Consider the following 68,208-nt stretch of genomic DNA (forward strand, 5'->3'; position numbering starts at 1 on the left):
CCATCCGTGAATCAGTACGTGAGAATATATATATATATATATATATATATATATATATATATATATATATAATGGATATGTTTTACCTATTTAAAAGTGTCTATTTTTTTTGTGCATCTTTAACCATAGAAAGCTGTGGAAATTTCTTAATTATTAATTAATTATTAAATTAATGTTTAATATTTTTTTATTTTTCAGAATGACAAACTGAAGACAGTTAATTTATAAATGTTAATACTTAAATTTAAATTTTAATACCGAATTTTCGACAATCAAACACTCTAGGAATGATTATACTGGGTGATGCATTGAAGAACGGAAATTCCATGTAAATTTTTAGGTGGCCAAATATTTGCGTATACATTTTATAGTAAAGTTGTAATATAGCTTTTTCAAGGGGTCGGTATGATTAACTCAGAAATGTTTATAGGCCAATCTTCAGTTATTGAATGAATTAAATCACCAGTAAAATACATTTTGACAATGACAACACGAAAATTCATAACAGTAACAATATTTATATTTCTAATTGTTATACTTTATTAAACGTGATTTAATTAAAGCTAATATGCGTTATTCAATTGAAGAAGAAGTAACTATAATTAAGTGGGATTATGCATGAAACAGTATTAGAGCATGGTGTGAAATGTTTTCATTTTACTTTCATGCTAAAACCATCTCTTCGATTTCAACAATTAAACGTATTATTACCCAATTCAAGTCCAAAAGCACCGTAATAAAAAACTGCAAATGCAGAAGAAACGGCCAATAGAGATTTGAGCATTTTACTGCATGTGGAGGAAAACAAAATGATTAGTACGAGGATTCTTGCACAAGTTGTAAATAAACATCAAATCACGGTGTTGCGAACATTAAAAAACCACAAAACCACCGGGAAGGCGATAAAGAAAGAAGTGCATTTTGTTTTTAAATTATGGTAAATTCAAATTCAAATATTTGTTTCATTGATGAATGTTCACACTCCACTCAACAAAATGTTCTAAACTGTCTTTACTGGAGCAAAAACTCGAACCCAATATCTTTAAAAAATAAATGTTATAGTGGGAATTTGTGGACTTCAAATTATTGGACCATTTTTTATAGACTATAACTTCACGGCAGAAACCCATTTGGAGTTATTACAAAATCAAATTGAACCCGCACTACAAGTAGTTGTTTGCGAAGATCAGGAGATCTGGTACCAGTTGGATGGTTGTCCCACCCACAATTCCTTTGTGGTTAGGGAGAATTTGGGAAATACTTTAAACGGTAATATTATTGGCCCTTTGACCATCTAGGTCACCTGACCTGGCTAGCAACTTCTTTTTGTGGGGTCACTTGAATAGTGTTATCTATAAAAATTTCAAATTTCACAATGTTAACCAGTGACAAAACGCTAACAAACGCTTAGAGTGCCACAGGATTTCACAATATCAACTAAACAATAGTAGAATTGAATTTTGTGACCGCTTAGGATATTGTTTAACTCTTAATGGAGGGTTGTTTGAACATTTACTTAAAAATAATGTTTATTTTAAATAATCTTCCTTTTAGCAATGTTTTTTTTTTAAATATTATTTTTAATAAAAGACTTGATGGTCAAATTTATAGTCGTTTCTTGAAGATTCCTTGTTGCTTAAACAGTCCTTTAAATTAAATTCATCATTTGCTGGTCATATTTAATTCAATAACTGAAAATTGACTTATTATTTCTACAAACTCGACACATGAGTTGTTAATAATATCGGCCCCTTCAGAAAGTTATATTACAATTTTGCTATAAAATATACAGGGAAGCCAATATTTGGGCACCTAAATAAAAATGTAGATGAGATTTCCTATATTCCGTTCGGCAATACATCACCCGATATATTATTCCTGGTGTCTATGAAATTACTAATCAAACGATAACTCTATTTTCACGTTTTATAAACACTTCAAACCAAAATATTTCGAACACGGAAAAAATAGGACATTTTCTACGTAAACATGAGTGAGGAATTATTTGTTTTAACAAAAATATAATACGCTGACGCAATAAAAGTTGAAATTCAGAAAAAGACAAATTTAAAAACAATCTCAAGTACCGAATTTCATTACCTACGAAATCGGAATTATTTAATAAATTATGCAGAACAACCAAAAATAAAATTTTAGACCACGTGTTTGTAACTTAAAAATCTTAAAAATGCTTAGCAAAATGACCCTGTGAAATATCAGGTTAAATCACCGCTATACTAATATTCATTTCTGTAGTCACAATATAATTGAACAACGATGCGCTTAGAGACAACTTCCAAACTTCGCAGTAGTGGGTTTTTGAATAGCAAAGAAATTTTTAAATAACTTTTTTTTTCATATTTTTCAATACAACAAAGGAGATTTAAATTTGAAGTAACAAAAAAATCTTGTTTCAATAATATATCTGTCAAATTATAACAATATAATGTGTCAATGAAATTACTAGGCAACTGTACGTAAAAAAATGAATAAATTTGAAATTTGGATATGTTCTATAAATCAGGGATGGCTAAATTTGGACATATAAAACAAATGAATAGCATTTCCGCTTTTATTGGAATTATTCTATCTGCTATCTTATTTTTTATTCTATGGATAAATAAATGTTAGAAATGTTTTTTAATTTTTGAAACGGGCCAGCATTCCTATTTTCAAAAGTTCAATTCTTTTTTTCGGATGAAGATGGCTTTACGAATTTCGCGGTAAAAGCGAAGGTTTTTCTTACATTTATCACATGGTTTTCTATAAAAAGTAGTCTATCTGCTAATTTTTTGGTTAAAATATATTTCTTGTTATATAGATTGACTGGAAAAAATGACATATTTTAATTTTTTTTACATTTACATTACATATCCATTATATATATATATATATATATATATATATATATATATATATATATATATATATATATATATATATATATATATATATATATATATATATATATATATATATATACAGGGTTTTTCACTTAAAACTCCGCACGTCAATAAGTCCAAAACGAAAAGAAATATTTAATTTATGTAAAAAGTAGTCAAAGTGTGGGGTCAAGTAGATATTTCCTAAAGTTTAAAAAATTCGACGCCTGCAAAGAGCTGGGCGTCGCGACGCGTCGAAAAATTATTCGATTGCAGAGACTTTGGAAATACGCGCATACAAAAGTACATATTATTTAAAAACTTTTTTGTTATTTACTCAAACTTATTTACTTTACCCGTTTCTAAGTTATACCGATTTAAAGTAAACATTTCTTGATTAATAAAAAATGTGATTAACGCTTATTTTTACAAGTATGCCATGAATGTTAGTTACTATGGCAACCATTGTTATCGCAGTTGTTTTAAGTGCAATTACAAACAATACATTTCAACTATTTTAGTATGATTTTATTTATTATTTTTTATCGATTTAGTTCTGATAACATGATAAATACAGTAAAATAACTACAACTTAATAACCAAAATTATTATTGCAATTAACTACATAATAAGATATTTCAAAAATTTTGTTTAAAATTGTGTCCATCTGCTCGAACACAACTATCAAAAACTTTTAACAGATGAGCTTGGGTCACTTGTAGGAGAGTCCTTCTTGTGATAGCGGCACACGCTGCACTAATTTTGTTAATGAGATCAGCCATATCTTAGATAGGTTCTTCATAGATAACGTTTTTTAGGTAGCCCCAAAGAAAATAATCTGGTGGTGTATTGTCCGGGGACCTCGCCGGCCACCTTACCGGTCCATTAGTACCAAACCATCTATTGGGATATTCTCGGTTCAAATACCTCGTTACTATTTGGGCATTATGTGCAGGCGCTCCATCCTGTTGTAGCCACATATTCATTCTAGTGTCAAGAGGCACTTCTTCTAATAGTTCCGGAAGTGTAGTTTGAAGAAATCTTAAATAGCGATCTGCATTTAAAGTTCCTTCGTAAAAGTAAGGTCCAATAAGGAATCCATTTAATATGCCGCACCAAACATTGATACTAAAAATTCGTTGGTTACCTCTTTCTGTAATCCAACGAGGATGGTTTTCGGACCAAAAACGACAGTTGTGTCTATTAACGATTCCATTATTTTGAAATCGACTTTCGTCGCTCCATAAAATTTTCGAGAGAAAATTTGCATCTTGGCTATACAAATCGGACAATGTCGCTAAGAAATATATTCTTCTAGCATAATCGCCTGGTTCTAGTTTATGAACTAGTTTACTTTTGTACGGATGAAAAGAGTTTCTATGTAGCATTCTCCACGAAGAACTTATGGTAACACCGGTATTTTCTTTTATCTCTGATAGGGATATCTTGGGGTTATTATCAATCTGCCGAATTACAGCAGCAGTATTTTCATCATTTGTAGCCGTCCTGTTCCTATTTCTTTTAGGTTTTATGATGCTGCCATATTCTCTTAAGTTTTTACATAAACTTGAAAAGGTTTTTGCATCGGGGACTCTTCTATGCGGATAACGCCGTGCGTAAACTCTTTTTGCTTCTCTACAATTGCATCTGCATTCTCCAAACACCAGTAACATGTCTACTTTTTCCTCATTGCTAAATTGCACCATTTTCACATAATAATTCTTAGTTTTTTTTAAACCGAACAAATTTGGATATTTCTTGTGACAAAATGTGACAATTTTTTGATACAGCAATAACAACTTACGTTTGTAATTGCACTTAAAACAACTGCGATAACAATGGTTGCCATAGTAACTAACATTCATGGCATACTTGTAAAAATAAGCGTTAATCACATTTTTTATTAATCAAGAAATGTTTACTTTAAATCGGTATAACTTAGAAACGGGTAAAGTAAATAAGTTTGAGTAAATAACAAAAAAGTTTTTAAATAATATGTACTTTTGTATGCGCGTATTTCCAAAGTCTCTGCAATCGAATAATTTTGGAATGTTGACCCGTTTCAAAAATTAAAAAACATTTCTAACATTTATTTATCCATAGAATAAAAAATAAGATAGCAGATAGAATAATTCCAATAAAAGCGGAAATGCTATTCAATTGTTTTATATGTCCAAATTTAGCCATCCCTGATTTATAGAACATATCCAAATTTCAAATTTATTCATTTTTTACGTACAGTTGCCTAGTAATTTCATTGACACATTATATTGTTATAATTTCACAGATATATTATTGAAACAAGATTTTTTTGTTACTTCAAATTTAAATCTCCTTTGTTGTATTGGAAAATATGAAAAAAAAAGTTATTTAAAAATTTCTTTGCTATTCAAAAACCCACTACTGCGAAGTTTGGAAGTTGTCTCTAAGCGCATCGTTGTTCAATTATATTGTGACTACAGAAATGAATATTAGTATAGCGGTGATTTAACCTGATATTTCACAGGGTCATTTTGCTAAGCATTTTTAAGATTTTTAAGTTACAAACATGTGGTCTAAAATTTTATTTTTGGTTGTTCTGCATAATTTATTAAATAATTCCGATTTCGTAGGTAATGAAATTCGGTACTTGAGATTGTTTTTAAATTTGTCTTTTTCTGAATTTCAACTTTTATTGCGTCAGCGTATTATATTTTTGTTAAAACAAATAATTCCTCACTCATGATTACGTAGAAAATGTCCTATTTTTTCCGTGTTCCAAATATTTTGGTTTGAAGTGTTTATAAAACGTGAAAATAGAGTTATCGTTTGATTAGTAATTTCATAGACACCAGGAATAATATATCGGGTGATGTATTGCCGAACGGAATATAGGAAATCTCATCTACATTTTTATTTAGGTGCCCAAATATTGGCTTCCCTGTATATTTTATAGCAAAATTGTAATATAACTTTCTGAAGGGGCCGGTATTATTAACAACTCATGTGTCGAGTTTGTAGAAATAATAAGTCAATTTCAAATATGAAAAGCAAATGATGAATTTAATTTAAAGGACTGTTTAAGCAACAAGGAATCTTCAAGAAACGACTATAAATTTGACCATCAAGTCTTTTATTAAAAATAATATTTGAAAAAAAAACATTGCTAAAAGGAAGATTATTTAAAATAAACATTATTTTTAAGTAAATGTTCAAACAACCCTCCATTAAGAGTTAAACAATATCCTAAGCGGTCACAAAATTCAATTCTACTATTGTTTAGTTGATATTGTGAAATCCTGTGGCACTCTAAGCGTTTGTTAGCGTTTTGTCACTGGTTAACATTGTGAAATTTGACATTTTTATAGATAACACTATTCAAGTGACCCCACAAAAAGAAGTTGTTAGCCAGGTCAGGTGACCTAGATGGTCAAAGGGCCAATAATATTCCCGTTTAAAGTATTTCCCAAATTCTCCCTAACCACAAGGGAATTGTGGGTGGGACAACCATCCAACTGGTACCAGATCTCCTCATTTTCGCAAACAACTACTTGTAGTGCGGGTTCAATTTGATTTTGTAATAACTCCAAATGGGTTTCTGCCGTGAAGTTATTGAAGTTATAGTCTATAAAAAATGTTCCAATAATTTGAAGTCCACAAATTCCCACTATAACATTTATTTTTTAAAGATATTGGGTTCGAGTTTTTGCTCCAGTAAAGACAGTTTAGAACATTTTGTTGAGTGGAGTGTGAACATTCATCAATGAAACAAATATTTGAATTTGAATTTTCCATAATTTAAAAACAAAATGCACTTCTTTCTTTATCGCCTTCCCGGTGGTTTTGTGGTTTTTTAATGTGCGCAACAATGTGATTTGATGTTTATTTACAGCTTGTGCAAGAATCCTCGTACTAATCATTTTGTTTTCCTCCACATGCAGTAAAATGCTCAAATCTCTATTGGCCGTTTCTTCTGCATTTGCAGTTTTTTATTACGGTGCTTTTGGACTTGAATTGGGTAATAATACGTTTAATTGTTGAAATCGAAGAGATGGTTTTAGCATGAAAGTAAAATGAAAACATTGCACACCATGCTCTAATACTGTTTCATGCATAATCCCACTTAATTATAGTTTCTTCTTCTTCAATTGAATAACGCATATTAGCTTTAATGAAATCACGTTTAATAAAGTATAACAATTAGAAATATAAATATTGTTACTGTTATGAATTTTCGTGTTGTCATTGTCAAAATGTATTTTACTGGTGATTTAATTCATTCAATAACTGAAGATTGGCCTATAAACATTTCTGAGTTAATCATACCGACCCCTTGAAAAAGCTATATTACAACTTTACTATAAAATGTATACGCAAATATTTGGCCACCTAAAAATTTACATGGAATTTCCGTTCTTCAATGCATCACCCAGTATAATAATTCCTAGAGTGTTTGATTGTCGAAAATTCGGTATTAAAATTTAAATTTAAGTATTAACATTTATAAATTAACTGTCTTCAGTTTGTCATTCTGAAAAATAAAAAAAATATTAAACATTAATTTAATAATTAATTAATAATTAAGAAATTTCCACAGCTTTCTATGGTTAAAGATGCACAAAAAAAATAGACACTTTTAAATAGGTAAAATTTAATGTACATGTATAAAAATGTATATTATGGAACGAGGGCGATAAACGGCATTTGAGTCACGAGGTTATCTGTCACGAGCGGAGCGAACGCATAATAATTAAATAATAAACAAATAAAAGTTTATCAAACATGTTGCATACTATACTTTTGCTACGACTGTTCGATTTTTGGGTACATCTTTGCAAAACAACACGAATACATTCACTGACAAACATCAAAATTCAAGCCGTTCAGTAAAATCTCCGAAAGCATCCGATTGCTCCCAAACCCGTGCGGTAAAATTCCCGAGATGTCCGAAGGGGCTCGGATCCGTGGGACAAGAAACTGACGCGGTGAGATGGTACTTTTCGAAAAGCTGGATCGCCGTATATTACATAAGGAAGTAGAGAAGTAATAATTACCATGGAAATTTTCGTTTTCTTTAATAATTTAACGTCTGTCAGAACGCGATGTGTCGCTTAATAAATAATTGAAGAAAATCAATTTTATTAAGGTGTCATTAATATGTCTATTTATTTTAAACATAAACCCTAACAACTGTTGACATAATGCAGCAGAGGGTGTTTAATTAACCAATGCAAAAAACTTGGGGGTGATTCCTTGCTTAAAATAAAGGGTAGTATGCTATATAAGGGTTGGGTCAAAAAACAATTATTAAGAATGTATCGCGCTACAAATATGGCGGAAAAAGAAATTGATAGTTGCACTTTTTGAGAGAGATTGAACTACAGTACCCCTATCAGTCTTCATAACTATATATAAAGAAAAAAATACGCAATGACACAAAAAATATATATTTTTAATATGTTATTTAGAATCTATTATCTTCGAAAATTTTAAATTTTAAATTTTAATTTACTTCCTATCATTTTGGATTTCGTTTCAAATAGAATACCCATTTTTAAATATAGACCCCCATTTTATCTTTTCGCGCCAAATGTTAATAAAAGTATGTGGCAACAGCGCCTGGTTTGGTAAAGTCGGTGCAATATGTCAATTTTTGTTAACAATGATCTGATAAAGGAGTTCAACTGTTTGATTGAATAATGTTTATCAAATACGCTAAAACTTAGTTTGTTAGTTTTATTTTCCCCTCTTGGGTTGCTCAAGAAGTTATAGTCATTTATGTATTTTTTCATTCATGTTTTCGAAAGACCTCAGACTTTTTCATCTGGCACGCCCAACTCTCATCAGTTTGTCATGTTTTATTCTGTCAAAAGCTTTCTAGTAGTCGATAAAATTTTCTGTGATCTCTGCGTTATCTGTACCAGTTCTGCTAATTCCCGCCCCTGTAGTTTTGAAGTTCGCTGCGGAAGTTGCTCTAAATTAGAAAAAAAGTATATATTAGCAATAGTTCCGTTAAGATCTGCAACTCGAGATCATATTAACACATAATAAAATTAATTTGTGGTTTAAGCTTTGCGTTAGAGTTAATCTTTGGTAATAGTAGTGTTCATTTTCCTATCTTCTTCCATGACATAACCTAAAAAATTGCTTCACTTACCTGATTGGTGCGCAAAAAAAGTTCCCCGTTTCGTCCTCAGAATCCTCTCGTTCGAGTCGACAAAATTGTTGATCTTGTCGGCGAGCTGCAACGCCAACGACTGCAGCCTCGACGGCTCGCTGCGATGCATCACCACCATTTGCGTCGGATCGTCTAGGGATGCCTTAAAACATAGGCGTATTTTTAAGTATCAGTATATAATTATTAATATGCTCTCTTTTCTCCATCAACTCAATAATAGAATAACAAAAACTAACTATATACTTGCTTATTTCTACGCAATTAAAATACAGAAAGCCGCAAGCAAAACAGCCGACAACAATTGACGAGGGTCAAATAAAAAATACCGCTTTCAGAAGGCGTTAAATATTTAATCTCGCTCCTCGCTCTATATGGTTTTTCATATTTTAATTGTGTAGGAAAAATAAGCAAGACTTTGCCTCGGAAAGCCACTGGCATAAAAAATTGTAATTTAGTAATTTAATAAGTCTGCCTTTTATCACTACATATAAAACTACCTCCATCCAGGTAATCTGTAGAATGTCATTAATAAGAAACCAACCTAGGGATATTTGAGTTAAGAGCAGGGAAACTTCTAATGAGTCTAAGGTCACTTAATGTGAGTACACAACAATGTTTATTTGGTCGATAGTACGTGGTGATTTGATTCAGAAACTTTTTTCCTAATATTTTTTGAAGGAGTCGCATTAAAAAGCGGAAAGGCGACTAAAACCATAATATCGGTTTTAGATTAATTAGGGAAATAAGTCAGAGTTTCTTATATCAGTAAGAATTTCTGAAAAAGTAACTCAGAATTTCTTATGTAAGTCTTTCGTAAGGTAAGCTGCGAATCGAAACAGTAAATAGTACGTCCAAATAAGTTTTAAAATTTTAATTGTAATGTGAAAAGAAAACTAACACTGTCAATATTTTTAAACATTGAATATCCTGGACCTCCGAAACTGACATTTGTTGAACTCAATCCAAATATTTTGGTGTCTAGTATCTCGCACGTTGTTTACGATTTACCCTGTATATCCGATGTTTCCATTCACAATGTTCCTGACGACAGAGTTGTGTCAGAAATTCCGCCTTCTATTCAAGAAATTCTGACTTACTTTGCAGAAAAACTGACTTTAGTGAGAAGTTGTTACTTGTTTTCAAGAAATTGTTTCATTTTTCGGAAATTATTACTTATTTTTTAGAAATTCTGAGATATTTCTCAGAAATCCTAACTTGAGTGAGAAATTCTTACTTGTTTTCAAGAAATTACGTTTTATTTTTCAGAAATTATTACTTATTTTTTAGAAATTCCGACATATCTTACAGAAACACTAAGTGGAGTGAGAAATTCTTACTTATTGTCAAGAAGTTATGAATGATTTTTTTAAAAATTATCATTTATTTTTTAGAAATTCTGACTTATTTTTCAGAAATATTAACTTAAATGAGAAATTCTTACTTGTCAAGAAGTTATGAATTATTTTTTAAAAATTGTTACCTATTTTTTAGAAATTCTGATTTATTTTTCAGAAATATTAACGTAAGAGAGAAATGCTTACTAGTTTTCAAGAAATTATTATTATTTTTCACAAATTATTACTTTTTTTACGAATTCTGACATATTTTTCAGAAATTTGTACTCATTTTTCGGAAAGTCTAATTTATATCAGAAATAGTAGTTGATTCCTCAAAAATAATAATTAAACTCAAAATATTTTCTCTATAAAACTAAGATTTAATTTTCTTTATTTTATTTATTCTTTATTGGCTTTGTAAGAGTTAATTTCAATTTAATAAAGTTGTTTTTATCGCCATATTGGTATAGAGTGTCCTCATTTTTGTGGAAACTAAAAAAATATTCTATATCATACCCATAAACCAAGTAAGTATCAAATCTACAGCTAAAATTTCAAATTACGTAAAAAGTGGGATGGAGCGGTCAAATAAAAAAAATAAACACACATGTAATGATGACTACTCACCATCAGTTCCTCGTTGATGATCATCTTTGAAATGATGGAATCGACGACGGGCTTCTCTAACTCGAACATGTCGGCGAGCGTCTGCATCGATATCGAATCGTACACATTGGAATAACGAAACAGGTACGTCCTCAGGGATTCTTCCTTGATCAGTTTCGTGAGCATCGCTCGCACCGCGTCTGCCTGGTAGAACAGCTCCCACACTTTCGCGTTCATTTTGTCGTTGATGATGAAGTTGTTGCACGCGAGCCAATTGCCGTTGCGCATCGCTTTCGCGGCAGCTACCACGTGCTCGTGCATGCTCTCCGGTGGCAGGACCAGACTCTGTTTCTCCGACGACCTGCGACAACGCACCTACGTGACACCACCAAATCGTGTTCGGGACGAAAATCGAAAAACTACGTAAATTCTTTCATGTTTTTTGAGCCTAGTTGATATTTTTCGTATGGTCTCTCCAATGTATTCTTTGCCGCATATACACTGAATGCTGCAAACTCCTCATATCTCAAACGGAATTCGATTTTGTCTTTGATGGATCGAAGATGTTGAGAGATTTTTGGACCAGTTGCAAGTCTGATTTGGACGTTATACTTCTTAAGAACTTTTGATATGTGGTCAGTGATGTTTCAATGTAAGGAAGGACAACAACAACAACAGTGGCTAGTGTTGGATTGCGGTCGCAATCATTTTTGTGGGAAGGTTGTGGTGAAGTGTATTTTGTGATGGAATGCTTAATATTAGAGAGAAGAGCAGATCTAAAGTGTAATTATGGGTTTAGTGACTCGGGTGTAAATCGGTGTGCATGCATAAGTTTTCTGTAAACAGATTGACCCAATGTTAGGTCTGATTTTCTATTAATAGAAATATCATTAGTTTTTAATTCATTGGTAAAACGTGAGTTAGGGTGGTTAAGATAATCTAGGAGGGATTCTTGACCATGAGGCCAACTAACAACAGCATCATCTATGTATAACTTTGGTCTTAGATGGAAGGTGTCGGAGCTTTGTAACGGGTGAATTATTTCATTTGGCTGAGTTTAGTATTTAGCTCATCCTAGGGAAATTCCATCATCGATGAATAAAGTGATAGAAGTTTCTGGCGCCCAATTTCATCCGGGTATTAATTTGAGTTCCGGACAGAGAAAACTTAAATGTGAAGGTGAAGACCTGATCTCGTCGTGTGCGAAAGAGTTAACACATGCATTTTGTCCCTCTAATTTTTTGTGTGCACCTCGTGTAAAGGATTACAGTAATTGAGTATTGTAGTGGTAAGTGATTTTGTAACTTAACTACCCTCCGTTAACACCAAGAAGCCACACATACCTGTGTGTAAGAACCCATCATTTTCACTTCCTATTGTTTAGTACACACATATAATTAGTACATAAAAATTCTATAGTTAATTTTTCAAAGAAACTTCCACAGATTACTGTAATACTCTTCACAAAACTTCTGAATTCCTCCTGCGTCGGTTTTTGGTGAGTCGAACTTGCTAACGTTTCGCCAATCATCCTGTTGGCAGTTTCAGTCAAGTTCTGAAGAAACCAACAGGATGATTGGTGAAACGTTAGCAAGTTCGACTCACCAAAAACCGACGCAAGAGGAATCCAGAAGTTTTGTAAAGAGTATTCTAGAGTTAATCTATTATTCTATAAGTACCAAAGTGCAAAGACCAAATTACGTTTGTTCATAACCTTCCTTCAATTCCTCCACCCCTCAAACAATATATAAGCAGGTATAGAGTAAATAAAATACGAGCCAGTTTCAATTAAACTCGGAAGAAGCCAATAGGATGTTGTAGTTTGTGGAATTTTCTTTGAAAAATTATTTAGTTGTGCTAAATTCCATTTTCAAAACTCTGCGGTTCTAAAACATTCAAACATTCTAAAAATTTTAAACCGTTTTTCATCTTAAAATTCAACTCTTTCCTTTTGACAGATAGATTAGAAAAATTCGTAAAAAACAATTGAAATGCTTCCGAACAAAAAAATGAAAATACCCTACGGACTCGAAAAACTCTGATCCACAATGTTATGCGGAGGGATTTTTTAACTAGAGCTCATATAAATACGTTACGAGTTCAACGTCGAGAATATCTAAAAAGTTTAGGTACTTATTGCAAGAACAAATGCGGCAATGCTGGTGACGCTTTAAAAGCGAATAAGTATATGGAAAAACGTATACATATCAATGGTATACGTTACATGTTCTTTGAGTTTCTTTGCAAAAATATTCAATTACCTTAACTGCTGATAGAACGTCTTGGAGATCATGCGCTTGCGCGCGTCGAACTCGTTCGCGGCCATGTACGGGATCTCAATCAGCATAGCGGACACCAGGTACACGCACTCCAACATTTCGAGGTTGATGTGCATGTGGAACGGAATCTTCTCCTGCTCCTTGCTGCCCTCGTGCTGGCGCTGCGGCAGCAGTGCTTGAGCGAGCAGTTCCTTCGGCTTGCCGGTCATCATCAGATCGACCAGACAGTTGTGTGCGTCCTTGATATTCGCGTGGCGGAACGCACACAGCCCGAGGTGCGCCATCGTGCGGTTGTAAAGGATTTGGGTGCTCGGATCCGAGTGCTGGATGGTCTCTTGCAGGTGGGACATTACTTCCAAGTCCCGTGCCTACGACAACTCACTCTTACCTTCCTCCTTAAAATCTTGCGCTTGGTGTTTTAAAATAAAGGAAATCGTCACAATCGGAGCAAAAACGATGGTTTTTGTACCATTCAGTTTGAAGCTTTAAATAAATACACAGCCGAAACTAAGAAACAGGCAAACTTCAAGAAACAGGTTATCCAACAAGACACCTATTGTAGTTTATATCTACTATTTCTTACAAAATATCTAAAACTAACTAAAAAAGCACGTATTTAGCAGCAAGAATTCCACTGATTTAGTAAATAAAAATTGAGAAATGTTTTTGAAAACGGCGTTTGTCACAATTGGAGCTTGAACGTGATATTCGAATGACCACTCGAACTTTTTACATCTTTTAATTTGAAGGTTTGTATAACAACTCTTTTTATATCTTTGAAGCTTTGAAGAAAAACACCTGTTATATTTTTTAATTTGAAGCTTTGAATAAAAAACTTTTTTTAAATGTGTTTTAATTTGAAGCTTTGAATAAATATTTTCAAAGAAACTTCCTTCTGCGTCGGTTGTTGATTAATCTGACTTGCTAACGTTGTGCCAATCATCTTGTTGGCTTCTTCAGAGCTTAACCGAAGCTTCAGGGGCGGAGCTCAATGAGAGGCACAAACATTGTCTCCGATGATTAATTCCCATATTGTTGAAAGGTAAAGACCTGAGTCGCTGTTAAGATTGTTTGGTTGCTTATAGATTACATGCCCCTTTCCTTTACCTCCGCCCCCCTCCTCCCAATAAATATATACAAGCAGGTACAGAGTACGCTGCAGCTGCAGTCAGTTTCACCAAGTTCGATTCATCAACAACCGACGCACGAGGAATCCACAAGTTTTGTAAATAGTATTACAGTAGCCTGTGGAAATTTGTTTGAAAAAATATTTATTAAAAGCTCATATTTGACATCACAGAATTAGTAAATAAAATTAAACATTTAAAACTACCAAATAACGGCGAACTAATTTCATCTGATCGAGTTTTTATACCTGCGTAATTATGATAGCTAATTAAAATTATGAACATGAGCAATTATGGAAATCTCGAGCACTCATGAGAAATTATGGTAATTATGGTATGGTAAATAATGGTAATCAAGCGAACGTCGGAGCATTCGGAAATCACTGATTCGCGCAATACGGTCAGAATTTTTACCAAACCCAAATCAAATCATTATACCAAGACTACTATAATAAACCGCTGATGTGTGTAACTTCTAGAATCAAGTTAATAAAAGTTTAAACACCTCAAGGAATTAACATAAATATAAGAACTTATATTCCTAATTGATTTAAGTCATGGGGACCTGGTTTTTACAAATGAGGAAAATGTTAGTCAGTTAGATTGGTTAAACGTACCTGGAACCAGTTGTCGTGCAGAGCGTGATGGTACATGTGGGATAAGATGGCCCTCGTCCTCAACCTGTTAGTGTTATCTTTCGCGTACTTGCAGCGTTTTTCCATCTCAGTGACGGAGGTGACGACCTCTTTGGAGAGCTCACCTGCCTTTGTTCCAACACCCTCGGGTCGAACTTGTAATACAAATGCTCGATTTTCCTCAAGTAAACGCGACACAGCTCCGACTGCACGTTCGTCCTCTACAAGTATGGAGAACATCACAAAGAATCGAATGTTCAAATGGGGAAAACCACATATGCTATAATGAGCATTTGTCCAAATCACCCCAGACACCGCTGACAAACACCCAGAGGCGGCCGAAACATTTATGCAAATAGAGAGGTTAAAATACCAGTGTAAACACGGCTCAGATAGCCAATTAATTTATAATATGCTGTTAAATTATTTTACTTTGGTTAATTATCTATACAGGTGGTGTTTGGTCCGCGTGGAAACGGACTTTGGCCGCAGCTGGCACAGCAAGAAGTCGCAAAAAATTACTCAGGACGGGATCAAAAGATTTTTGATTACTTAACTGACCCTACCTCGCTTTTGGTCTTCCTTTCGAAGGGGCCGACCCGTGCTGCGTCCTCTGTGTCTCGGGTGTCTGATGCGTTCAACGGCACTTTTAGAATCACACGATGAGAGCGACCGATTTAACATTTCACGGTGATTTTAAGTGGAGAATCCACATAAGGGCGCTGGCGGGTATATATGGCCAGTTAAGCTCAAGACTTTAATACCGAAAGGAAGAAGAATAACTTCTTGGTGATGTTCTCGCGGCCAATAAACAAGTTATAGGTTTATATAAATAAATTCATAAAAACCCGAAAAAATAATAAAATAAAAACTAAACATACCGCCCACCAAAATGCAGTAGGTATTTTCCCATAAAAAACAACAAACGGTTCCGAAAAAATGATACCCTTGTTTACCTACAATTTATAGGTTAAAAAATAATGAACATTCAGAATTTTGCTAACAATTATTACCAATAGAAGTGCTAACATCTTGTATGCTTTAACAGTGGTAACATTGAGACAAATTCTGCCTGATGACTCGTTTGGAAGCAATAATTCAAAAAAGGAAAGAATTTTTGTGGAAAAGTCGAGTAAACATACTTTTTAGATTCCTCTTTCTGAATATCTGGTGAGTCGAGAGTAGGAGTTGGATTGTTCGGCCATTGGTCAGACGAACGACGTAGCCACCACATAGAGTTGTTCAATAGCTTTTCCGGCAACATACCACGTGATGCAATATCACCTGTGTTGGGACAAATCTCCAAGAAGATGGAGGAAGAATATTCTGAATATGAGATATGCCATTTGCGAAATAGGTTTTCTATTGATATGGACGCGCTCTTATCAAACCAAGACCTACCTTGGAGTTAGAACATGCGAAAAGGGACTCAAAACCAAGATCAGAATAACTGGCTTTGATGAAAGAAATTAAATCAGCTACCAAAACTGAAGCTGAAGTTCGAGGCGAGGAAGGGAGATCTTTTTTAGTGGTGCAACTTTGGTCTTGGCTGTCACTAGCGTGGGAAATACACTGCCATTTGAATCGGCGACTCGAAAATACGCGCATGCGCTGAAACTAATTTCCGAAGCATCGCCGAAAACATGGAGTTGTAGAGACTGAAGATTTGGTGTCAAGATGTATCTGGGAATTTTTATCTGAGAAATCAAGGGTAATTAGCTTCGGTGTGTCAACCATCAATCGACAATATCTTGAGTTGGCGTATCATCCCAATCTACACCCTCTGTCCACATCAATTGCATTAGATGCTTTGCAAGAAATATGCAAGGTGATATCAATCTGATTGGATCAAACGTACGTGCAATGGTAAAGAGAATTGACCTTTTCGTACAAGAATCGTCGGTTTAATTGACCTAATATGAAAAGACATCATTCACTGGGTCCCATTGGAGACCAACAACTTTGGGAAAACAGTCAGTGCCAGCGTCTAGTGAAACAGAAGTTTGTCAAATATTTGATGGAATTGTATTAAGAAAGTTGAGATCATTACTTACTTGACTTCTTGCGCAGGTCAAAACCTGCGGAATTTAATAACTCAACAAGCTCTGCTTTAAGAGTCAATGCTTCCTCCAGGGTGTAAGCACCTGTGCAGATATCGTCGGCAAATATGTCGGATTGCAGAACTCTTGAAGTGTTAGGATATGCTTCTGAGCCTTCTCGTGCCAGTTGCAAAATGACTCGAAGTGCCAAAAAAGGAGATGATGCAATTCCAAATATAACACAGGTAAGACGATCTTCTTGGGTAGGCTGCTCAGGAGAAAATCTCCATTCTAGGCTCTGATAATCCCGATGCTTGGGGTCTAGTACAATCACATGATACATGGCTACATGGCTTTCACAAGAAAATGCTATTGGAAATTTTCTGAAGTTAAGGCAAATTGCCGGGATGTCTTTTTGGAGTTTAGGACCTGACAGAAGAAACTCATTGAGTGATCCTTGTAGAGTAGGTATTGGTATTAAAGGGGGGCGCCCTCGCGGGCGTCCAAGCACTTAGGCCACCAGATGGGCCCGTTATGCCCCCAAGCCACTCTAGAGGGCGTCCAGAATGCCGCCCCTCCTATAGAAGATCAGCAACTCCTTTAGCCCAATACCGTGCACTGAGTCCGGATCGATCAGGGTCATTCCAAAGACTGACATTCTTGCCCATGTCAAAACAGAGCACTCGGTGAGCAGATGATACGGGATCTCCTCCCCTTCCATGCACCACCTGCACTCCGGTTCGTCTCCAATGCCTAGCAAGCAAAGATGCCTCCTAAACCTGCAATGTCCTGTGTAGGCCCCTGTTAGTGCTCTACACTCCCTTCTGGTCAGTCTAAGCAGCTCCCTGGTCCGAGAGAGGGCGGGCCCATCCATCGCCTCCCTCGCCTGCCTCATTCCCGGAGCAACTCTCCAACCCACCGCGGCCCGGACCATGGTACGTAGATCCACTGCATGATCTTCGGCCTTAGGCCCCAAGTACCTCCTACCGCTCTCCGGCACGCCCACAGAGCTTCAAAGGCCGACCTGGTCCTTGATCTTATATGTTCCTGGAAGGTCAACTTGGAGTTCAACCATACCCCCAAGTACTTGGCACTTCCGCTTGCAGAAAGAGGCACCCCATCCATCGAAACGTTGAGGTTGCACTCCATCTTCCTTTTTCTGGTGAAGATGACCATCTCCACCTTGCCAGGATTGACAGCCAACTTGTTGTCCAGGCACCATTGTTAGAATTTTACCAATGCCCTGTTCAGGAGCCCCTGCATCGTCCTCACGTCCGTCCCCTGTGTCATTATCACAGGGTCGTCTGCATATGCCTGAGCATAGACCCCGTGTTCTTCCCTCAGAATATGCAATATCTCGTTCACCACTAGGCACCTCAGGAAAGGGTGTGGACAATCCCGTGATAACCGATGGAGACCTGCTCCTTACCCACTCTTGCCTCGACCCTCTGGTCGGTTAGCATGGAGCGGATCCACCTTACAATGGCCGTCCCCATTCCAGTACGCTCCACCGCCCTGCGTATCGAATACAGGGCCGTGTTATTGAAGGCCCCTTCGATGTCAGCGAACACGCACACCGACAGCCGTGTCGAGCCCATACCCTCCTCCAACCTGGAAGTCAGTTGGTGAAGAGCCGAGCCCATAGACCCGCCACTTCGGTACGCATGCTGAGCTGGCTCTAAAAGGGCCTCCAGCTCCACCCAGTCCCTCAGATACCGGTCCACCAGTCTCTCCAGAGTCTTCATAATGAAGCTAGTGAGGCAAACGGGCCGGTACGACTTGGGTCCGTGTAGTCACTCATCCCTACCTTAGGGATGAACACTACCCTGCTGTGTCTCCACAGCTCGGGCACGTATCCCCTCGCAATGGAGGCTCTGAACAGGTCCATCACCGAGATGGTCAGCAGACCTCCGTCCCTTTGCAGCAGAGCCGGAAATACTCCATCCCTGCCCGCTAAAGCTGTCAATAGCCCATCTCAGCCTTCTATGGGTAACCACCCTCCTTGGCGTAGCGTAGTCGCATCCAAGACGACTCCCGGCTTCAACATTCCCCCCTGTGTCCGGGTCAGCGTGGTCAGCAACTGTTGTAGTGTGTCCGCTGGACCCGCTGTGTAGCCACCGCCGGTCCTACGGACCACTCCCAGTCTTCCCGCAGGGTCACTTCTGAATACCTTAAGGAGCCTAGCCGCGTCCGGGGTATCAATTACTCCGTCGCAGTAGCCCCTCCAGGCCTTTCTATACTGTCTGCGGAGATCCCAGTCCGCACCTTGGCTGCTGCTCCTCGCTCTATTGAACAGCCTCCGCACTCTCGTCCTGAGACGCACCAAGGAGTCCTCCCCGCCCTATGCTCCTCTGTAACAGGGCAGCTCGTCTCGAAAGCCCGTATAGCGGGCCCAGTTATTTCCGGGAACAGAGCCCTGGTACAAAGTGTTAAGTCTATAATCGAACTCCGACCCGTCGTGAAAAACATGGGTTCTACCCCTCTGTTGGCTACCTGCAGCCCCGCCGAGGCCATGAACTCCACGAGCTCTCCCCCCCTTCTATTAGTCGCCGCGCTGCCCCACAAAACGTGAAACTTGAAGTAAAGAAGCTATGGCGTGGGTGTGAACGAGAGTTACCAGATGATTTGACATTTGCCATGATAATCCAGCCGTAAATGGTATTTAAGGCAATAGGGTCATGTGGAGATTGCATAATCATGCCATCCAACATGAGTAACGGAAATATGGAGGCACCTAGTAAAAGATACCACTAGAAGTCTTCAAACTTGAATCAGCTAACTTAATATGAGACAAATGATCCCAGTTATTGTGTTCTACTGAAACAATAGGCATGTTAACGCAAATGGACGGTAATGTGACTGAATAGACTGCCACAAAAGGTTGATTCAAACCAGGCACGCTTAGTTTAAAAGTAGTTTAGCCTCTCGATGTAGCAACTGACGTATTACCGATGCCTTGAATTTCAACACTTCCACCGTAGCTTTTTAAAACCAATCTTCGAAAACACTTCTCAGTGATACAGTTTACCTGACTCGCGCTATCGAGCAGCGTTCGGCAAGTGTGTAGGTTGCTGGTCTGTCAGCCACTTGTAGGAGGGCGGTAGCGAGTAAGGTTGATTCGGTTATATTCGCCGAAGAAGAGGCATATGATTTAGGTGAGTTTAGCTCTACGGATGCAGAAGATGCAACGGAGTGAGGAAGTTCGCTTGATGAGTCAGTGTGGTGTCTGTGGCGAATTGCCTTTGAAAGGAGAATCGGCTCCCCAGCGGAGCAAAGTATGGTGTGTCCGACTTTGACAAAATTGGAAAACTCTATTGCTCGAACATTTTTTAGCACTGCACCGCAAATTGAGGCATAATATTCACAAATGTTGCTTGACAATGGTGTAACGATCGCGAGGTGTTTTCGCCTTGAAAACTAAACATTTCATCAACGAATGTCTACTCTGACATCCTAATGTACATTGGGGGCTATCCTGCGTTAAGAAACTTTTAGGAATTAATTTCGATTTAAAACTGCGTTCGCTTTGATTTCTGACTGATTTTGTTCTGCCTTGCAATTTTTATCTAAAAAAGATTAAGCCAAATGCACATCAATTTTTGATAAAAACAAGTTGAGAAGAATAAAATTCCAATCCCAAAATTTTCAATGCCGCCAAGTTTTCTTGAAATGTGTCAACTAAACGTCGCAAAACTAAATAGTCGTCTGATGACATTTTAGGAGCGGTTTGTATGTTATTCCTGTTGCAGGGCGATAAGCACAAGAGGAATTCGTTACCTACTTGTATCAACGTTTGCCAATAAAATAAGTACGTACAAAATAACTGGCCGTTTATTATACAGAAGTTACAACACACATTTTTACATAACGCGCACACGACAGTCAAGTACAAAGAGCAAGTGAAACAAATACCTACGGTACTGAGAGGCAAAGATAAAGAGACGTAAACCCAATATATATTGCATATTACTTATACAAATAAATGTACCTAACACGCAAAGTATTGTATTCCAACAATTCCAAAATTCCGTGGCCATTAACCTTTTGTTCTGGTACCTATTACGCAATGCCTGATAAGCAACGGGGCTCTCAGTCATGCGCAAAGTTTTTAATAAATTGAGAGGTTCACCTTGGCAATGTTTGGCCAAAAAAACGAATTTTTGAATTGCCGGCATGTTCGCTTCATTATGAGTTAAACTATCATATAAGTAAATGAATATCGGCCAATCTCGGTAATCGCCTTTGAAAATTGCACATCAACCTCATATACCTTGGGGTTAGTGGGAGCATTAAAAACTGTTTGGTTTAATGGGACAACAGGACTTTGAGCCGCTGTAGGAAACAAATCCATATATATATATATATATATATATATATATATATATATATATATATATATATATATATATATATATATATATATATATATATATATATATATATATATATATATATATATATATATATATATATATATATATATATATATATATATATATATATATATATATATATATATATATATATATATATATATATATATATATATATATATATATATATATATATATATAGATTTTATCGCGAAATATTTGTCGTCAAATTCTCGACGAATTTCGTCTTCATCCTCCAAAGACTTGTCAGTCATCTGTTGTGACCCAATAATTGTATGATGATGAGCTTCAAAATTATTTCTAATTCCTTCGTAACGAGCTTTAAATTGATTTAATTTAGTAGAATCAGTGAGACAGGTCTGAGAACAATTATACATTTCATTCAAACGACTTATAAAAAAACCTCGAGTGGCTTTATTCTGAGATTTTGCCATTATAAAAACCTATCGAACGCTATGCAGATTCAGAGAGAAAAGCAATATTACTCAAATAATAATAAAAAAAATTGAAAACCAAACCGTTCCGAGTTTCAACTAAACCGAAAGAAATTCGGCAAAAAAGTAAATAAATACGTTGAAACTCTGGCCGTTCCGATATTGAACGTTAAAGCAAAAGAATATTTGAAACCGAGTTCCAGTCGATTTAAATCAAAAGCGAATCTGAATATATAAAAAAACAAACGTACTGATCTTTTTTTTGTTGATGCTAATGACCTTCATAAACAAAAAAGTAAACGAACAAACAGATTTTTCGCAAAGCATAGCACGTAATCGTGAATTTCAAAATGAGGATATTGATTGCACAGTAATAGTAAAAGTTAGTTCTTTTTAATCCGGCTCGAAGAACCAAAAATGTTTTGTCCGCGCGGAAACGGACTTTGGCCGCAGCTGACACAGCAAGAAGTCGCAAAAAATTACTCAAGACGGGATCAAAAGTTTTGTGATTTCTTAACTTAAATGACCCTGCCTCTCTTTTGGTCTTCCTTCCGGAGGGGCCGGCCCGTACTGCGTCTTCTGTGCCTCTGGTGGTGAGGAAATTTGTTGATCACCACGCGTATGACCTGATGCGTTCAATGGCACTTTTTGAACCACACGATGAGAACGACCGATTTAGCGCTTCACCGTGATTTTTAGTGGAGCATGCGCCTAAGGGCGCTGGCGGGTATAGGGTCAGTTAAACCAGGTAAGCTCAAGATTTTAATACCGCGAAGAAAGGAAGAAGAATAACTTCTTGGTGCTGTACTTGCGGCCAATAAATAAGTTATTGGTTTATAAAAACCCGAAAAAATAATAAAATGAAAACTAAACAGGTGGTTTACACTATACAGTGTACTTACAAACAAAATATAATTAACATTTTACAAAATAGAGGTTATTGGACGAGATATAAAGAACAACAATTTACGCTATTGTTTAAGCAAAAAAAAACTTACAACTTCTATTAAACATACTACAATGAAGGTGCAGGTAGCTATTTCATTGGAACCTTTGATTCTTGGGTATGCTAGGTAGGTGGTTAATTTTTTGCATAATCCAAAGTGTTTTAATTGACAACCATATCCTCAAAATAGTAACAGCTGAAGTATTCGACAAAAATATTGCTTTAATTTTAGCTATGAGAACAATTGGCCACACATGACGCATGATTTATTTAAAATAATTGAGAACGTTTAAACAAACACATTTATGATCGGTTTGGCTCTTTGATGAATTAAAATGCAACTGAACCTTTTAAGCTGAGTCACCGTAAATATTAAAAGATGTATTTTAAAAACATTGTAATGTAAACAGATCGTAATTATTCTCTATCGAGGAAAATTCTTTCTCCATGGAATCGGTTTGCCGACATCCCAGCCGCGCCGCGCAACTCCGAACGAGCCCTGTACGCCCCGATACGATTTGGACAAATACGGCCAATCTCACCCGCGCGGTAATGTCCGAGGGGGCTCGAATCCGTGGGACAACAAACTGACGCGGTAAGATGGCACTTTCCCAAAAGCTGGATCGCCGTATAATTAGCTATTTTACATAAGTAGATAAGTAATAATTACCATGGAAATTTTCGTTTTCTTTAATAATTTAACGTCTGTCAGAACGCGATGTGTCGCTTAAGAAATAATTGAAGAAAATCAATTTTATTAAGTTGTCATTAATATGTCTATAAACCCTAACAACTGTTGATATAATGCAGCAGAGGGTGTTTAATTAACCAATGCAAAAAACTTGGGGGTGATTCCTTGCTTAAAATAAAGGGTGTATGCTATATAAGCGTTGAGTCAAAAAACAACTATTAAGGATGTATCGCGCTACAAATAGTGCTTCCAATGGGACTTTAGTTGTTGTCTGTCCATTATTGGTTGACCTCGACTGTCAGTCATGCAGCTGGGTGTTTTAGGTTTATACATACCAGCAGACTTTTTTGTGCAGAATAAACGAGCCATACTTATTCTCTCGGACTTCAATCTCACTGCAGAGTTCCTCTAGCCATCTACTTTTAGCTTTTCTAATAGACTTTTTTATCTCTCTGTCGATTTGCTTATATTTCGTGGTATCCCTATGTTAAGCTTTCCTTCTATTTTCCATCATGTATAGGATGCTGTCGGTCATCCGTGTTTTTTTCATTACCGTTTTTGGTTGCAGAAATCCATCAACTACCTCCTGACTGATTTCTTCCAGCTTCTTGATGTTGCCTTCTATATTGGACTCCATTTCCGTATAAGTAATTCTACTCTTAATGTCGACACCGGGATACGTTCTTAAATTTCTTAAATCTTTTGTTAATCAGGATATAATCGATCTGATCTTTTACCAGGTGATCCGAGGAGTCTTGTGGTGGTTTCCAAGTGTACAGTCGGCTTAACGATAATTTAAAGAATGTATTAGTGACTGTTCTTCTATAACAAAACTACATAGTCGATCTCCACGCTCGTTTGGCTTTCTCAGTCCCTAGGGTCCTATAACTTCAACACACTTTCCCTGCCCAATTTTGGCGTTGAAATCTCCAATGATTAGGGTTATATCTCCTCTAGAGAGACTCTTCAGTGTCTTGTTTATATCATCATAAAACAATTCAATTATTTCGTCCGATTTATCTGCTGTTGGCGCGTAAACTTATATTATATTTATTTTGACAGGGAAGGAATTAATTTGAATGACTATTATTCCCTCCAATATTGGGGTGAAATTTGTAGCATGTTTGGCGATGTTTTTATTTAGTATAATACCTACTCCGTTAACGTGTTGTCCCGTGGTGTTTCCTGAGTAATATATTTTATGATCTTCTATACTACATTGACCGGAATCGGTCCAGCATATCTCATTGACTCCCATGACGTCCATCGAGAGTCGATCCATCTCTTTTATGGCATTGAGTATCTTTCCTGCGTCATACATAGTTTTCACATTCCAGGTACAAACCTTAATAGGCAACCCGAGGATTCTTAGCAGCCTCTGACCATCTAAGGTCTGCCGAGGACTGAGGCCCATTTTTTTATTTCTGCCATGTTACATTTATACTAGATATTATGTTCATGTCCATGCGCAGTATCCCAGCCGGTGAAATCGTTTACCTGATTGCCGCCTCGGAGTTTTTGGAGTTGAAATATGTATAAACGTTTTTTTTCGCACCCTGCATGTCCAAAACGAAGAATTTTTTTATATATACATACTTAAAAGAATAGTCATTTTTATCTGATCAATACGCCACTAAAGTTTCTCTATTATAAATAGGACCACCTATTATATAACTTCTGGAATTGTTATGTAAGTAAAAGCGAATTTAAGTAGCGCGAATTATCCTAATTTAATTTGCAAACCTCCAGATATTAGTTGCGCAAACTGAAGAGACCACCTCTTTTCTCATTCAAATTACATAACAAATGCCACTGGTAAAAAAATATCTATTCTATACGTTAATAAAGTTAAGTAGCAACAATACCTATCCAGTTTCAAAGCAATATCTAGAAGTTTTTTTTTTAAGAAGAAACAACGATTTTTTTCGCGCCCTATATCCAAAAGGAAGGATTTTTATATGAACTTTTTAAATTATTTTTTTTTAGGTGATTATGCTACTAAATTCTTGCCATATTAATAAATTTCTGGAGGAGACCAACTTTTATTTCATTAAAATTAATTAAAACCGTCTCGCGAGCCTGTTCCACTGCTAGATTTTCTCCATTATAATCCGCTATAACCCTGCGCTGCTAAGAATAAAAAGCATATAAAAAATGAAATATTACTAAATAATTAGGAGAAGCAGGAGAATAAAATATTCTGTAAATATTTATTATGGAACGATTACAACCCATTAAGGGGTGTGAAAAAAAAAAAACAAAGAAATCTCAAAACTTTTTAATAATCTTTCCTGTGATCTCTGCGTTGTCTGTCCCAGTTCTGCTGATTCCCACCCCTGTAGTTTTGACGTTCGCCCCGGAAGTTGCTCTAAATTAGAAAAAATGTATATATTAGCAATAGTTTCGTTAAGAACTGCAATTCGAGATCATATCAACACATAATAAAATTAATTTGTAGTTTAACCTTTGCGTTAGAGTTAATCTTTGGTCTTAGTAGTGTTCATTTTTACTTAATCCATATCCAACAAAGTTTCAGATTTTTCTACGCTTTGTAACCTCATTGTCTTTCCATGACATAACCTAAAAAATAGCTTCCCTTACCTGATTGGCGCGCAAAAAGAAGTTGCCCTGTTTCGTCTCCAGAATCCTCTCGTTCGAGTCAACGAAATTGTTGATCTTGTCGGCGAGCTGCAACGCCAACGACTGCAGCCTCGACGGCTCGCTGCGATGCATCACCACCGTTTGCGTCGGATCGTCCAGGGAAGCCTTAAAACGTACGCGTATTTTTAGGTATCAGTATAATTATTAATATGCTCTCTTTTCTCCATCAACTCAATAATAGAATAACAAAAACTAACCATATACTTGCTTATTTCTACGCAATCAAAAATACAGAAAGCCGCAAGCAAAACAGGCGACAACAAGGCGTAAAATATTTGATCTCGCCCCTTGGTCTACATGGTTTTTCATATTTTAATTGTGTAGGAAAAATAAGCAAGACTTTCGCAAGACTTTGCCTCCGACCGCCACTGGCATAAAAAATTGTAATTTAGTTACGGATAAGTCTGCCTTTTATCACTACATATAAAACTACCTCCATCCAGGTAATCTGGAGAATGTCATTAATAAGAAACCAATAAGAATTTGTTGTCAGCGGCGCGCATTTTTTTTTGTCAAAAATATTCGGAACTGTACTCTACAATGTTAATTTAATTAAAATAATTAATGAATTTCAACAAAACCCATCCAGGGATATTTGAGTTAAGTGCAGGGAAACTTCTAAGGAGTCTAAGGTCAGTTAATGGGAGTACACGACAATGTTTATTTGTGTACGTGGTGATTTGATTCAGAAACTTTTTTCCTAGTATTTTTGAAGGATTCTCATTAAAAAGTTGAAAAGCGACTAAAACCAAAATATCGGTTTTAGATTGATTGTGGGAATGAGTCAAAGTTTCTTATATCAGTAAGAATTTCTGAAAAAATAAATCAGAATTTCTGAGGTAAGTCTTTCGTAAGGTAGACTGCAAATCGAAACATTAAATATACATGGTGTTAAGAAATGTACATTTAAATTATGTTTATGTCTTATTTTTATTTATTTATTTTAATTTTTTCTTTTTCTCTTTATTGGTGACAACGGGGAGTTACAACATACAAACTTTTTTTTCTCTTCGGGTTATTACAGTAAATTGTTAGTTTTTAAACATAAGTAGCGTACAGAACTGATCGTAGGGATCCTGCGCTAATTTCACGCGGAAGTACGGAACGAGAGACGCGAACGGCGTACCGAGCGAGTGGTCCGAGTTTTATCGGCCGCGATAGTTTTCCCTGGTTTTTTTCCGGCCGTGTTTCTTCCGTTTAACGTGCGCGAGGCAAGAAGACGACGAAGCTGCGAAGGCGAATTGAGTAACCTTCCAAACGACACAAGCCAGATCTATTCTCCGGCGGAACGACGGAACCTCGTGGTCTGTCGGTAGGATCCACTGCATTTTAATCTTTCCTGTACGTTTTTCTGAATAGCCAAATTTCGGGTTACAGTTTGCTTCGAAGATTTATAAGAATTTAATCGGGATAATTCTCCCTACAACATTTTTCATAATTTCTGCGTTTACACATGGCGATTAACAAAGTACGAGATGTGGAGGTCTAGACACCAAAATATTATGAAATTCAAACATTTTATTTGATTTTTTCTACTGCTATTACCAGATTTGTTAAATAATGGCTTTTTATTTTTCCTAGTACCTTTTCATCTATTAAGCTTTTATAAACAAAATTCATGAAAAAATACATCGACCTTTTTAACTCCAAAATATTCAGTTTCGATGAAAAAAAAAATTTTAGCTTTCCATTACGTTTCGACAGATAAAAAAAAATACGAAAGTAAATAGTGCGTCCAAATAAGTTTTAAAATTTTAATTGTAATGGGAAAAGAACACTGCCAATTTTTTTTAACCATTGAATATCCTGGATCTCCGAAACTGACATTTGTTGACCTCAATCCAAATATTTTGGTGTCTAGTATCTCGCACGTTGTTTACGATTTACCCTGTATATCCGATGTTTCCATTCACAATGTTCCTGACGACAGAGTTGTGTCAGAAATTCCGACTTATATTCAAGAAAAGTCTAATATCTCGCACGTCGTTTACGATTTACTCTGTATATCCGATGTTTCCATTCGCATGTTCCTGACGACAGACTTGTGTCAGAAATTCCGACTTATATTCAAGAAATTCTGACTTACTTTTCAGAAGTACTGACCTTAGTGAGAAATTCTTACTTGTTTTCAAGAAATTATGTTTCATTTTTCGGAAATTATTACTTATTTTTTAGAAATTTTGACATATTTATCAGAAATCCTAACTTGAGTGAGAAATTCTTACTTGTTTTCAAGAAGTTATAAATTATTTTTTAAAAATTATTATTTATTTTTTAGAAATTCTGACTTATCTTTCAGAAAGATTAACTTAAATGATAAATTCTTACTTGTCAAGAAGTTATGAATTATTTAAAAAAAAAATATTACTTACTTTTTAGAAATTCTGATTTATTTTTCAGAAATATTAACTTAAGAGAGAAATGCTTACTAGTTTTCAAGAAATTATTATTATTTTTCACAAATTATTACTTTTTTTACGAATTCTGACATATTTTTCAGAAATTTTTACTCATTTTTCGGAAAGCCTAATTTATACCAGAAATAGTAATTGATTCCTCAAAAATAATAATTAAACTCAAAATATTTTCTCTATGAAACTAAGATTTAATTTTCTTTATTTTATTTATTCTTTATTGGCTTTGTAAGAGTTAATTTTGATTTATTAAAATTGTTTTTATCGCCATATTGGTATAGTGTCCTCATTTTTGTGGAAACTAAAAAAATATTCTATATCATACTCATAAACCAAGTAAATATCAAATCTACAGCTAAAATTTCAAATTACGTAAAAAGTGGGATGGAGCGGTCAAAAAAAAAATTAAACACGTATGTCCTGATGACTACTCACCATCAGTTCCTCGTTGATGATCATCTTTGAAATGATGGAATGAACGACGGGCTTCTCTAACTCGAACATGTCGGCGAGAGTCTGCATCGATATCGAATCGTACACATGGGAATAACTGAACAGGTACGTCCTCAGGGATTCTTCCTTGATCAGTTTCGTGAGCATCGCTCGCACTGCGTCTGCCTGGTAGAACAGCTCCCACACTTTCGTGTTCATTTTGTCGTTGATGATGAAGTTGTTGCAGGCGAGCCAATTGCCGTTGCGCATCGCTTTCGCGGCAGCTACCACGTGCTCGCGCATGCTCTCCGGTGGTCCGACCAGACTCTGTCTTTCCGATGACCTGCGACAACGCACCTACGTTACACCGTCATGTTAGGGACAAAAATCGTAAATTCTTTCATGTTTTTTGAGTCTCTCCAATATATTGTTTGCCGCATATACACTGAATGCTGCAAACTCCTGATATCTCAAACGAAATTTGATTTTGTCTTTGACGGATCGAAGATAAGAGATTTTTGGACCAGTTGTAAGTCTGGTTTGGACGTTATATTTCTTAAGAACTTTTGATATGTGGTCAATGATGTTTCAATGTAATTAAGGACAACAACAACAGTGGCTAGTGTTGGGTTGCGGTCGGAATCATTTTCGTGGGAAGGTTGTGGTGAAATGTAATTTGTGATGGAACGCTTAATATTAGAGAGAAGAGCAGATCTAAAGTGTAATTATGGGTTTAGTGACTCGGGTGTAGATACGGTTCTGTAAACAAGAGAGTTGATGACTGATGATTTTAGGGCCGGTTGGTGGTAAACAGATTGACCCAATGTTAGGTCTGATTTTTTATTAATAGGAATATCATTAGTTTTTAATTCATTGGTAAAACGTGAGTTAGGGTGGATAGAGTGTAAATGGTTAAGATAATCTAGGAGGGATTCTTGACCATGAGGTCAAATAACAACAGCATCATCCACGTAGCGTTTCCATAATTTTGGTCTTAGATGGAAGGTGGCGGAGCTTTGTAACGGGTGAATTATTTAATTTGGCTGAGTTTAGTATTTAGCTAATCCTCGGGAAATTCTATCATCGATGAATAAAGTTAGAAGTTTCTGGCGCCCAATTTCACCCGGGTATTAATTCGACTTCCGGACGGAGATAACTTAAATGTGAAGTAATTCATTTTTCAAAGAAACTGCCACAGGTTACTGTAATACTCTTCACAAAACTTCTGAATTCCTCCTGCGTCGGTTTTTGGTGAGTCGAACTGGCTAACGCTTCGCCAATCATCCTGTTGGCTTCTTCGGAACTTGACTGAAACGTTAGCAAGCTTGATTCACCAACAACCGACGCAGGAGGAATCCAGAAGTTTTGTAAAAAGTACTCTAGAGTTAATCTATCAATCTATAAGTATTGATCTACGTTGTAATTAGATTACGTTAATTATTATTAAATCTTCTTTTTTCATAGATCTTATTAATATATATTAAATAACATTACTTTTATTCGTATGTATCAGGTGTGCGTCTAACGCTCAATCCACAAAATAAGGATACATTCCGTCATTAAATATTAAAAATTAATTACTAAAAGCAAAAATTAACCCAACTTACGGAGCGCACTCGTTCGCAAAATTCGTCAAAATTAACCAGAATATCATATAGATCTAAAGTAATGGTTTTTGATTGTTCAATGAAGTGAAAGGAATTAAGTACGAAACTATCAGTTTCCTCAGTAAAGGGTTTAAAATATAGAATTTTGCTGGAGAATATCTTGGAGAACCAATGGTGCTGACAATAGGGGTAATCCTGGTTTGTGGATCTTCGGAAGTCCGTAGAGACGAGGAATTTTTGGGGGTGTGATAATCTTTATCACAGATTCTAATTGAGAAAAAACCTTAATCTCCCATTCTTACACACCTGCGCAGACAGACCGATACCATAATGTCGCATTACAATCCTGTCCAAAAATCGGTTATTAACTCTCTTGTTTAAAGAGCTGTAGTTCAACCCGAGCTACTGAACCTTGAATTAAAATACCTTCTCCACTCTGTAATAGTTTCCACATTAGGGATATTAACTGTTCCATTACAAAATATGCTTCTCCCCAATGTTTTAAAGAAAATAAGTCCAAAAGCAACAGTTGTCCTTTCTTACGTTCAAAACATCACTGACCGCATATCATAATTCTTAATTATTTACCACAGATTTACCACTTGTCCAAAAATCTCTCAACAACTTCAATGCGTCAAATACAAAATTCCGTTTGAGGTGAACAACTTTTTCTAGTTGTCCATTTAAGTAGTTTATCTGTTATAATATACAAATTGTATAAAAAAATAAGAAGTTTAATTAGATTTTAACTAAAAAAAAAGGTGTTTGTTAATGTTACAGAAAACGGACAAAACAAAACCCAATAATAATAATAATTCATCACTTAAAAGCATTTATTTCTATATTCTCTTAAATGTACAAAAACCAAAACCAAAACAATTTGAGTTTTAAAACAAAAAAACATGAGCGATTTTCACATAAACCCGTTTGAGTTCATTTACCTTATTTATCTTTTTATCTTATGTCATGATGTTATTTTTAAAAACCCATGTTCATATGAAAAAAAAACATATTTTTCCATAATTTTTTTATGGACATCTTGGATAGATAAAAGTTCTTACGAAATGGCAAAAATTTTAATTATTAATTTTACGAAAAAATGTGCCTCTTTCTAACAGTTGAGACAATCAATTTGCACAAGAATGCGTGTATGTATACAGGATGGCTTTAAAAAGTACCGAGTTCAAAATTAAATGAAGTAATTGACTAAATCTTCAAAACTAACGGTAGTAAAGGCATGCGGAATGTGTGATAATATGAAAGATTAACAATAAATCAATAAAAAAACTACTAAAGAGGTGGAAGAAATGATAAATTGGAAAAAATTAAACCACTTTGTTGACAGAAATAACTTAAGGTAATAAAAATATAAGAAAATTCAAATACAATTTTCGAAAAATTAAGGCTGTAAGTTGTACTAAGTAATATTATTATGACAAAAATCATAAAATTTTGTTAAACAATTTTGAATAATTCTTTAAATAAACGATGTATATTATATAAGTAATATTTTCATTATTTATATAATACTATAATATTATTACCAATATTTCGGATTCCTTTTGTGTCGGTTGTGAATAAATAGAACTTGATAACGTTTTGCCAATCATATTGTCATCTTCTTCAGAGTTCAACTGAAACTGGCTCGTGTCCTACTCTGTACCTGCTTATACACTGTTTGAGGGGGGCGGAGCTAAAGGAGGCGTATGAATATATAGATTTATATGGATTCCTTTATTTTTCTTTCGTAGAAGAATTGATTACATACAAGAATTTTAGTTTGAGACGAATAAGATTTGATGTTCTTTGAGTCTAGTTTAGTTTATATTTTTCGTCTTTTTTCTTCAATGCATTCTTTGCCGTATACGCATGCAATGCTTTAAACTCCTGGTATTTCAAACGGAATTTTCTTTTTGACGGAGTGAAGATGTTGAGAAATTTTTGGACAAGTGTTAAATCTGGTTTTGATGTTATATTTTTTAAGAACTTTTGATATGTGGTCAGTGATGTTTTCAATGTAAGGAAGGACGACAGTGCTAAGTTTGGGGTTGCTTTCAGACTCATTTTGTTTGGAACATTGTAGCGAAATATATTTCGTGATTGACCATTTAATATCTCCAAATAGAAATTATTAGAGAAAAGAGAACGTGTTTTAAGTCTAGGTCCGGTAACTCGGGTTACGATAGTGTTACAACTCTGTAAGCAAGATTTGACCGATGATTTTTAGATTAGATGGTGAGGTGATATTAAGGTCTTGGTCTGTGTGAGTAGGTTTGTAATAATGGAAAATTAAGGCTTCTTCTCTCGAATCTGAAATCGGAAAAAATTTGTCACCCCATACGACTTTAAACTTCCTCATCTCTATGGAGTCCCTAAGATTGACAAACCAAGGTTACCTCAAGGGTTAGACCTATCACCAGTCATTTTTTGTTGTTCTATACTTTTTGATGGGCTTTTTCTTTAACTTAATCAGGTTCGTAATAGCGCTAATGTATGAAAAATGTCTAATAAAAAACCATTAAAGTAAGTAACGTTTTCAAATGGCGTTTAAAGCAAAAATTCCGAGTGGACCAACGACTTTTGTTGATGTCGATGCTCACACTTGCAATAAATTGCATCTCCATCTCTTCTGCGAGCAGACCTTTTAAAAAATATCTGCAGTCTGTCCAGTTTTAAGAACGAGTAACAATATCAATCGGTATTAACAATAACATGTTCTTTGTGTTTCTCTAAAAAAAAATTCAATTACCTCAACTGCTGATAGAATGTCTTGGAGATCATGCGCCTGCGTGCGTCGAACTCGTGCGCGGCCATGTACGGGATTTCGATCAGCATGGCAGACACCAGGTACACACACTCTAACAGTTCGAGGTTGATGTGCATGTGGAACGGCATCTGTCTCTGTTTCTCGATCTTTTCCTGCTCCTTGCTGCGCTCGTGCTGGCGTTGCGGCAGCAGCCCTTGAGCGAGCAGTTCCTTCGGCTTGCCGGTCATCATCAGATCGACCAGACAGTTGTGTGCGTCCTTGATATTCGCGTGGCGGAACGCGCACAGCCCGAGGTGCGCCATCGTGCGGTTGTAAAGGATTTGGGTGCTCGGATCCGAGTGCTGGATCGTCTCTTGCAGATGGGACATTAGTACCAAATCCCGTGCCTACGACAACTCGCTCTTACCTTGGTGCGTGATATCTTGCGCCAGGTGTTTTAAAATAAAGGAGATCGTCAAAATCAGAGCAAACACGATAGTTTTTATACCTTTTTGGTTTGAAGCTTTAAATAAATACACAGCCAAAACTAAGAAACAGGCAAACTTCAAGAAACAGGTTATCCAACAAGACCCCTTGGGTAATATCTAACTAACTTTACCAACAAGAATTCCACTGAATTAGTAAATAAACATTGAGAAATGTTTTTAAAAAAGGCGTTTGTCACAATTGGAGCTTGAATGTGATATTCGAATGACCACTCGAACCAGCAACATGGCGTCAACTTCAAACCTCAAAAGATACTTTTTACATCTTTTAATTTGAAAGGTTGAATGACAACTCTTTTTATATCTTTTAAGCTTTGAAGAAAAACACCTGTTACATTTTTTAATTTGAAGCTTTGAATAAAAACTTTTTTAAATATGTTTTAATTTGAAGTTTTGAATAAATACTTTTCAAAGACACTTCGTCCTTGTCGGTTGTTGATGAATCTGACTTGCTAAGTTTTGTAAGTTTGGCCAATCATCCTGTTGGCTTCTTCAGAGCTTAACCGAAGCTTGAGGGGGCGGAGCTAAAGGAGAGACACAAACATTGTCTCTGATGACCGATATTGTTGAAAGGTAAAGACCTGAGTCACTGTTAAGATTGTTTGGTTGCTTATAGCTTACATGCCCCTTTCCTTTAGCCCCGCCCCCGTCCTCCCTATATATATTGCAGGTACAGAGTACAATGCGTGCAAGTTGCAGCTGTCAGTTTCAGCAATTTCAATTCATCAACAACCGACGCAGGAGGAATCCACAAGTTTTGTAAATAGTATTACAGTAGCCTGTGAAAATTTCTTTGAAAAAATATTTATTAAAAGCTCATATCACAGAATTAATAAATAAAATTAAACATTTAAAACTACCAAATAGTGGCGAACTAATTTAATCTGATTGAGCTTTTATATCTGTGTATTTATGATAGCTAAATAAAATTCTACATGAGCAATTACGTTAAATCCTACGAGATCTCGAGCAATCATGAGAAATTATTGTAATTCGCGCGAAATCAAGCGGACGTCCGAGCATTCGCCTGGAAATCACTGATTCGCGCAATAGGGTCAGAATTTTTACCATACCCAAATCAAATCATTATACCAAGACTACTATAATAACCGGTGGTGTTATTACTGTAATTTCTAGAATTAAGTTTTAAACACCTCAAGGAATTAATATAAATATAAGAATTTATATTCCTGAATGATTTAAGTCATGGTGTAAAACTCTGGGGCCTGGTTTTTACAAATGAGGAAAATGTTAGTCAGTTAGATTGGTTAAATATACCTGGAACCAGTTGTCGTGCAGAGCGTGATGGTACATGTGGGATAAGATGGCCCTCGTCCTCAACCTGTCAGTGTTATCTTTCGCGTAGATGTACTTGCAGAGTTTTTCCATCTCAGTGACTGAAGTGACGACCTCTTTGGAGAGCTCACCTGCCTTTTGTTGCAACACCCTCGGGTCGAACTTGTAATACAAATGCTCGATTTTCCTCAAGTAAACGCGACACAGCTCCGACGGCACGTTCGTTCTCTCCATGTATCTCATCGTTTTGTCGATTATGTCGGACACTCGGGTCTCGTCTTTCAAACGCTCGACGTATTCGTTGCTGTGCGGGTCGCATTCTTTCAATAACTTCGTAAACTCGTCGTCTAACCTATAAATCGACCCTACACTTTTGAAATGGCTCATTTTTATTCATGTTTTCATTTTAACGGTATACGAATATCTCGACAAAAAATGTTGCCAAGCATCCCTGCAGTTTTCAAAGGATTTATACATACACAATACCATTTTCAGGTATAAAAAAAAGATAGATACATTTTAAAATTTCATTCGATGTAAGCGAACAGAACTTATTCAATTACATGTACATCTTTTTATTTTAATTGCAATTTCGAAAAAATGCACTTTTATCATGTGACAACGTCGTACAGAAACAGCAACGTTGTTGTCTAAGTCACAGTACGGTGGCGCTGTTTTATAAATTATCACGGAACCAATAAAAATCGTCTTTTCACTTAAAATGATTTTAGAATTGCAGTTAGGTTCTGTTCTATTAACGTTTTTCTTGTTCCTCAATTTTAGGCATAGATTTTACGGAACTTAGGCAAAAACTTTACTGTATGGAATGAAAAAAAAGTGTCTAAAAAAGAGGTAGGTCGATTGATGGTTGAAATACTTGCTGAGGTTAAGAACGTGTTTGTCGATTTCTATTGGCGTTTCGTTTATTTTCAACGCAAACTTTGGTTTCCGTTGGGAACCAATTTTTAGAACAGCATATATACTGTCACAGACAGACATACAGAAACTTAAGACACAGTAAGTAATGGTAAATGGTATTCAGAAATTTGATTGAAACATGCTGATATCAACACATTGAATTTTCAAGGGAAGCTCAAAAAACCGTTAGTAACTGTAACATAATTATAGATTTGGGTAAAGATATCGCATTCATTGAAAAATAAAGGTTAGAAAATTAGGGCAGTTGGAAAAGTAGTGGAGGACGTGGTTGACATCCTGGAAAGGGAAGATTGGCTTCAAGCCTATTTTTGTGACCCGAGAGGCTATTCACCATCTAAAATTGGTATACAAGATTTCAAGGATTTCTCTGGATTCAGTTTTCAGTTTCCAAGTTTCACCAATTTCGAAAAATAATTTTTAGATTATGCAAAAAAAGTTTGTATTCTGTCTTAATTAAAAAAATACTGAATAAAACTTGTATATGAAAAAAAAAAAAGTTAAAATATTTTTTCAAAAAGTCAGAGAGTATTCACAGTGTGAGTTTAAAATTTTTACTTTCATAAACTCCACTAATTTTTAAAAGATATTTTTGTTTTTTTTGCCTAATTTAGTTTATTTTTTCTTCTTCTTAATTTTATATGAGTAAAAAAATTTTAATTAAAGTAAATTTTTCAAAGAAATTTTCAGTTTATCATAATATTTGCCAAGATTCAAAGTTCGCTTCGCGGCGCTTGTGCTTCATTACCTTATAACCTTAAAAATGCCATTTGAATTGGTTGAATTCAACAAACGAACAAAGGGCGATATCCGTAAATAGTTTTCATTTAATTTCAGTGAATTATTAGTTTCACCAATTATGCTTGTATATTTATTAATTTTAATGCTTTGTAGTTACTAACTGCTATTTGTGAAAATTGGTTAACACGCAATCAAATTCTCACCTTAAACCTACAAATAAGGTCAAAATAGTTAATGTCAAAACAGTCAATGTTTTGGGATTGAGTTGTCTAAGAAATTTATGTTAAAGATGATTTATCAACCCAAAATGCGCAAAAGTCAAAATTATAAAAATTTCACAGATTTGACGGGTTTTACAGACATGGTGCACCAGATTTCAGCCTTCGATTGAGTATCTCAACTGATTTACTCGATAAGTATAGCCTTTGAGTAGGTGTTAGTGCCCAACCATTTCTTAGTTCCTATCTGTTTCCTTTGTTGTATCATTAAATGAAGATTATTATTATAAGTATATATATTTTATTTAATGCACAAGAGGTTACTTTATTGAATATTTCAATTTACACCAATGATTACGTGGTTACCATAGCATTTAGGGAAGGTTCCTCACGGTAAACTGCATTTGAATCAGACTACCACTTTTTCATTCAATATGTTCATTTTCATTCATTCAAACTTACCTCTCAACTGCGGTCAGGACGCAGCCCCTTATTCTGTATGGGGGCTCGTCCAAAGTCTCGTTCTCCTCGAGCACCGACTCGGACACGGTGAGGTTTTGATTGGCCAACAAGATATCGAGCATCTCGGACATGCGATCGAGCAGTTTATTCCAATATTCGGGTTTCATTGCGTCCGAAATCTTCGGGTTGTAATCGAAGATGGCGGAAATGATGGCGAATTTGATTTTCGCGAAGATGGCGGGCCCCAGCTTGTGCTGGTCCGAGATTGCCTGCAGCTCATGCAAGAGCTCGATCTGCTCGCGTCTGTCTGTGCGTTTTTTACCCCGCGCGGCCATCACCTCGCTCAGCTTTTTTATTACCAAATTCAGATCGATCTCGGCGTCTTTGGCGAACATTTTGGGCTTTTCCTAAATTATAAAAAAAAAAAACGCAAAACTATTGCCAACCTAGAAGTTGATTTGTCTCTTTTCGAAGAAATTAATATTTTTAATCCCTCGAATATTATCAGATTTCCTAAACCTACTGAATGTCCGTTACAGAGAACAGAGTATGTGGAACAGAGAAAAGACAAAAATAAAGATGGCACCACTCACACTCGGTATGGCGATTCCGTATTTCACTTTTTCCCATCCCTCTCCATCCGCGTCCTCCTCTTCCGCCTCACGCTTTAACTTCCGCCTTTCCTTCTCTTTCCTCTCCTTGCGTTTTTCTTCCTTCCTGCGCTCCTTTTCCTCGTCGTCTTCTTTGTTCCGTTTTAAGAACCTCTCCCTCATATTGGTGTATTTGCCTTCATCATCATCGGAAGAGTCTGAACTGGAATCGGAATCGGACGGCCAATCGTCCGAATCGGAAGATTCGTCTTTCTCTTTTGGTTCCTTTACCGCCGGCGTTTTCATAAATTGAGTGCTGACGTGCTCGGTTTCCGAGTCTGATTTGACTTCCTCTAAAAACAGCAGCACAACTTAAACTCCGATTTCATTTTTCACTAAAACTCACGTTTATCATTATCTTCTTCGTCATAATCAGGCTGATCCGGATTTTCCTTAAACTTTGCTATCTCATCATCAAAATCTTTGATGTACTTTCTCAACTTCTGCCTCATCGAAGTCAAGGATTTGCTAATAAGAACTAATATAATGTATTTTTTTTTGTTTAATTCGAAGTCCTACCTGTTATTCTTGCTCATATTCTTCCGACCTTCCCGATCTTCCCAAACTTCGTTGATGAATTCCTCCAACTCAACCAAACATCTCACAAAAAACCTTGGGATCTGACCATTCTCCTCTTTTGCAATCACTGGCGCAGCTTTCACAAAAGCCTTTTGCAAATCCTCGAAGCCTAAAAATGAGTATTCAGAAAAAAGCGCGCTACACACTTCATCTTACTGTTAAGCATGCTGGACATATCCTTGATTTTTTTGTAGTTACGAATTTGTTTAATAATGTTGGTCAATTCTTCATAGCGTTTCTCTTTGGCGGACCGTACGACGCGCTTAACTTCCTCCTCGTCATCGCTGAACTGAAATTATATGATAGTAATACAGTATCGGAACCGAAATAATGGAACATACGGTGTACACCGGAACCTGCGGACGTTGAACTTGTTCCTCTCCAGAAGAGCTCTCGGAATCTGAGTCTGAACCAGCAAAGAATCTACTCATTTCACACGCTTTTTTACCTTAAAAAAATATGTTTTTCACAAGAAAAAAATCCCTTAAAATCATTACTCACTTTTTATAAAGCAGTTAAAAACACTGGAACCCCACTAAAATACAATACCCGCAGTATCGCAAACCTCTAAATTCGAGGAAAGTTACTCACTCTTGGTTGCGATAATTGTAACCAAAGAAATTCATCTTCGTTTCGACTGTCCACGTTTCAGCAAAAAACTTTAGCCTTCTTTTATTATGCCGAATAATAAGACGACTTATCTTGGTCGAGTGATCCAATTAGTTTTGTCAAGTAAAAATATACGAAGGGACAGTAGGTTTATTTACACAGGTTTCGGTCAACAATTTTTGTACATTAAAAATGCATGTAGAAATTGCAAAATTTTTATAAAACTTCTGGATTCCTCCTGCGTCGGTTTTTGTTGAGTCGATGATTGATGATTGGCGAAAAGTTAGCCAGTTGGATTCAACAAAAACCGTCCACAAGTTTTCTAAAAAATATTACAGTAAGCCTGTGGAAGTTTCTTTGAAAAATTATATTGCATCGTGTCCACCGGGCTTTTTCCGTTCAAAAGTAGATGTGAATTTTATTACTCTATGTTTTGGAATGATTGCAATTTTTTTTTAGTTTGGAGAGACGTAAGAGTTTTTCATGAAAAATGAAACGAGGAGTTGTATGACCACAATTTTGATATTTTACATAGTTTCCTTATTAAATCGAATAAGCATAGCAGTTTGGCAGCTGGGTGTGATGTAGGAGGTACAATTTCCGGTTCTACTAAATTAATTCAGAATTAACGAATAGGAATGGTAGCAATAGAAGTAACGTGAATTTGATTTGTTTGGCCGAATGGCCCGACAAGGTTCCGAGAAATTAACCAAAGTAAATGCGATATGCCTTGAACCAATAATTAATATCGGCGTAAATTTCTGTAATTGTTTAGATAAAAACAAGCAGAATAAAAAACAAATTTATTGCCAAAATAGTTCACATCCATTACAAAAAATACTAGACCGTCTTAAAATATCAAAAAGACAAATTTGATTGTTGTGCTCGTTGCTCACGCTCTCATCGTCTTATAAACACCGAAAAGCAAGCTTGCGTGACATAAATGTAACAAAGCGCTTGACAAATTCGTGCTAGGATAAACATTCCAGCAGTACTCCACGAGGGCCAGCAATAGAAAACGAAATGGTTTACGGTATTCCGTGCAAAACACCAGATAAAGCAAACTGTGAAAGTACCAACTGTAAAACTGATAATGTAGGGATCTAGCGCACGCGATCCCTATCAAATTCGTAACGAAAAACGGTAAGACGAAAAGCTGCGCTATTTTCGACAGTTTATCTTGTAATTTCGATGTTTCTTCGAACGTATCCTCCTCCTTTCGTCTTAATTGGTTGTCGAAGGCATCTAACAGCATTTTTTCTTTTTTGCTTAGACGATCGTTGGCTTTTTTCTTAGCCAGAGTCCTTCTGTGTCGCTCTTGCTCGAGTTGAGCTTTTAGGCCGCCCGTCACGCAATTTAGTTTGGCGTAACTACTCAAATACCGTCTCAGAAGTGGCAGGAACACGACTAGCAAAAATGTGTGCAGCACCAATAATCCGATGTGGAAATATTTGTGCTCAAACGCGTCTCTAGTTAAGAACCTGTAATTTACAGTCCACTTGTGTTCGAAAACTCTGCCGAAGTTGAAACTGTATTTAATATATGACCACGGATTGTCGTACAGAAAAGGCGCGCCCAAAACTAACTGCACAAAACCACACACAAATAAGTTGACTAAGGTTTCCATATAGGTTAGGTTAGTTAAATAGGCGACTAGGAGACAAGGGGCATATAAAAGTATGTTCATCTTAACGGACACCGCGAGAGAATAAAAAACGCTTCCCAGAATCCATCGGTCAGAAATAAAAAAATTGAGACCTACATAGAACAACAACACCGCGATTGGATCATTAAAAAGCCTCAAAACGAATATCGAATGGATCCTGTAAGATGTAAAGGTGGCCAGGACCAAAGCGTACGGCGGCACTTTCGCCGTTTTCCTGTAAATTCGATGTATTAAAACTGTCTGTATTAAATAGAGCACCAAAAATATGTACTGGGCCAAGTATATATTTTTCCCATGACTTGTTGCGTAATACAGGGCCGCATATACGTAAACGAAACCGGCAGGATACACCAACGGCCCCGTATCACCTAAAACTTATACTTAGAACTATACTAACCAAAAATAATAAAACCTGTTACCTTTCAGGTACTCGTAGTCCAAAGTACCGTTCAAAAATCCTTCGACCTCTTGCATGTAAGCGACCCAGTCGATTTCCGTATATTTTACTTTTTCTATGATATACACGTTCAAAGCGGCCTCGAATAGAAACAAAAAAAGACATACTGGCCCCAAGTGGTGCGGATCGAAGACGATCTGTTTTAAGAACGCCGCGTTCAGGTACTTTTTACAGTTGTCGTCGGACGGGGTCTGATTTTTACCCGCGTGTCTAATTTTCGGCGGTGCCATTTTAAGCGTTATCTGATACGCTTACATCGCCGATTGAATTTGATCGGGTGTTCGCTTCCAAGGGTTATTTTCGGAGACCGGGATATTATCCTCTTCTTTTCTATTTAACGGTAATAATTTTTGAGCCGATTGATCCTAATAAACTCGGCCGATAGAAATAAAGGAGAAGAAATTTTTCAGTTTAATCAGCTTTGGTCTTATTCAGCGGACGTAGCAAAGCGCTCCCGAGACGTAGCGGTACGGTTCAGGTTCGGTGTTCAGATAGGGAGGTTAGTGCTCTTAATTCTCTTTCTCCCACTAACACGTGTTCCTATTTTACCGGTGAGTTATATTAACTAACTAATCAGCATACAAATTACAATCCATTAAAGAGAACTGTCCAAATGGACGTCTTTGGGGAAATATCACCCCCCAACAAATTAAAAGAATTATAGGAGATGGCTCTCAAATTAATGAACTAGTTGAAAAGGAAATTATTCTGTATGAAAACGAAGATGTTGGCCCTTTCATAGTCTATATTGAATCCGCGGAGAAATCTGATCGTAATATAGGTAGATTTAACAATCTTAAAATAGCAAGAGAAATTTTTAACCTTCATCTCAAGGACGTTAAAAAAATTCACAACAAAGGTACAAACCGTATAGCGATAGAGTTTTTTAGATATGAAGCAGCCAACAATCTCCTAAAAAACCAATATATTTTAGACAAAGGTTTTAAGGTCTTCATTCCATTTAATTTTGTCACAAGTAAAGGTATTGTAAGGGACGTAGATATAGATGAAGATATCGAAAATAATTTTGAAAATATATGCAAATCTTCAGCAAAGATAATTCAAGCCAAAAGACTTAATCGTAAAATAATTGTAGATAACAAGACTCAGTATAAACCAACCGGTACTCTCTTATTCACATTTCGAGGGGTTCTTCTACCAAAGCACATTTACTTTTATGACCTTCCCCTTCCGGTAAACGTTTATATCCACCCTGTCACTCAATGCTATAAATGCCTACTCTACGGACATACCAGGAAAAATTGCAAAGGCAGGGAAAAATGTTTTAATTGCGCAGACAATGAAGAAACCGACGATAGCTCAGACTTCCCCACTCAATACTCGTGTACCCAGAAATGTCATTTCTGCAGAAATGAACACACTACTTCGAAAAGCTGCCCCGAATTCAAACGACAGCAAAACATTAAACGGATTATGACGTACGAAAACTTAACCGTCTATGATGCCAACAAACTATGCGCTAAAACCTACAATAATAATGAAGTATTTTCATACCAACCAAACGAATTCCCTTCTTTAAGAAATAATACGGTTAACAAGAATGATAATTACACATACACTATATCCCCTTCCCAAAGACGGCTAGCAGACTTCACCAACAAACGGTCTCAGGGGAACCCAACAAAAAAAGACTGATCCACAAAATCTATGACAGACAGTCCCATGACGACAATATTTACTTTCCTAATTCTAGACCGGAAAGAAGACACGCTACAAATTCCCCTATATTTGACGACCCAATCTACAATCAACATTCCAGAACTACCAAAGAAATAAATGCCTCAAGTAAAAGTGCCCCTCAAGACATCCCTCTGAACTTACCCTCGACCAGTACATCTAATTTAAAACGATATGATGATAACCCTACTTATATATCCATTAAGGAGCTAGTCTTAAATTTACCAGAAGAAAAACAACATGAAATTAAAAACTTTATCCTTAACTATATGAACCTAAGTAATTATACGGATCTTGACGACCCTTGTTTTAATTAAATTTTAATATAACCAAATAAAGTTCAATTCAAAATTAAAAATACTTCAGTGGAACCTAAGAAGTATCAATTCAAACAGATCGGAACTAATCTCATCAATCAGGGAACAGGATCCCGATATTATTTTTTTAAATGAAACCTGCTAAATAAAGAAAAAAAATTTTCAGTTAAATCGTGTAATATTATTAGACAAGACAGGGATGATGGATATGGGGGAATAGCAACTTGCATAAAAAACATTTTTTTATACAGAGAAATAAAAAAATTTAACGATAACCAAGTTCAATATATTATAGTTAAAATTGATGAACTTAATCTTATCAACATTTATTCTAACTCTAATAATAATATCAACTCCCAATTTTTAGAGGAGCTTTATTCTAATGTTCAGGGTCCCTCTATATTGATGGGAGACTTAAATTCACATTATCCCCTTTGGGATTATTGTACTCCAAACAATGGAGGCAAACATATTAATGATTTCCTATTTGACAAAGAGCTTGTAATTCTAAATGATGGCTCTTCAACCCTACTTCAACCTCCCAATCAGAAAATGAGTGCGATAGTCGATTGTCAGTAGTGACATAGCTTATTCATCAAACTGGAGAGTCTTGCCGGACTGTGGCAACAGTAACCACTTTCCCACTATGACAGTAATTAAAGATAGAGAATCCTACTCAAAAAATTCTTTTGTACATAATTTTTCATCGGTCAGAAATTATAGAAAAGCAGATTGGGGACTATATAGAGACAAACCTATATTAGACTCTTTACAATACAAAACTGATATGACTTTCGAAGAGATAGAGACCCTTATTAATTCGGCGGCAGACATCGCTATCCCTTTGAAAACAAACAAAAAAGGTAAAACGGGGAATGTTTGGTGGGACGAGGAATGTATTCTTATAGTCAAACAACGTAAAGAAAAGCTAAAACAATTTGAAATTGCTCCTACACTTGAAAACTATATACAAGCAAAAAAATATATTGCAATTGCCAGAAGAAAACGCAATAAATTCATAAAATTCTGTTCGTCATTAAATAGAGATTTTGGAAAAAAATAAAAAAATTTTCGAGCATAAATCAACACTCCAATAGACCTATCCTCGATGACGACCTTCGTAATGAAATCTTAAAAAAAATGGTAATTTATAATGTGATTCCAGGCTTTACTCTAAGTCCTATAGAGGACCTAAACCCGTTTATATTACAAGAATTAGAAAATGTCCTATTTAAGAAAAATATATCTGCTCCTGGGTTAGACAAGGAACTTATAAAATGATTCTTAATCTGCCCTTAAATATAAAATTAGGGCTGCTTAAAATCAATAAGCAATGCCTAGAAGGACAATCTCTCCCGAAATCTTGGAAAAAATATAACTTTTTAAATATTCTAAAACCCAATAAAGACCCATACATGGCGAATAGTTATAGACCGATTGTTCTGTCCTCATGCTATATCAAGCTCTTGGAAATTATGATTAAGAATAGATTAGAGTGGTTATTAGAAAAAAAAATCATTTAACTGGTCCCAGACAGGCTTCAGATGGGAATGGGAATTAGTATCAACACATTGCATTTATATCATCTTTCATCGATCTAGCTTTCAAGCAAAAAGAAACAGTATTAGCAGTATTCTTAGATATAAAATCGGCCTATGACTCTGTTAATATATAAAAGCTATATAACAAATTAAACTCATTACACATTCCACAAGAGCTTAGCAATTTAATCTTTAGAATCCTGGAAAACAGACTCCTTTATACAAAAAGAAATGATGGTTCTTACATTGGTCCAGGCCTTTCCACATCAGGATTACCACAAGGATCACCTTTAAGTACAATTTTATTCAATATATACACTATAGATCTTTTTAATATGTTAGATGAAAGTTTCATATTACTAGGTTATGCGGATGACATGGCTTTACTTTTAAAAGGGAACAATATCATATCTATGGCTTCTAAAATTAATCAGGCTCTTAACACAATCAACATATGGTTACTTAATAACGACCTTCAACTCTCCCCTCAGAAATGCGAATGCGTTTGGTTCACAAAGGGTACTCGTAAAATTCCTCCTCCCCCTGTAAAAATCGAAAATCACCCCCGTATCAGAATAAAATCTATAAAAAAGTCATTCCGCCTTGTTTTGAGTTTGATTATTTTAACCAAATAACCCCTATAAAAACATTAAACTTAAATATAAAAAAATCTGACCCTGACATAAAAGAAAAATTCAATCTTGCCACAGAAAAATTTAAAAACACTTTTCACTTCGTATATACAGATGCATCTAAAATTAGTAATAGTAATGGTCTTGGGGTTTACATTCCTGATATAGATTACAAATTCTCTTCAAAACTACAAAACGAAATAAGTATAACTTCAGCAGAAATAATAGCAATATATGAAGGGGTTACGGTTATTTTGAAAAAAAATCTTAAAAATGGAATAATATTTTCTGACTCTCTCAGTGCAATCACAAAATTAAATACCAACAATATTAAATACGCTTCAGAATTTCTAACTCTTACGACCAAACAACTCATAGTTAATAGTTAGTTAATAATAATGATAATAACATTATTTTAGCTTGGATCCCAGGACACTCAGACATAGTAGGTAACTCAGTTGTTGACTCTTTAGCAAAAATAGGTACAAGCCTAAATATTCCAAAAACCATTGACTTAGATAAAAATGAAATTCTTAATATCATAAAACAAAAAATACTAGATCAACACAACAGACATTGGAAAAATATATTAAAATTTAAGGACAAGACTTATGCTAATATTCAAAATGAATTTCCAAAAAAAAATGGTTTGACGGACAAGAATATATAGACAGAACACATGTCACCATTATTACAAGGATGAGAACAGGACACTGCCTTACTAAACAGCACCTTTATAAAATAGGTATAAACGATAGCCCATTTTGCGAATGTGGAAAGATTGAGGACCTGAACCACATGTTCTTTGAATGCCCTATAAATGAGATACCCGATCTTGATATCTACAATTCTTTTATAAAACTGGGCATCAAAGCCCCTCTTAACATCTCTGCTGTTCTAATTAAACCCAATAAAAAGATTACAGATATCATAATTTCCTTTTTAAACTTTAATAAAATTAAACTGTAACGTAATATATATCAGTAATATTTTCAGAATCCATTATCTCCAACAAATCCATCCTCTATGCCCTCTTCCCCGCATATGTTTGTATTACTAACAGATACCTCCATTACCGAATAATTTATTCTTTATTGAGCAAAGTAAATAAAATAAAACATCTAAGGGTAAAAGTAGATAGGAGTTCCCAGGAGCTCTGCTCGTCAAGCTGACTCCCCTAATGAGCTGGCAGACTGCCTAGTTGCAAAGCCAAAATATTGACAAGAAGAAGAAGAAGAAGATACGTAGCAGTAGCGACTGGAAACATGTATGTATGTAGAGGTTATGGTGTCTTTATTTTTGTTTGGGTGTTGATTTTGCGATTTAGAGTTTTTTGAAGGTATATCTCTTTCAGTCTTTGTGTGCAGTGCTGCTGATGTAACATGTGTTAATAAAGTGGAAACGTCTTTGTACTGTAGTACCTACATCAGAAATTACTGGAAAGAACCTTATGGACATTTTAATTGAAAACGAAATGAGGGAGGATAATTTAGTCAAATGGGTTTGGAATTAGCAGGAAATCAAGGTGTCCAATACCAAAGTATTGGAAGACATTTGTAAACTTATCGAAAGAGGTCTATTTTAGAATTTATCACATTCAGCATGTTTCGGAGCAGCGAGACATTTGATATGTTTAGAAGAGCAGCTACCACACCTGGAAGTAGATATTGCAGATGAGGTTGGAAATGAGGAAAGGAACCAAATAGCAAATATGCTCTTATAACAAATAAAAATATGTTTTTGAATTATTGCTTTTTTTTGGAATACACATAATAAGTGCAACATTTTATTTCTTTTCTTCTGGATTTCCTTACTTCTTCCAATGGCATTTTGTAAGAGGTTAATTTCTTGTACTCGACCTTCCTCTATATTTGTCAGCCTTCTTCGTAGATAAAACATTAAACTCTTTGACTTCCTAGCCTTGGTACTTCTAAAATGAAAACAAATTATAAGCTTTTAATTAATATTATTTATTTATTATATCAATAAAAAAAATGTTGATAGCTACTAAAAATGACGTCCACTCCAAAACATGTTGGATTTGCAGTGCATGATGCATCGGACGTTTCCGCTATGTAAATACAAATGTCCAACACGCTCCCAATCGCCATCGGTACCGCTACGTATCGGGAGCGCTTTGCTACGTCCGCTGAATGCGACCTTTCTTGTTGTAGTGTTGTAGATGTAATATCTGCAACCATTCCTACACACACATACTTATTGAGGTAAACATTTTAAAAACATGTTTCCGATTTCTATTGCCGTTTTCTTTGTTTTTAAAACAAGCCCAGTTTAGTTTCGGTTAGGGTGAAAGACTGCACGGTAGTGTTGGATGCTAGTTGCGGTTAGTTAGCTCTGTTTAAAAACATTGTTATTAATAAAATGTTCTTGCAAATTTCCAGGGTGTTCTAATAAATATTTTTCTCTAATAAACAACGAATCTCATACTTTTTATGTTTGAAGAGACCATTATTCTCCCAAAGATATCTATATTCATTCTAGTCGATTTGGATTGTTTAATGTTATAATTCTTGGCTAGTTGTAAATATTCCAAGTGACGGTGGTGCTTTCGATAAAAAAATGTACGGTTAAAAACCCTCCCTCGTTTTTATTTTTTTGTTTCGTCCATCCGAGTTGGGAGAAATTACAAAACCGGCAAAATTTAAGTTTAATAGGAATCTTGAAACATATAATAGCACGCCACTGGAGATTATTAACAAATCAAAGCCAATTGATAGCACGTTCAAACACGAGACATATTTAATTAACCAAATTGCGACCCAGCTGTTAAATTAGGTACTAAGCTGTGCTGTAGGTAAATATTATTACATAAACGTTATTACTGCAGCCCTTTTCGTTAGTTACAATCAATACGTTCTAAACCATGAAACTAAGCCTTCTTATCCTCACTTATTGGCTAATCGCTCGCGCCGCCAAATGTCAAGGCGTAAGTACGCTAACACGGCGCGACAATTGTAAATATGACAAATATTATAGGTATCATGGTATAATGTAGCGGTGGTAGAATTTGAGCTTGAGACCAATCTTTCGGTTTCTGCAGACGAGAGACTTGCGGCAACCATTTCAAGATTCATAAAGACATTGAACGGATTAACAGAGGTACCACCTTTTTGTGCAATTGGAATTGGTAGCTTGATATATAGAGCAGTGAACTTGTATTGATAATAAAATGTCTGCCGTCTTATGTATCTGATTTCTAACGGGAACGCAAGTATCTTTTTAGCCGTTGGACCTCGTAATATTTCCGGAATCGGCGTTGGCAAGTGACGACCCCGATGCTGCTACAGAATTGCCGTCGCTCTACGACTTCCTGCTTTGCAATTCCAACGACGTGGGCTACGCTGAATTTCTCAAAAATTTGTCGTGTCTGGCGATCGATCGTCAAACCGTCATTGTGGTTAATATATTGGAAAAAAGCGGGGATTCGTTTTACAACACCGACATTGCTCTCGCAGCGAACGGTACCGTGATTGCCAGGTGTGATGATTAAAACAAAGCAATTCTCAAAACTTCCACTACATTATTACATAGGTACAGGAAATGGAACCTGTTCGGCGAGATCGCGAAAAGCAAACCGAGCACCCTCGATTTGCCTGTTTTGGAACTGAAAAATACGACATTCGGCTTCATGACGTGTTTTGACATATTGTTCGGAGTGCCCGGTTTCAATTTGACCAGGGAACGTAGCGTGAAGAACATCATTTTTCCGCTCAACTGGATTTCGGAATTGCCGTATTTGACAGGTTTGATATGGGGCGGGCGGCATTGGTTAGTCGCCCGACGCGTGTGTTTTGAATATAATGTCAACTTAATCGATTTAGACTGCGTTGTGGTTTTGCTATTTTCATTCTTATCCTATTTCGAGTTAGTAATAATGGTTATGGTTAACTCAACCATTTTTTCCAAATATCCACATTTATAGTATACATAATTGAACAGCAATATTGGTAGTTCCTTGGTAGTCATTCGAACAGAAAGTAGTAATTGTGGTAATATTAAAATATAAATCCAGTTTCAAATTTGTGTGTGGACATTTTTGTTGCAATCGAAAATGTTGAAATTTCTACACTTACATTACAAGAGAAATAATGGCAAAAAGATATATAAGCCATCGTAGTAATTACATATTTTAAAATGCCGAATGAAAAAGGGACAAACTTCCTCATAATTTACAAGTTTGACGTGAAAAACCAGGTAGTTTGGTTATTATTGACTGTATTTCGCAGTTTCTGGTAACTTTATTTTCTTTAGTCATTTTAATATTGATGCGAAAGTAAGACACTTTTAAACCTATTTAACCAGAGACACCCAAAATACTATGGTTTTTGTTGTTGTTAATTAATTCTAACAGGTAACTCTAGTCCAAAATTCCTATAGGATGCCTTCATAAATAAAGGGCTGGTAAGCTCCATCATCCTCTAGGTATATTAACATAACATTATTTCCCAAAATTCCCAAACAAATATACAGCACTAAAGAAATATAACGACACAATTTTCAACCGATTTATACATTTTATGGAACCGGACCAGACTAAGGTTAGGAATACAAACGTTGTTGTTGTTGATAATTACATCTAATGGGCACGACTACATAAGGTTATGCCTTCATAAGGAAAGGGTCTGGACTATTCTATCATCCTCCAGGTTTGTTAATATATTAATACATATGAATAAACTTCTAAATAATTACTCATAAAATGACGACCGATTCATCTAGCGGCTCCAGCAATTATCTCATCCGGAATATCTGATCCTATCTGCCCTGGTTACCAGCGTGAATGTAATATTACGGAAACCGAGCAATACACCATACAAATCCATAGACAGACATTCATACAAAACAATCACTAAATCACAAAACTATAAGCACGCGCCTCTAACAATTCAATTAAAAGATGTAAAAAAAATTTTCAAACGCCGTAATTTTTTTCAACCGATTTCTAACTTTTTTGGAACGGGGTGTAACAAACGTCCGCCATGTGCAATGGTTCTTTAAAAAAAAACTAATGCAAACTAGTCTTCCTTTTCTACTTGATATAGGTTAAAATTTCAATGGGACGTACTCTCCAAAGGGCAACAAATAACCAAAACTAAAACAAATATTCATTTAATTGTTCTTATTATCACCGCTGTCATAAAGTAGAACCAAATCTGTCTGCATTATTTATACATTCTGGATTCCTGCTGCGTCGGTTGATGCTAAATCGAATTTGCTGATGCTTGGTCAATGATCCTGTTGACTGAAACAGTTTCAGTTAAGCTCTTAAAAAGCCAACACAATGATTACCGAAATAGTATTACAGTATATTACAGAAATATTATTACAGTATAAGCTTGTTTTAAAAATTAGCAACTTGTCTGAATGTTTATATTACGGTTCTATCGTTCTGGTTAAGTTATTTATCAAAGTCCTTTTTCGTAATATTGTGGACCCATGGGAACCCACTTTGGTATTTTTCGGAAGTGAACGGAACCTCGAACCAGCGAAGATAGTCTGGCTTTATAAAAGCACTGGTAAGGTCGGATTTTAAATAACTCGCATAGTTTATTTTTGGTATGCTATATTGTAGTTGATCTAGCGAGTGCCGGATCGTTGAATTTCCTTTAATAATCAATCATATGATTAGATTATTCGTTTGCTTTAAGCACTGTATGTGCAGTCTTTTATGTCCCCTCGCTCTCTATCAGAACCCATCCGACCGGGTTTCTATTTCTATTTTATTCTTTTTATTATTTCTTACGATCTCCGACATATAGTACCTAAGCAAAACAGCCGACACCATCGGAACGCGGTCAAACAATGACCCCATTTTGTATTTCAGCCCTGCAAACGCAGCAAATGTGGGCCAGTGAGCATGACGTCACTCTGCTAGCGGCCGGTTCGAATTCCCCTGGTCGGGGCGCTGGAGGAACCGGCATATATTTAGGTAAAGCGTCTTGGCAGTTTACGTGTTTAGTAGATGGGGAAATTTTAACTGTGGTCGCCGTATGACATGTAGTTGCACACATTGTTGCCAAATTGCTATATTTATTCGATTTAACCACGAATAAAAAAAATGCCATGCTATAAAAATATACACCCTTGAACTTAACGCATCAACCAACCAATGTTGCTTGAGCTATTATTAAGTCAAAAAATTAATTTATGTGATAAAAGAAGGGGCGAGTTTTTTAGTGGTAGCGTCTTATCTGATTTTGCAACAACGTAACAGCCAAAAGAATATTTGTTTTGGCGCTTCAAAACTATCGCGAAACCCATTACTGAAGCATAAAAAGTATGACAGATTATCAGCAGAAATTCTCCTGTGACAGATAAACTAAATCAAATTGTATTGAGTTTTGTGTGGTGGCAAAATATTATGAGTTCGATTGGGCCTAATTTGGCCTCGTTTGGTATAAGGTATTGGAGATAATCTCACAGTCGGATGGAAATGGCCTCGCAGCGTAAACCAAAGTGCATCGGAATATTGAGATACAAAAAAATAATTATATAGTACAAAAAATCATTAGGATATCATTCTTTTAAAAAAGTTTTAGAGGATTCTATGTCAAATGGTAATGCGCAAAATTCAACACTATGTAAAATAGGGGTTGACTTTTTAATGTTTTTCTGGAATGGTATTGTGTTTGTATTTGATAAAAGTAACCAAATAATTAAAAAAAAAAGATTTGCATCAAGTAGTAATAACGTATAAAAGTAAAATTTATTAAATAACCCAGCGAAAAGATAAATTTGATTATTATTATGAAAGGAGTAAAAATGCGTCAGAGTTTAGTACATTTCTAAAAGATCTAGAATATTTCAAATTAAACAAATTTAAGTATCTATGAAGGTGGTACTTCTGACACAAAATTTGATGGGTTAAATAATTTTCAAGTAAATACCTATTGTGTTAATAAGAAATGAACAAAGGTTATAAAAGTATAATGTTGGTTAGACGATTTACAACAATTGCACATTTTAATAAAACTGTATAAAAAATAGTTTAACGATGAACTAGCCTTATTTTTAAATCATACGCATGTTTCTCACAATTCCTCTGAGAACGTTTCAAGCTTACCAGATAAACTTTTTGCCTAACAATAACTTAATTTCCTTTCTACTTCCGCACGGGTTTGGAAGCAATCGGATGTTTTCTGAGATTTTACCGCACGGTTTGAATTTTGACGTTTGTCAATTCTGACAGCCATGTCAGTGAATGTATTTGTGTTGTTTTGCAAAAATGTACCCAAAAACTAACGGTCGCAGAAAAAGTATAGTCTGCAACATGTTCAGTAAACTTTTTAAGTCACTCGTTTATTAAACACTCGCTCCGCTCGTGCCAAATAAACTCGTGACTTCACAGCCGTTTAATTCATTCACCATTTTGCAATACTATCAATTGAAAAAGATTTATTAAAATTAATAATACAAATCTATGACTGACAAGTTTTTAAATTAAAAATAAAGAAAATGACATTCTTGATAAAAAATAATTATTTCTTTTATTTTTGTTTTATTAACTTTTGATATACTTACATATTTCGATATTGAATAAAAGATTTACACTTACTCAGTTCAATTTACTAAATGGATATATGCAAATATTACATTTTTTTTAAAACAAAATATCCTGTAACATTTTTATTAAACTCGTTTGCTTGTTTGTTAACAATAAAAAACTGTTATGGGAACCTCGACTTTTAACTTATACTAAATCTAAATTGTATTTTAAATATAATTTGAAACTAACCTAGATCTTGAAGGGCCACCATCTTGACCTGATCACTGGGTTCACTGCAGTACAACTTATTTTTAAAATGCCGAGATTTTGTAAAAATATTTCAGATACATTTTGCTATGTATGTGGTTCTTTTGTGGTCAATAAATTTAGACCTAAAATTACACCCCTGTTTAAAATATAATACTACGCTTATTTCAATTAAAAATTGGTGATCAAGACAAACCTCGGGCGCCACACATTGTTTGTAAGGTATGTGAAAAATTTTTAAGACATGCCTACCTTTTGGTATGACTACCTATGGTATAGAGAGAGGCAACAAATCATCAAGTCTGCATTTAGGCCAGTGCCAGACGGACCAGATGTCCTAATATCTGAAAATCCAGTCAATTTAAAAGATACCACCAGTTTTTCTGAACCTGAAATACGTTAGTGATGTTGTTGATATATGGAGTGTTTCCCAGCAACCACAGTCATTTTCACAATCAGAACTTACGGACAGTGAGAGACTTAGGTTTACTTAGGATCTTTCCGAAATGTTAGTATCTAAACTTCGAAATAAAAATAAAGATGTTAAAATCTCATATGTCAGGAAGCTCGAGACAGAATTTATGGGCTGTTTTGAACAAAATGGTTCACTTGCATATCGCACCGATATTCCTAATCTAATAAAGAAACTTGGTACAGACTACAATTCTGAGGACTGGAGGCTTTTTATTGACATATCCTAAAGAAGCCTTAAAGGTGTTCTTTTGCCCAACGGAAATGTTCTTGCTTCTGTACCTGTGCAAATGAAAGAATGCTACGAAAATCTGGAACTACTGTTTAATAAAATCAAATACAAGGACTATAGTAAAATGATTTGATTTTGAGTGACTTAAAAGTTGTAGAACTTCGACTATGTCAACGAAGGGTATACGAAGTATCCCTGGTTTTTGTGTGAGTCGGACAGTAAAAACAACAACATTGGGTGAAAAAACTATCCAAAACTATCCAAAAACTCATTCCGTGCAAATGAAAGAATGCTACGAAAATTTGAAACTTCTGCTTGAGAACTTAAAAAATGTGGGTAGTCTACTAGGTCAGCAGCCAGGATATACAAAGTATCCCTGTTTCTTGTGTGAGTGGGACAGTAAAAAAGAAGTAGGCGGAAAATGTTAATTTTACTCCCCATCCGATCCAACAAATTCTTTTATCACCGTTGCATATTAAATTAGGACTGATGAAGCAGTACGTTAAAGATTTAAATAAATATGGAACATGAAAATTTCTCGCTCTGTCAGATACAAAATTGAATTAAGAAATTTTTGTTAGTCCTCTAATGGAAGATCAAGAATTTGTGAATACCGTGATCGAATCTGAAAAGGTTGCACTGGTTTTTCATTTAGCGATTTTATAAATGGTTTTCTAGGAAGCAACAAATATCCAAGTTACAAGACATTGTAGGAAATATGTTAGAGAATGAGATTAAATGATGATTATATCTGCTTCCAGGACAAGATGTATGACCACTTCAAAATTGGTGATAAACTTGTAATCTTGTAATCTTTGGTTATGGTGATGTGGGAACAGAAGGACGTGAACAAACTAACAAAGTAACTAGGATAGCAGCATTCTTAAATAAGACTATTTGGGAAAAAAATATATCAGAATGGAAACGAAGGCTAAAATATACAAAATAAGGATTAAAACAATCATGATGTACACAGCAGAAAAACAACCTAACACAACAAAAACTAAGCAGATGATGGAGACAACGGATATGAAGGTAATGCTGAAAATTGGTGGAAAAACCTTATGGAACAGAGAGCGAAGCGAGAACATCAGCGGAATGCGAAGAGTGGATAACATAAATGACTGGATATTAAAACGAAAAATGGAATGGAACGACCAGATCAATCGCATGGCTGACTCGAGCATAGTTAAAATAGCTTGTGATAAATCCCATAGGCCCTAGTAGTATAGGGCACCCTCAAAAAAGATGGAGCGACATTTTGAGATCCGATGGGGAGTAGGGGATGAGAAAAAGCAAGCAGTTGCCTACGCTAAAGAAGAAAGAAGATGAAAGAGAGAAATTTATGCAATATGAGTAGAAATCTACACTTTTTGCACTCACATCTAGACTACTTTCCGTGATGCCGCGAGTGAGGGGCAAGGTGAGAGGTTCCACCAAGAAATAAAAGAAATGGAACGCAGATATCAAGGATAGAACGTTGCAGTGACGGCAGAGGGAAAGGGAAATGTTCCAGATATAAAATGATTTTACTATTGTTTGACACTTTGTTATTCAATTTCGATTTTTGATTTGTTTTTTGTTCTTGTACTAATAAAAAATAAAGTTTAAATCAACCGAGATTTTCATTTATTAATTCCTTTAATGTTTATAAAAAACAATTCAATCAAATGCCAGATCGAAATCAATTTTCAAAAGTTTAAAAATTGTTCTGTAATTAACGGAAAGGAGAAACACGATCTAAGCAATTGAATATTTGGCAACAAGGGACGAAAAGTGGTATAAAGATCTAACCATTTTGGTATCCGTGACCTATCTGCTAAATACATAAACTACGGGATTACCAGGTAAAGTCGTTTGAGGTTATAGGTAAAAAAGGCGCGTTAGAAACAATAATAGCCGCCGGAGGCGGGACCAGGACGATATATCGAAACGTGCCGATAATATCGGGAACTGGGACGAACGTGATACTCGTCAATCACACCGAAACCGACGAAATAGACTCGCTCGCTGTAGAAATGGACGATTTCTTCACGCTGGTTGACGCGGCCATCGCAGGTGTCGAAACGTCGCCAGAGTTTATTCGGTTCGATTGACTTCCAAACTTTTAGAACACGCCTCGGTCGTACTCGATACGACGAATTTGAGTGGGTGCATAACGGTGTGTCACGGCCGAAACGATGACGTCACGTGTTGCGACTTCGACGTATCCGCCTTGCAGGACCAAATTGTCGCCTCTCGAAACGGCGACAGATATACATATCACCTGGTCGCCTACAACGGCGTCAGAAGTTTCTCAGGGGTGTTTTTCGGCGGGGTGGAGATTTGCGCGGTGGTGGCGTGCTTAAACGAGTCCGTTGCTTCTTGCGGAAGAAGGTATAAAGAAGCGGAAGAGGTTGATTTTAACGCATCTAGAGCGGAAACGTAATTTTCGCTTGATGATAAAAAGAACTATCTAAGTCCGTTAGTTTTGATGCCGCTCCAAATTTGGAATGTTTTTTTTTTTTGATAAACAGTCTAATTTCAATTACGAATGAGATCCAATATACAGGGTGTTCCATACATAATAAGTAATAAGTACATGGCAAAAGGGGATTCTTTAGGTAAAAATATTACGTTAACGAAACTTACCTTAGTCCAAAAGTGGATGTTAACCGAGATGGAGGGCGTCAAAGCTTCAATTTCATTTTTGATTTTTTTAAATAATTCTTGAAATAATCGGGTTTTTCGCACAAAATTTGGCACATCGGGGTTTTTTGACATAAGAAATCGATTTTCGTGAATAATTTTGAGTCAAATAGATGGTGCTACGTATGGTACTTTTCGTGCATTTGATACTTCCTAACTTTTTTGCGCCTTAGTGTATGCAGATTTGGTTAATTGCTTAACAGATTTTTCATAAACGTATCACTTCCTACACCTTTTTTACACACAAAAGTATATTTTTTAAATTTCGTCCCAAGTTACCTTTTTCGAGAAATTTTCATTTGAAATTTGCGTTGCACCTAATTAAACAGTTTCATGTGAAGATGGAAAATAGTTGAAAGTAGGCTTCGACTAACATAATCACCATAAAAAACAACAAAATGGTGCGTGTGATTTTCTAGCCCGATAGGAATATGTTCGTTTTTGTCGAGTCCCGCAAAACGCCGAGCCAATGTTTTTAAGTAAAATAATGTTTACAGATGAAGCAACATTTACATGGAAAGGTGTCTTTAAATATAAGCATGCATGGGATCTAGAAAATCTCATTTAACAACTGGACGCCATTTCAAACGGGAATTTGAAATAAACGTTTCGTTCAGAATAATTGATAATTCTATCTTAGGACCTATCGAACTGTCTGGATGGTTTATCCTTAGAATTAAGAAGAACAATGGCAAGATGCAAGATGCATGCAAGATGGCGCTTCGGCGCACTTTTTGAGACGTGTTAGAGATTTTCAGTCAATTTTCTTATCGTTGGATTGGTCGCATAGGAGCCCGGATTTCAATCTAATTGGTTTTTGTTTTTGGAGGTATATGAAGTGGCTATGTATAAAGAAGTACTTCATACTCGAGATAAATTATGGCAGTGGATTAAAAATACCACTTAATCATTTCGAAAAGAAGGAATTATTATTTAAAATCAGGCAGTCTTTCGATTAACGTGTAGTGAATAGAAATAATTTTGATTATTTATTTCCGAATTTTGTATTTTATTTTACTTTAAAATTAGATTTGTATTTCCATAAAATTGTGTTCATTGGCGTCGAAGTTGTTTTGAGTCGCTTGTTGTAAAAATCTCAAAATAAATAAAATTAAAAACGTTGTTAAGGCTATATCATATTGGCTCAATTATATTATCTAGGTTATTTTAAAATTGATGGCATTAAAAAAATGAGATTTTAAATAATACCTTATGAAGTATTGAAATTTTCAAATCCAAATTTCTCGAAAACGGCGACTGGGGGCGAAATTTTTTTGTGTAAAAAAGAAAAGAAAAGAAAATAATCTTTATAATGAATCTGCATACACGCAAAGGGCAAAAAAGTTAGGATGCATCGAATGCACGAAAGGAACCATACGTAGCACCCTTTACAATTAGCAACTATTGGCGTAAATGGCTTTCTCATGTCAAAAAACCAAGACCGTAATTAAAATTACAATAATAATATACACTGGCAATCGGGAGGCACCCATCGAATATTTTTGACGACAAAAAAATGTACCCTATTGACTTTTGTACCAATTTTGTTCTTTTTCAAATCAAATCACTAAAAATTCAACTTCTTTGTCTCTGGAATTATCTTCATATTTGCAGTACCCCGGTATACCGTATTCTATATAGTGTGTCCAACAATGTAACACATTTCACATACTTTTGTTTTGTTAAAAGGAAAATTGCATTTTTCCTATTTTTGAAAGGTATTGTTAAGTAGGCAAACAATGCATTTGTTAAAGTAACAAAAACAATCAATGTTTTTATGGCACAAACTATAGCACGGTGTCAAACTTTTGTTCATGGCTATATTCCGGCATATTCGGCGATAATTACACAACAACAATAAATAAAAATAACCACAGTAATAGTAACAATAACGACAATTACTCTAAAAACTACTCTGCAAAGAGGGTAACATCAACGACAATTACTATTTAGTCATGATATTAAATAATATATGTCAGACAGTTATCTAAAGTTGTATCTCTAATCGGTAATGAGATTCCCATGCTTAGGAACCTTATCTTGGACGGCCTACTAAAAATTCTCATAATATACGCACCCAAACGACACATTCCAAAGGTTTAAATGGCTTAAGAATTATCGAACGCTCGTTCCAGATTTCCAGATTATTCCAATATCGTTTGGCCTATCACGTTCGAGAAAATCAACGTCTCGGGTAACTTCAGCCAATCGGAGCGGCGAGTTCAGTACCCCACCTCCCTGTTGAGTTCCATACGGCCGATAGAGACGCGCCACACATCTTGGCACAGAGAAGAAGTGAACGGCACCACGGTGCTCAGAACCCACACATTGGAAAAGGCTCAGAACCGTCTGCTCACTTTCGGTATATACGGGAGGGATTTCACAAGGGATCGGGACCCGATGAGGAACGAATCGGCAAACGGGAGTATTTCCGGGCAAGGGGGTCCAAACCCAGACCTGAGCGCACTGCTCGTGTTATTTATCATCGCGTTTATTTACGTGTAACGGCCGATTTACGTTTCTCAATAATGACGTATCTGAAAATAAAGTCATGCTGTTATTTTTTTTCTTTTTTTAATAGTTTATTTTTCGGTAGCTACTATATACAGAGTGTTGAAGTAAATCCCATCCCATCTTGTCTTTTTAAAGAAAATAAAGGTCACTATTTAGTTGCCACTTTTAGTGCTCTATAAGATAGCGTTGACCAGGGGTGAAGCATCTATGTAACCACTGTTGCCATTGGTAATGAGAATAAATTAATATTTTATGACTTTACCAATACCAATACGTAATGGTAACTAACTCTATAGTAATACACTCTACTACTCTAGGGAGTAAATTCTGTACTGTATTGACGCTACCCCGCCTCGACTCGATATATAGGGTGTCCTATGAGTAATAAAACATGGAAAAATAAGATATTTTTAAGGTAAACATATGGATAGATGACTACTTTACCATATCATTGTTTGTAGCAAGTCATACAAAGGAAAAAAAATAAATAAAATTGATGCCAACAAAATTGTATATAACGTCATAATATACTAAATCTAGATATACAATGTACATAACTTCACAATAAAAACAATAGGACAACAAATAATAAATAAATTTATATGTATATAGCACAGAACAATCATTAAATTCAACGCTCCGCAACACGTCATTACCAATGTTTTATTCAAATAATTCACCAACGCTATAATAGTCCTTACTTAGAAGAAAACTTTTAATTTTATATTTAAAATATTTTTCGTTTAAAAGTTTAAAAGATTGTAGCAATGCGTTATAAAGTTTTATATAAGGAGAGTTTTGTTTTGATTTCTGCAACCTGTATCTCGGAAGCACGAGATTATTTGCACTCCGGGTGTCGTATCTATGAGAATCAGAACCCCCTCGGCAAACTGTCAGTCTTGGAGTGTATCTCAAGAACATAAAACCGTCATTATTTTATGTTTAATAAACAATGGCTTACAGTGTTCGTAAAAATCTGAATTTGTAATTATCGGTAACCTTTTTTTGCATCCTAAATATTTTAATGGCATAATAGGAGTTACCCCACAATATGGTGGCATAGTTTATACGGAAGTGAAATAAACCAAAGTAACTTGACTTTAATACAGCAAAACTCACCATTCTGTGAAGTTGACGCAAAAGAAAATGAATATTTGCTGGCCAATGTATTCTGACCAATTCAGAGTGTCATCCAAGGTACTGCTACTAGCCACTAATAAATTCTTCGTTTTAGCTTCATTAGGTTGTAGATTATTTGATTAAAACAATGCTTTGGCCTTTGATAAAGTTTATGTTTCAATATTACTCAGGGTAGTGATGTTCCTGTTTGAATTAATAAACGTTGAGTCTTCAGCAAACAGCACAATCTCAGTATCAGGCATCATGTACTGCCAAATATCATTTATGTATATAATTATATATAATAAATAATAAATAATATAATAACTATTTAACGAAACTCACCCTAGTCCACAAATCGAATTACAGGACATCAAAGTTGCAATTTCATTTTTGATTTTTTTAAATAATTCTTGAAATAATCGAGCTTTTTGCACAAAATTGGGTAAATCGGATATTTTTGACATGAGAAATCAATTTTCTTGAACAATTTTGTAGCAAATTATAGAGGGCGCTACGTATGGTACTTTTCGTGAATTTAATACTTCCTAACTTTTTGCGCTTTAGTGCATGCAGATTTTTTTTACACAAAAACCTTTTAAATTTCGCACCGGGTCGCCGTTTTCGAGAAATTTGGCTTTCAAATTCAAGTATATCATTACGTAATATTTAAAATATCATTTTTTTATGCCATCAATTTTAAAATAACCTAGATAATACATATAACGGAGCTAAAATGCTAGTATAGACATTAACTGCGTTGTTAATATTATTTATTGTGAGATTTTTACCCCAAGAGGCTAACCAAAATTGCGACGTCAATGAAAATAATTTTATAGAAATACAAATTTAATTTTTAACTACAGTAAAATACAAAATATGTTTATAAAAATGGGATTGCTATTCGGAAATAAATATTTAAAATATTTTTCATTCACTCTGATGCATTTCGAGACACGTTTATTAAAAGCGTGTCCGATTTTAAACTGTAATTCCTCGTTCCTCGATTCAGCGGCATTTTCAATCCTGTGCCTTAACTCATCTCGACTCTGAACTATTTTTTCATACACTAGCGACTTTGTTTGATTCCCACGACCAATCCAACGGTAAGGAAATTGATTATTTAGGAAGTCTCTTTTAACATGTCATTCGTATTGAGCTTATTTCCTAATTTTTTGCTACTTGGACTAAAATTTCCTCTTCCAGGTTCGTTGTAATCATTTTTGGTCGTCCCACAGAATCCCTCTCTGGGCGGAACGAACCATTTTTGCCGAATCTGTTATAAATGATCTTAAAAAAATTAAAATCGAGCGTTTTCGGTTTGGAAATATCCTGTAATAACGTCTATGAGCTCGAAACCTATTATAATTATCCTTTGGATATTAATATACCATGTCAAGTTGGAAAACAAGTTATGTCTTTGCATTATCGGAAAACTCACCAAAACTTTAAAAAAAAACTCAAAATACTGACAAACAACAAAATTCACCAGAACCTAAATGCCTTTATCGCATTTGTTTTAACCAACCATTTGTTTTTATATTCATTATGTTAGTCAAAGCCTCCTTTCAACTATTTTTTAGGTTTACATGAAACTTTTCAATTAGATGCAACGAAAATTTCAAATGGGAATTTCTCGAAAAACAATGGATATATTGTTTTCACATTTTGTTATTTGTATTTTTTAATTCATTACTTCGATACACGCTTCAACAACAAGATCTTTAAACAATTGTACAGTATAATAATAACAATAATAATAGCAAAACTAAAAATAATGATAATAGTAATAATAATAAAAAATAATAATAATAATAACAAGCTTTTGCACAGCAAACTTGGATTTGTATGGCAAACTTATATTTACACTACACTAAATAATATTTTGGGCTTTAAGAAACGTAGAATTTCTAATTAAATAGAGAGAAGGGAAACATTTTTTTCACAAATTTTAGGAGTTTTATTGGTAACAACGTGTATACTTCAAAAAATACTGCGTTTAGGTATATGGAATGCTTAACAAAATTGAAAGAGCATGAATAGGAGTAATTAGTGAAGGGTGTTCTACTTGATTTTTTTCACGAAAATTAATACTTTTCATTGTGACTCACCCTGTATAAACCATTCGAACTAACTTTAAGACAAGTATAGGATAAATGAGTGTACCCCTGTATAAAACTGTTGGTCTAATAAAATTACAGCTGTCGGAATCGGCGTGAAAAATATAGGGTAGTAAACGAAAGTAGAGTAGTGACGAAAAAATAGCCATAAATCCGAAAACAGTATAAACCATAACAACTCTACATTGAGTGATTGGTTATAAAATAGAATAACAATTAATTGCATAATATACAGGGTTTCGCACATATTTATGAATCACCCTATATAATTGGACGCCCTGTAGAAACATTAAGTGCTTTTTCGGGAGTTTCCAGTGACATACGAGACGATATTATTTAAGCCATATCCGACATTGATGATTGATAAAATGAAATCGGAAATAGCCGAAGCAAGTTTTGTAGCTGTTATATTGGATGAAAGCACTGATGTTTCGAACCAATCGCAACTTTCCGACATGTTTAGTTATTTTTGTCCCGATATGTGATGTTTGTGAAATATTTTTGAAATTTGTCAATTTTGTTCAGTGTGTTATGTCAGTTTGAATGCGGAAATAAGTTCCTTGACTTGCGATGGGGCGGAAGTAATGAGCGGGCACAACGGCCCACCAAAACTGGTTTTTATTTATCGTTATGCCCTTAGACTAAATTTGGTTTTTCTGTAATCAGTGAAAGTGTAAAAATATTATCAGGACTTTCAAAATCCTCCGAAACAGCTGTTGTTTTGCATAAATTAGTACAAAAACGTTTACCCAAAGAAGCAATAACCTCGCTGAGGTGGTTTCTTTTAATCGCCTAAAGCCTCTCGAGCTATTTAAAGAGGTGCGCATACTCAGAAAAATAAGGGGTTTTAAAATGCACAAGAAATCCCCTTGAAACTTTTTTCTACAGTGTAATTAATCATAAAATAGTATTTTATGGTCGTTTTACTTTAGTCACTTCAAAACATCAACGATCCTAAAAAAACATGTACCCGAAACTAAAAAATAGAACTCTCTGCATTAAAGACAGCGTTAACAGAAAAATGGATTCTCCTTACAATTTATCATGATGGTCTCTTTCTTTTAATTCTATAGCATGTTTAAGTTGTTCTTTTGATTTTGTTATATGTGTCGTTATAATTTAAATGGTTGTCTTTTTAATTTAAATTAAATTGTTTTAATAAGAGTGAGTAATATACATTATCATGTAGAAATTGTTCTTTTTATTTTATTATTTCTTAAAAACCACAAATGAAGCAAAATCATATTTAATTTTGATCAAGTCGTTAGCGCTTTTTTTATTTACGCTTTTTCTGCGAGTGTACACTTTGCACGAATTTGATTTTAATATTTTTTAAAACTTATTCGAAATTATTCTACCAAAATCAGAAATCTTGTGTTATATTTTGCAGAAAAAAAATTGTGAAATCTGATTTTGCACGAGATTTAATGCATTTATAGATTTTGGGCAATTAGAGCCGAATAATTTTAAAAGTCTGTGGTCAGAAGGAGACAACTTTGTAAATTACGATGAACCCAAACCCAACAAGAGACAACGAATTACAAACATAAACAATATAAAGATACGTGTTTGTTGCACACCATCATTATTCAACTTAATAAACAATAACAAATAACAGATTTTGCGAGTTAAAATATCTAGAATGTCTATTTGATTTTGACAATTTCAAAAATTAAGCAAAAAAAATCCAAATAGCGTGCTTCATTAACTTGTGAAGCTTTATGGACAAAAGTTGGACACAATAAAGTTACAAACAGAATTTTTTTAGTACTTTATAGTGATCCAGATTATGTTAAAATATATTTGCAAGGATTTTATTAATATTTAAAATCTTAAGCTTTTTAATTTGCAAAATTAGGTTTAACAGTTTTTGCTACAAGTGCATTCTTTGAAGGAAGGTTTTCTACAATAAAGCAGATTAAAACGTGCCATAGAAATAGTCAATGCTAGATCGAATCGATTCTTTAATTTTTATTGAGAGGTACTTTCTAAATGATTTAATGAAAAAATCCACTTTCTACGATTGTGTTATTAATGTTGTTACAAATAAACAAAATTGTGGAATTGACTTGAAATTTGTTTATTTTTTATATTTGCATACTTACCCACAGGGGTTAACGGAAGTCACAGAAAAAAACTTTTATTACAAAAGTTGTATAATTTTTCAGTGTTATCTTTTAGACTTGCAGAAGAACACAAATACGTATCGTAAAGTCGAGAAAAAGTTGCAAGTTTTTTTCTTCTGATTTCAGAAATTTATAGATTGCTGATATTTGGGTAAGCCATTCTTGAATTATTTAAGTTTAAATTTTCGATTAACTAAACAGCTGTTAATCAAGTTGGACAGGGAAATTGAAATCTTCAGTTAGGAAAATGGGTTACTCAGAGTAAGAAAAGCTTCAAGTAGTTCGTTTTTTTTTATTCCAATAAGTATTAATTAACCCATAATACTAAAGATTTCCCAAACATTTACTAATATTATCCATCATTTTATGATGAATCACATTCCAAATAATATTTGGATATGATCTGTATTGAGCATCAAAATTTCAAAACAGGTTAATGTAAGTACAACTACGAATCTTAAGCAGTATGGTGCGTTTATGAAACCAGTTTTTGATGAAAGATGTACAACTCGTATTAAGTATGCCATTTACCTATTTTTAATACTTTACCATTTAGTTTAACTTTTCCAATATTAACCCTTATTTCTGTCTAAGGCTATTGCCATGTCATTAGGATAAAATGACATTGTCAAATTTTTAGCTGACAACTGAGTGAATTAATTCATAATAGTATATTATGCAATAAGTGCAGTAAATGGCATTTGACTCACGAGTTTATTTTAATAATCGGGTGAATTAAAAAGTTTACCTGACGTGTTGCATACTATACTTTTTCTACGACCGTTAGTTTTTGGGTACATTTTCGCAAAACAACACGAATATATTCATTGACATGGCCGTCAAAATTGACAAATTGGAAATATCTCCGAAATCATGCGATTGCTCCCAAACCCGTCCAGTAAAATCCCGGAAATATCCGAAGTGGCTCGGATCCGTGGGAAATAAAATTCACGTATTAAAGTGACGCCTTCCGCACGTATTTTACAGACAGGAGTAGAAACAATGTTTTCTGGTGTGTGAATATTTATATAGTGGGAGAGGTGGAAATAGTATATTATGTAACAAGCGCTCTAAAAGGAATCTGACTCACGATTTTATTTCACACGAGCGGAGCGAGTGTTTAATTAACGAGTGACTTAAAAAGTTTACCGAACGTTTTGCATACTATACTATACTATACGGTGTGTAATTAGTTATTTTACAGACGGGAGTAGAAAAAATACTTTATTGCCCGTAAGCCTTTATAAAGCGAAGTAACTTAATAAACTAGTCAATCAGCGCTAGTGGTAGTATTGAGTATGAAAACGGAAAGTGGTAAACTGGAATCTTACCAATGAGGAAAAAGAATTGTAAATTTTACTTCAAGTCCAAGATAATCTAGAGGCAAGTATCTAGTTGATGATACAATTAAAGGTTAATGGCACTAGTAGAAAACACAAATATCATCCCTTTCATGTGGTACTATACCAGGAATTTCTAGACCATAAAATTGGAACCGCGAAATCAACTGCTCATTTTATTTTGAAAAAACAAGAATTTAGAATTCGTCAAAAGCTCAGACCTGATGATGAAGAAAGGCGAAGAATATTTTGCGAATAATATATTATACTTTCTGACACTTCCAGACACTTCCAGAAAGATGACAACTTTCCCCATAAGATTATTTGACCAGAGGAAAGTATAGTAACAAATAATGCAATTTTAATTTTTAACCTGCGAAATGCTCATTATTGGGCAAGAGCTAATGCTCGAAACACCGATTATCTAGAGATCAACATCGTTTTGGTTAGTTAGGAAAAATGGATAGGTACAGGTCCAACACTCCACTCCACTTTCCAGAATAATGCTCACTTGTTTGAACATTCTTTACAATTCAATTTTTTAAAAGTAATTTGCTTAATTAATAACACGTAACGTGATCTACCTTTTTAGTTATCATTTCATCTACACCAAAATATTGAAAATTTAATTAAAACTCTTTTTTTTATTTAAACAATGTAATATCGTTGTATTCGCAATAAAAATTTATATTTAAGACATGATGAAGTTTTTTCATAGACCATATGAAAAAATAAATATGATGATGATTTCGCCGAAACGAAACGTCGCACTTAAAATCTCAGCGCTGTATTGCAGAGCACAAAAAGTAGCAACGGGAAAGTGATCTCTATTTTCTACAACCTTTTAAATATTACAAGAAAAAAATAGAAACGAAATCGGCAAATTCTGTTTTTTTTGCGAATGTTTAATTTAATGTTGGGAATTTCTTAGTTTTCTCAAAAGCACTCTGTGAACGTATAAATTTTGCAACTTTTTTCTGATTTTACCGTATTATTTTGGACTCTATACCGTAATAACATAAGTATTTAAGCAACAAAAAGGTAAAGACCAGCGTGGTTAACACATATTATATAATCTATGAATAAATTGAGAGATAAAACGTAACTATAAACAAATGAAAAATAAAAAAAGATAGTAAAGTTCTTTGGAAAAACTACAATGGATTAAACAGACCTTCAGATAGTATTAAGTACTTCATGCAGTTCTCCAAAAATAAACAACAAACGGATCCCACATTGCTGGCACAATATTACGAAAATAATTTAACAAGGAATGTAATTGACAATTTTTCTTTTTCTACGGTTAGTATCGATGAGGTGATAACGCCTCCTAGAGGGCGCGTTTCCAGATGAATGGAAAGTTGCAGGCATAATAATAATAAGACTCATTAATATTTTAGCCTGTCTATCTAAAATTTTAGACAAGATTATGAATAATCAAATTCGGTTTTTTAGAAACTAATAAAATTTTGCCTTCTAGCCAATCAGCGCGTTCTTATGTTTTGGACTATTCGAAAACATTGGACACTATATGAAACCAACTTGTGCGATAGTGTTAATATGAAGTGTATCTGCATCAATATAAACTTACTGGGCCACTTTTATTTACAGTTTTTTATGCTGTATGACACCCGGGTTTTATATTTAGTTGTAACTGGGACATATGGCCCAAAAATCGATTAATAGAGATCTGAAACAAATAACGGAATATTGTAGATGTCATTGATTGATAACACAGGCTAACAAAGATTTTGTGATTTGGTGTTTTTCATATTTTTGGAATTATAGGTACTAGACTAATAGAAAAACAATGTCTTTTTGATTTTATGACGCAATATTTTTGAAATAGTGTTTGAGATTTCATATTTATTGTTTTAAAAATAGGAACGTTACATAACATTCTAATAATTGGAATTGCTACTCTACTGGTATACATTTTGCATAAATTAACATAAATTAACAGCAAGAGTTAATAATATTAATAATAATAATTAATTATATTAATAATTAATTTATTAATTTATTAAATGCTAAGACTGTAAAAATATTCCAGATACGTTTTGCTATGAGTGTGGGTCTTTTATGAGCAAGAAATTTAGACGTAAAATTACACCCCTGTTTAAAAAACA

At 35.0% G+C, this 68,208-nt stretch overlaps 4 protein-coding genes and 1 long non-coding RNA gene across 13 annotated transcripts; 2 read left to right on the top strand and 3 right to left on the bottom strand.

Annotated features, from left to right (window-relative positions):
* Positions 1-7,493: 7,493 nt before the first annotated feature.
* On the bottom strand, positions 7,494-16,165 carry LOC132705847 (eukaryotic translation initiation factor 3 subunit C-like). Its single transcript, XM_060676771.1, is given in 8 exon segments — positions 7,494-8,835; positions 9,019-9,181; positions 11,004-11,343; positions 13,244-13,629; positions 15,006-15,151; positions 15,154-15,244; positions 15,905-15,979; positions 16,037-16,165. Coding segments are annotated over 8 exon segments (1,335 nt in total). The 5' UTR covers positions 16,055-16,165; the 3' UTR covers positions 7,494-8,719.
* A 9,558-nt stretch (positions 16,166-25,723) lies between these two features.
* On the bottom strand, positions 25,724-39,413 carry LOC132705848 (eukaryotic translation initiation factor 3 subunit C). The gene is made up of 12 exons (XM_060676772.1): positions 39,277-39,413; positions 39,117-39,223; positions 38,932-39,064; positions 38,716-38,884; positions 38,543-38,664; positions 38,140-38,489; positions 37,547-37,953; positions 35,172-35,541; positions 33,391-33,794; positions 29,038-29,377; positions 26,129-26,293; positions 25,724-25,895 (listed from the first exon to the last, which is right to left on the bottom strand). Exons 2-12 carry the CDS (start codon positions 39,204-39,206, stop codon positions 25,806-25,808), a joined length of 2,640 nt encoding a protein of 879 aa, XP_060532755.1. The 5' UTR covers positions 39,207-39,223; positions 39,277-39,413; the 3' UTR covers positions 25,724-25,805.
* Positions 39,414-40,172: 759 nt separating this feature from the next.
* LOC132705968 (lethal(2)neighbour of tid protein) lies at positions 40,173-41,802 on the bottom strand. Its single transcript, XM_060676964.1, has 2 exons — positions 41,470-41,802; positions 40,173-41,418 (listed from the first exon to the last, which is right to left on the bottom strand). Exons 1-2 carry the CDS (start codon positions 41,735-41,737, stop codon positions 40,277-40,279), a joined length of 1,410 nt encoding a protein of 469 aa, XP_060532947.1. The 5' UTR covers positions 41,738-41,802; the 3' UTR covers positions 40,173-40,276.
* A 104-nt stretch (positions 41,803-41,906) lies between these two features.
* Positions 41,907-47,477, top strand: LOC132705911 (uncharacterized). 6 transcript variants are annotated; one of them, XR_009619532.1, is made up of 4 exons: positions 41,907-42,006; positions 46,822-46,962; positions 47,050-47,220; positions 47,281-47,477. It is a non-coding gene; the product is annotated as an uncharacterized LOC132705911 (long non-coding RNA). The 6 variants fall into 6 exon arrangements; XR_009619530.1 differs by having other exon boundaries at positions 41,935-42,058; positions 46,833-46,962; XR_009619529.1 differs by having other exon boundaries at positions 41,937-42,058; positions 46,692-46,962.
* A 473-nt stretch (positions 47,478-47,950) lies between these two features.
* On the top strand, positions 47,951-60,155 carry LOC132705909 (vanin-like protein 1). 4 transcript variants are annotated; one of them, XM_060676873.1, is made up of 9 exons: positions 47,951-48,506; positions 48,557-48,642; positions 48,693-48,815; positions 48,940-49,193; positions 49,248-49,459; positions 51,541-51,645; positions 56,042-56,230; positions 56,284-56,548; positions 58,996-60,155. In XM_060676873.1, exons 2-9 carry the CDS (start codon positions 48,580-48,582, stop codon positions 59,363-59,365), a joined length of 1,581 nt encoding a protein of 526 aa, XP_060532856.1. In that variant the 5' UTR covers positions 47,951-48,506; positions 48,557-48,579; the 3' UTR covers positions 59,366-60,155. The 4 variants fall into 4 exon arrangements, with proteins under 4 accessions (XP_060532856.1, XP_060532854.1, XP_060532855.1 ...); XM_060676871.1 differs by having other exon boundaries at positions 47,951-48,491; positions 48,544-48,642; XM_060676872.1 differs by having other exon boundaries at positions 47,951-48,491.
* The last annotated feature ends 8,053 nt before the right edge of the window (positions 60,156-68,208 follow it).

This window comes from Cylas formicarius, unplaced genomic scaffold, assembly GCF_029955315.1.
Source record: "Cylas formicarius isolate icCylForm1 unplaced genomic scaffold, icCylForm1.1 PGA_scaffold_8__14_contigs__length_24414737, whole genome shotgun sequence".
NCBI lineage: Eukaryota > Metazoa > Arthropoda > Insecta > Coleoptera > Brentidae > Cylas > Cylas formicarius.

What these genes read in the sequence shown, in the direction of transcription:
- LOC132705848 (XM_060676772.1), bottom strand. Translation starts at nt 39,206, where the DNA reads ATGAGTAGATTCTTTGCTGGTTCAGACTCAGATTCCGAGAGCTCTTCT. An exon ending in AATATGAGCAAGAATAACAG is followed by an intron (nt 38,665 to 38,715) that starts GTAGGACTTCGA and finishes AGTTCTTATTAG; the next exon opens with CAAATCCTTGACTTCGATGA. An exon ending in TCATCAACGAGGAACTGATG is followed by an intron (nt 26,294 to 29,037) that starts GTGAGTAGTCAT and finishes GTACGTTTTAAG; the next exon opens with GCTTCCCTGGACGATCCGAC.
- LOC132705968 (XM_060676964.1), bottom strand. Translation starts at nt 41,737, where the DNA reads ATGGCACCGCCGAAAATTAGACACGCGGGTAAAAATCAGACCCCGTCC. An exon ending in GGACTACGAGTACCTGAAAG is followed by an intron (nt 41,419 to 41,469) that starts GTAACAGGTTTT and finishes TATAAGTTTTAG; the next exon opens with GTGATACGGGGCCGTTGGTG.
- LOC132705909 (XM_060676870.1), top strand. Translation starts at nt 48,580, where the DNA reads ATGAAACTAAGCCTTCTTATCCTCACTTATTGGCTAATCGCTCGCGCC. An exon ending in GCGCCGCCAAATGTCAAGGC is followed by an intron (nt 48,643 to 48,692) that starts GTAAGTACGCTA and finishes CAAATATTATAG; the next exon opens with GTATCATGGTATAATGTAGC. An exon ending in GGAATTGCCGTATTTGACAG is followed by an intron (nt 49,460 to 51,540) that starts GTTTGATATGGG and finishes TTTGTATTTCAG; the next exon opens with CCCTGCAAACGCAGCAAATG.